This window comes from Glycine max, chromosome 2 (assembly GCF_000004515.6).
Source record: "Glycine max cultivar Williams 82 chromosome 2, Glycine_max_v4.0, whole genome shotgun sequence".
In the NCBI taxonomy this organism is placed as follows: domain Eukaryota; kingdom Viridiplantae; phylum Streptophyta; class Magnoliopsida; order Fabales; family Fabaceae; genus Glycine; species Glycine max.
This window is the reverse complement of record NC_016089.4, coordinates 40,577,015-40,649,103: the sequence shown is the minus strand read 5'-3', so window position 1 is coordinate 40,649,103 and position 72,089 is coordinate 40,577,015. Positions and strand designations below refer to the sequence as shown.

Genomic DNA, 72,089 nt, shown 5'->3' with positions numbered 1-72,089 from the left:
CAAGATGGGATACTTAAAAATAAATGCCTCACTAATTAGTGCTCTGATAGAAAGATGGAGGCCGGAAACACATACGTTTCATATGAGATGCGGAGAGTGTACTATCACTCTACAAGACGTGTCTGTGTTGTTAGGTATAAGTGTGGATGGTTTACCATTAATCGGTCCAACAAATCTTGATTGAGCTGATTTATGTGAGGAATTATTGGGAGTCAGACCACAAGAAGGTGAAATTAAAGGTAGTGTGGTTAAATTAAGTTGGCTGGCTCACCATTTTGATCAAATTAATAATGATGACGACGAAGAACAAGTACGAAGGTTTGCCCGTGCATGGATACTGAGATTTATTGGAGGTGTCTTGTTCGTTGACAAAACCAGTAACAGAGTTTCGCTAAAGTACCTTCAATTTTTACGTGACTTTGAAGAATGTAGCAGATATGCATGGGGAGCTGCCGTACTTGGTTTTCTATACAGAGAGATGTGCAGTGCCATCGATTATAAAACTAAATCAATCGGAGGTATGAGCATCATACTACAATTGTGGGCATGGGAACGATGTCCAACCTTGGCTCCAAAGAGGACTCCTTCCCAAATAGAAAATATACCACTAGGGCACATGTTAGTCATTTTTAACAGCGTCTTTCATTTGAATAGAATAAATGGTTTTAGGGTATATTAAATTTTATTCTTTGTAGGTGGCTGCGACGTGGAAACCAACATATCGACAATGATGATGTGAAAGTTTTTCGTCGCAAGTTGGATATTATGAAACGTCATGAGGTAAGAATCATGCTACTGTATTTGTAAAATAAAAAATTATATGTCTTATTTTACTACAATGTTTACAACTATGTTGTTATATGCAGTTTGTGTGGGAGCCTTACCCATCAACCATTATATCATTGTTGCCTCCCGTTTGTTTAGTTGGAAGTCTCGCGTGGTACGCGGTGGTGCCACTAATTTGTTTCCAAGTTATTGAATGGCACCAACCGGACAGAGTCTTGAGACAATTTGGGATGCAGTAACTAGTTCCAGAGTCTCCTTCACAACCCCTAAACATTCATGGCATAACATTTAAGGGGAAACATGACGAAAATTGGGGGCAATTGTTTGCCCCAATGATTCAGCAGTGGAATAATCGCCATGCATTTAGGGTCGACGCTTATCCCCGACAAGAAGGCCTATTGAGTTTTAACTCAGATTACATGGTCTGGTACATGCGAAAGACAAAGATGTTTGTTGACCCAGAAAATGCAAAGACGGCTACATTGGTATTTTTTTAATTTTTTTCAAATTTTAACTTGAACTTTTATTTAATGATGACCATTAATTTTCTTACCCTTATAATTGCAGGCTAAAGTTGCGGAGACATTACAATACATGGTGTCTCCTCAAGGGAGGAATACATGGACAGTTGATGATCTCGTGCCTTATGTGGAAAAAATTACAATTTTATCCGAAGAGCAAGAGAGAGTCACTGAGCCAGTGTCACATGGTCCCGCATCAGAGCGTCAATTTCCCGCACAACAGTTTCACATGCTTCAGTCAAGTATTGAAACTCAGGGGATAGACAGAAGAAGGGACACTATTGAAGCGGAAGAATATTCCCAACAAATGGCGGAGCGTGGCCATGGAATGTATTACACGCCACAAACATTTGCTGAGTATCCGACACAGATGTATCAGTATCCTTTTCAGGGTCATCACACTGATACTTCTGCAAGCCAGCAATCGTTCGGTGGTGTTGCGGAAACACAAGCTCATTTTTCATGGCCCACAATGACCCCTTCACAGCAATATCATGCCCCGTTAGGAACACAATGGAATGTACCGGGACAAATACCTAATACGGGTGACTTATTCGGTGTTGATTTGCGTCACGCATTTTCTGCCGAGGCTGACGAAGAAGAAGCGGGGAGGCATCGGGGCAGAAGAAATCCTGATCGCCAAGCACGAAGATGGGAACGACCATGTGGCACATCCTCACGGCACCACGGACACCAAAATGAATGATTTGCATGTCTCCGTTTATTAAGGCTTTGTTGTATATTTGTAATTTGACATTCATGGCATAATGTATGATATTCAGTTTATTAAGGCTTACTTATGGATAGAATTTAAGTCGCGTACCAAACTATAATAATCAATGAACCCTAAACCAAATAACAAAGGTAGCCAAAAGGAAAAAACTAATGTTTCTAAGTAACGATGAACTCCAATGTGAACTAAACCCTAACCCTAAACCCTAAAATAAAAAAACTAAGCCTAACCCTAAAAAATAAGAACTAAACCCTTACCCTTAAAAAAAAGTAATTTTATTTCAACTTCTAAATGTAATTTTATTTCATTAGAAGTACACATTCAGAAAAAAAGTAATTTTATTTCAACTTCTAAATGTAATTTTATTTCCCTAAAAAATAAGAACTAAACCCTAACCTTTCAAATAAAAAAGTTAACCCTAACCCCTAAAAAATAAGCACTAAACCCTAAAATAAAAAATAAGAACTAAACCATAAACCCTAAACCCTAAACCCTAAAATATTAGAGCTAAACCCTAACCCCTAACAAATAAGAAGTAACCCCTAACCCCTAAAAAATAAGAAGTAACCCTAACCCTTCAAATAAAAAAAATTAACCCTAACCCTAAAATAAAAAAAAACTTAGCCCTAACACCTAACAAATAAGAAGTGACCCCTAACCCCTAAAAAATAAGAAGTAACCCTAACCCTTCAAATAAAAAAAATTAACCCTAACCCTAAAATAAAAAAAACTTAGCCCTAACCCCTAACAAATAAGAAGTAACCCTTAACCCCTAAAAAAATAAGAAGTAACCATACCCCTTCAAATTAAAAAAATTAACCCTAACCCTAAAATAAAAAAAACTTAGCCCTAACACCTAACAAATAAGAAGTGACCCCTAACCCCTAAAAAATAAGAAGTAACCCTAACTCTTCAAATAAAAAAAATTAACCCTAACCCTAAAATAAAAAAACTTAGCCCTAACACCTAACAAATAAGAAGTGACCCCTAACCCCTAAAAAATAAGAAGTAACACTAACCCTTCAAATAAAAAAAATTAACCATAACCCTAAAATAAAAAAACTTAGCCCTAACACCTAACAAATAAGAAGTAACCCCTAACCCCTAAAAAAATAAGGAAGGTAACCCATACCCCCTCCAAATTAAAAAAAATTACCCCTAACCCTAAAATAAAAAAAACTTAGCCCTAACCCCTAACAAATAAGAACTAACCCCTAACCCCTAAAAAATAAGAACTAACCCTAACCCTTCAAATAAAAAAACTTAGCCCTAATCCCATAGTTCTAAACACTAAAACCTAAGGCTTAGACCCTAAACACTAAACCAAAATACTTAGACACTAAACCATAATGACTAAGTCCATAGTTTGTCATTGTAGATAGTTAAAAAAACTAAGGTAGACAAAATACTTAGACACTAACGTTTCTAACTAACGATCAACACCAATGTCACTCAACCTCGATTGATCCACTCCATTTATTTCAACTTCTAAATGTAATTTTATTTCATTAGAAGCACACATTCAACAAAAAGTAACTGACGATTTCATTAAAGACCAACAAGTAAATACATTGAACAAAACCTAAAGCAATACAAGTCAGTCATGTAACATACATAAATCAATTAAATGAATTACTCCCACGGTCAGATTGCATTGGACATCGGCGCCTATTGTGCCCTTCAGCTCCACATCTACTACATTTTTGTCAGTGGTCAGATGGTTCGACCCAATCCATCTCATTCCTTATCCTTGTTGATTTTAGCCGACCTTTCGCACGAATTGTAGTTGGGTCAGGGATTAGTGTCCATGCCTCATCAGAAGGAGGAATTGCCGCTTCATTCCCAAAAGGCCACCACTGTGCGGAGTATGCTTTTAAGATGTGCTCATTGGTGTAAACAACATCTATATATTGGTAGTAGTTCATGCTCACGTAACCACAAGCTGCAATAATGTGTGAACATGGATAGTGAAGCGCAGAATACCTTCTGCATTGACAATAATGGCCATTCAAGTTAACTGCCCATTTTTGTCCGCCACGTTGCGTTATAGGATTGAAGGTCTCCTCTACTTCAAACCTTGTCGAGTGGATATCGTACACGCGAACGATGTGCGAACAAGCTTGTTCTTGATTTTTCCTAAGTTCTATAACAAGCTTAGAACAATAAACTTGGCCTTCTCTTAATTGTCTTTGGGCTTGGCGACCACGATCAACAAAGTACTTTCGACACCTACTATATGTTGACTTGACCAACGCTGTTATTGGAATGCTGCGACAATCTCTCAACACCTTATTCACACATTCTGATAGGTTGGTTGTCCTGTGACCATATCGTCATCCAGATGTATCGTAAGCCATGCTCCATTTTTCCTTTGAAATGCGATCAATCCATCTTGCTATGGCTGGACTCAGTTGACGAAATATTTCTAAGTTTTGATCAAACACATGCTTGCAAGGAGTGTACGTTGCATCAAATTTGTTATCATCAAAATTTGTACGTAGACATCAAACTCAAATTAAATTAATGTATAAAATAAACCTTACCCAATTTCTTGAACATCTCTTTTTGTTTCGCGTTGTTGAATTTGCGATTGAAATTGCTGGCTATGTGTCGGACGCAGTACACATGATAACCGTGGGGAGGTTGCCAACCAAGATGTTCGTTAGCGACAGCAGACTTTATACTCGCGTGACAATCAGATATTAGACAAATTCCATTCTTATCTGTGACGTGTTCACGCAAGTCGGCCAAAAACCATGATCATGTTGTTAGCGTCTCGCCTTCGACCACGGCGAATGCTAGAGGAAGAACACCACCATTTCCATCTTGCGATGTGGCTATTAACAGGGTCCCACGGTATTTGCCGTATAAATGTGTGCCGTCAACTTGTATGATTGGCTTACAGTACTTAAAAGCCTCTTTGCATTGACCAAATGTCCAAAATACTCGATGAAACTGACGATGTTCGCGACTTGCCCTATTACCAACAATAAAATCGTCATGTAGTATTTGAAAGTAAGAGCCAGGAGAATGATTTTGCATGTGTGTTAGCCATGACGAGAGTTTCGCATACGACTCTTCCTAATCGCCATATTCAATTGCAATCGCCTTTTGTTTGGCCATCCATGCTTTTCTGTATGAAACCTTATAGGAAAATTCACTATTTATCCTTTCTTGAATCAAAGAAATTTTTATTGATGGATCTTCTCTGATCATGCCTGTAATTCAAATAATAAAATAAAATTACAAATTAAAATAAAAAATAACACAAAAGTAGGATAATATGAACATAAAAAACGTACCTACTACGCAAGTCGCAATTAAATTTGAATCAAGCTTCTCATGGTCTTGTGTCATAGTCATATTTAGACATGTGTGCGGTCCACCCCATTGTGTCACTTTCCATGCATCAGTTTTTTTGGATAAAATTGCCCTCATATAAAAAGGGCAAGGAGACTCTTCGATGTTGTTGGGACAACAAACAATATATTTGTGTGATTTCGTTTCAACAACCTTAAAAGTTTGATGCACTTTCATCACATATTGTTTCAGTGCATTTTTGACCGCATCTTTACTGTCAAAATCCATGCCAACATATAATTCTTGTCCAACATTAAAAGTCGTTGGCATGTCCAGACCACAAATGTCCTCCTCGTCCGGATGACTCCAATTGATATTATTATAATGCATAGCATCATTTCAAAATGGATTTTGAATTTGTGGTACACCTAATAATTTTAAAAAAAATCATGTCAACAAACTACTCCTATTTAGTTACCATTAAATACAATTCTCATAAAAAGATAGATGTATTCAACTAATTTTGTATTTCACAAACATTTACCTTCGGTTGGGTGAACAATTGAAACTGGTTCAACGATGTCAGTGACTTCATCGTCTGTATCAGATATTCCATCATCACTATCATCTTCATCGAAAGACTCTTCAACGTATGAGTTAGATGCAAGATAATCATCATCATCATCATCTTCATCATCATGTAAATTGCTTATATTTCTTGGCAGTTCCGACTCATGATGAGATACATTACGTCCACATGACGTAACAGAATTTGCAGCATGAAACATCGAACCACCAGCAACATCTTTTTCTACGTACAATTCTAGAACTGACATTTGCTGTTGTTGTTGAAAACTTTCGATCATAGTTTCAACATCTTCGTCATCACAAATTTGCAACGCAACATATTTTCCTGAAACTAAAAATCTACAACTTATAGTAGAAATAATTTCATTATTTTCTAATTTTACCTTATCTCCAATTTTTTTTTCAAACCATTGAAACTAATTCCGCGTTTAATCTGAATGGCATTTTTACTGCCTTCAAATATTACACCATCATTGTCTTCATATACTCTTCCGTTGAAATACAACATTGTAATAATTGAATTCATGATATACCTACATCATCAAAATTAAAAATAATTAATCATAACAATAGTAGTTTTAAAATAAATTATTACTCATACTAATTTTATAATAAAAATTCTAATTACAAAAATTAATTCACTTAAACTTTACCTTCAAATTTTAGTCTAACAAATAAAATCATTACTTCAAATAAAATTAATTCATATACGCTCCCTCAATTCAAAAAAATTCCAGACAGACACAAAATGGAAGGGTTATAAATGAAAGGATTACACTTAAAAAAATTTCAGACGGAACATGCCCAACACGTCTAAGCGCCCCAATATTTGTATCTTCCAAGCCGTTTTTCAGTACTAATTAACGAGAACAACTTACTTAACTCAAATGAAATGTATTCGGTAATGAAGGATATATCATATATATACATATGAGAAAATTAGTAGGAAAGTATACTGTCTATACATAGGAGTGGAGGAGAGACAAATAAGGCGTAATTGTGAACCATTTCCACTTAATAGTCTCAATGGTTAATTAATTAAACTAGATGCACGTATATGTAAGGCAAAAAATACTCGGTCAACAACTAATTTGAAACTTAGTGAGACAAGGAGATAAAAGAAATATATACAATTCAAGTATAATAACTAATATGATATATGTGATAAAAACAAAGAGATACAAAATTAGTGAGTGTTAAAGAATTAATTCAACTATATTTTTTAATTTTCTGCACTAGTGATTGCTTGGAGAGATAAAATATTCACCTATTATTTTTCAAAAATTAGAGAAGTATTACACCTGATCTAGTATAAAATAATCTACAAATCCAAGTAAACTTCTTTTAACATTATTAAAAATCAATAAATTACTAATAAATATAGTAACGAAAAATTGTTATTCCCATGCTAGTTTTTATGTTAGTAAATTTAAATGACAGGACTTTTAAAATTGGTAATATTTTTCTTATTGTTTTTATAATTAAAATTACAATTTCTTTTTGTTAACTTATACTAAATTTTATTACAAGTAAAATGAAACTTCGTACTCAGAACAAACCACAAAATACTTAACAAATAGCATGTAATTATTTTTTGTCTTAAATTAAATTATATGTCAAATAATACTTCAGACGCAAAAACCATTAACAAAAAGGCTTACAAATAATTACTATTACTAATTTTTAAATTTAAAATGTAATTTACAAAATTAATACACTTAAATATGAGCTTCAAATTTCATTCTAACCATAATATTTGTTACTTCAAAATAAAAAATTTGTACATAATAAATAAACAAAATGAAAGAAAACTTTATTTAAATAAATATAAAACATCCTTACTGTATAATCAAAGTTGAAAGAAACTCTTTCTTCCTCTTTCACAATACTCTCTTCAGTCTCAAATTCTAAATGCTGAGTGTGGTGATTGCAAGTTTGCTCTATTTAAAGAAAGCAAAAAGTTATCTACAACGTAAATTTACACACCATTATTAAACTAAGTCTGTATGGAAGTCACCTCCTAGCTGTGTCATTTCTGAATTCCTATCCCAATATAGTGCCCTACTCTCCTCTAAAACTACAACTGGGTGCATGTGAAGTACTTTAGCCCTAGCATCAAATTTTTTTTTCAGAGATAGCATGTGAACCTAGGTGCAGGCTTCACTCATCACGGTTCGTCCCATGCTTCAGTCCCATCAGGCTGCATCAATTGCATCAAAAAACAGTGCCATAGCCTTTCCCGCCAGCTCCAATGGCGGGACTGGCCACGTAGGCATGTCCCGCCAGGAGGAATGGCGGCATGCACTTCTCCCCTGTCCCGCAAATGGCAATAGCGACACCCTTCTCCCCTGTCCCACAAATGGCAATAGCGGCACCCCCTATCCCGCCATTACCACTGGCGGTTCAAGCTTCCCGCCAGTGTCAATGGCGACACCCACGTCCAAAAGTGACCCCCCCGTGAATTGTTTTAAAACAAACCCTGTTCGATAAATAGTTTTCAAAAGCAACCCTCCTTCATAAATTTGCGGACATACCACTTTTTCACCTGGTCTAACTCATTTGATTAGTTATAATAAATTTTATAATATTTTCTACTTTTATGAATAAAAAAAATACTTCTCCACCTTTAACCACCGTCAATCTGAGTGTTTACAAGGTGCAACGAAACTAACAACCCAAATTACAAGAAACTAAGCTGACAAGTCTCATGGTAATGAATCCATTTCTTCAATTTAAAGTTGAACAAAATTAATTTCCAACTCTATTTATTAGTGCCTTTCTTTCTGAGTAATAAAGAAGAAACCGATGGTTGAGATTTGACTGTCTGAGCGGTGGCTGAGTATTTCCTGATGGGAGAACATTATAATAAAAACGTCACAACACTTTACGTACGATTAATCTGAATTTAAAGCAAAAGCAATTTACCAATAATAGATTGAAAAATTAGTGAGTAGAACATAGGTAAAAGTAGCAGCAAAAACAACTTATCAATAATAGGTTGGAAAATAGTGAAACAGAAATAGGTCAAGATAACATCATAAATACAATTTGAGCATTTAAAAAAAATGAAATTATCATTCTATTGTTTAGAGATATATTACAGTTGTTAACATCAAATGACGATCTATATATGTTTTTTTTTTTAAAAAAATAAATACATTTTTTAACGCAAATAAATAAATATTAATTTTTTTATGAAAAATAATATAACAAATATTTAGATTACTTTTTCAAATTTCTTAAAAAATAATTTTTATAACATAATTTTTTCAAATAAAAACAAATAATTTGTTACTAAAACGTAATGGAATGAAAAATTTTAATTAGTATATAAATGTTTTACATATAATTTATTAAATTCTTTCTTTCTTATTTTTTTCATGCATTAAAACAATTAATTTTTCTTATTTTATTTTTATCATTTATAGTTTTTTCAGGCATTGGTTATGTATTCTTTTCATTCTTTTTTTTTTATATATTTATTTCTCTCTTAATCTAAACAAAACACAAGGACAGGAGAACAAGACCCTCGAGTCTCGACCACGGGGGATCACACAATCAACCTTCGATATCCACCATAAACACAACCAATGCCAGAATACATAGGTGTGGGGAAAAGATCTTCGGAGTATAGTTATATATGCCTGATCTATATTGAATTTAAATTTAAATAGATGTCACAAAAGGACGAAACAAAGACCAGCAAAAACTCTAGTTGGGTCAATGTCGAAGTAACCATGTATAATGTACAGTACTATTTTATTAATTATTATTATTATCATCCTTTATTCAACTTACAAAAGTTTGCAGCAAAAAAAGCTTAAAATTCGATCCACTTAAAGAATAAAATAAAACATTTGCATCTATAATTAAATGCAGAGTCTTGAACCAATTTTAAAACGTGATTGCAATCTCAGCTCATGCATGTAATAACATTATTTATTGCTTAATTACTAATCCGCGATGTATGGATCGGTACTAGTAGTCTTACGAATTGATTAGTGACTCAAACATTTTCTTATGTGCATCTACTCAATTAGAAGTAATTTGAATTTTCAAACCTGTTAGTTACAAGTTACTGAATCGAATAGAATTATAATACTGTAATAATACATATGAGAAAAAACGAAAAAGATAGTTGTAACTTGTATCTGAAAGGAACCTACACAAACGCCATAAAAAAGTCCTTCTCAATAACTTTAAAAAACAAGTTTTGTTTTTTGTTTTTGGACCACTGCTATTAGTGAGTGTTTAGATCTGCTTCAAGTTGTTCAAATCACGTTAAATTGTTACAAAAAAAAAAAAACATGGAAGCTACTTGTAATTGCTTCCATTTTGATGCAATTTTGAGTTCGAGAACACAGTACCAAACATTGCTGTTAAACTACGGATGACATGTTCCGAGACAATAAATATTATTAAGATAAATAACTAATTTTGATTCCTATCAAATAAGAGAATTTGAAATTCAGTCTTTAAACATTTTTGTTTTGATTTTATTCCTTTAAAATTTATTTTAGTAAAAAACAATATTAAATTATGACAAAAGAGCATTATGGACAACCATTAACTTGTCATGTTAAGACATTTATGTGTAATTATTTTTTAATAAACTACTAAGCTGTATTTTTAAATTTTCATATGCTTAGAATAGTTGATTAGAAATTTAAATACACAGTTCACAACAAAATTACATGTAATTATTCTTTTAGATGTATTGATAACGTGACAAGTTAATGGATTATCAATGTTGTTTGTGTGTTATATGTAAGCATTATTATTTAACCATAGAAAATATCCAAAACCAAAAAATTTAAATATTGAAAAATTTGTATTTTTTATCCTTTATTTTGTCTCCAATTTTAGATTTTGTCTTCCGGCAAAATTATTTACGAATTTTGTCCTGATATTTAATCAAACCGCAATGTTGGTCCCCTAATCCACAATTGAACGTTGACTGTTACAAAAGAATATTAACTGACAAGTGTATCATGTTTTTGTTAGATGATAACTGTCACGTGTCATGTTCTCATTGGATGTCAACTCCATGGAAAATGCATTGTTGTTTTCATTGACCAATCAGAACGTGACAAGTGATCGTCAATATTACTTTATAACAGTCAACGTCTAATTATGGGCTGGAGGACCAACATTACGTGATTTGATTAAATAAGAAGATAAGATTTATGAATAATTTTACCGGGAGAAAAAATCCGAAATTAAAGATAAAATGGGAGATCAAATTTACAATTTTGTCTTAAATATTTAAATGGACTAAACAATTATTTAAACCTCTTTCTAATTGTACTTTTACACGTGCAATTATATTATTTTACTTAAAAATAAAGTAAATTATACTACTTTTCTTCCCTAATAAATGTGAATATTATGCTAATCTCCAACACCAAAAAAAAAACACTAATCTTCCCTCCCATATCCAAATATACAGTAGTTAATTTGGCTTCATCCACCTACCACCCCCTGCACACACCCGGAGGGGTAATGTTGCATGCATGATGGTCATCTGGGCATATGTCTCATCCTCTTAACGAATAAATTCTTACTGTATAAATCGGTGCCTACGCTCCATAATTTTTTTTAAAAAAAAAACAGTAAAAAGTAACAAATTTGAGTAGACCAATGAGACCATGAAACTATGTTTGCTTAGAGATTTGTTTACTTCTTTATTAAAAACTGAAAAAGATGTTCATTTTCAACACAAATGAATTTAAACAGCATTCGATCTACAAAAATTGATCTTCCTTGTTGTTTTTACGCCATTTGTGTGCATCAAGTTAATGAAATATTGATATCCTATCATTCTAATAATAGTTATTTGCCTGCCGGTGTCTTATTAAAAAAACAATATAAAAATAATGATCATGCAAAGAAAATAATGCATCTTGTCCTGAAATTTGAATCATAAAGCCACTTGCAAACTTACGCCAAACTTGCATGTTCTTTGTTTTCTATTTCTTAGCTTTAAGTGTATGTTTGGATGAATGTTAAATTAATTTTAAAGTGATTTGATTTATGTTTGATACGAATAAAAAACAAATAGATATGTTAAAGAAGTTGTAAATTTTTAAAAGAAAGTCATATAAATTGAACCAATGATATATAAATATATTGTCGTGTTATCTAAATTAATTAATTATAGTTAATAGGCACATGTATACAATAATTTAGTGCAATTATTTAATTAACACATATTAATTTATTGCAAAATGATAGTTTTTTTTTCCAGTGCCATGCAAAATGATAGTTTGATACTACTGACAAAAGGTCTCTATTATCACTCCTCGTTATTTATTTATTTATTATTATTATTATTATTATTTCCAATTAATTTATCAAAATAATTAAAGTACCAATTATATATCTGTGTGTGTGTCTAGTCTGTACGGGTGGGTGGGTGTTATACATGAAACAATATAAAACTTACTGTTACTTATATTTATAAATTAATTGAGGAATAATAATATTGTTTTCTTTCTATATCTTTTGTTGACAAAATTGTACATGTACAGATACAGTGAAAAAAAAAACGGGACAGGAAATGCGATCATGCATGTCTAGACAAAATTTAAAATGTTAATAAATAAAAAGGAATCTTACTTAAAATATATATATATATATATATATATATATATATATATGTATGTATGTATGTATATGTAAATATATACCAAAAAAATTAATTTATATATCCTGTGGTTATTTTCGGCCAATGTTAAAGTATAAGCACGAAAACATAAAACTAAAATTGAGTTATAACATGTTTAACATTTTTTAGTATACAAAATATATTATATCATTAAATAAAAATAAAATTATTTATATTTGTTTATATTTAAATCCAACATATAAAATAATTTTTTATTTATATGAGTTTAGAGGAAATACTACTCTTAATATAAATAATATTTTTTAAAAATAAATATAAAATAGTATTGTGTGACCTCTTAATACACTCTTTATATCTTTAATTATTATACTTTTTTCTCATTTATTATACAATAAAAATTACTCCCATTAAAGATTCTTCATAAAAAAAATTAATGCTGGGTTGATTTTCTAAAATATCAATTAATTTAGAATATTTTTTCAATCATATAAAAAGTGAAACAGATAAAAGAATACTAGTATGTACTTTAAGACTTAAAAATATGATTGTATTAAAATTTAATAAAGTAGTTTATTATTTAATGATTTTATTTGACTCAAATCTATATTAAGGTCGGTCAGTCATTTTGACTGCTAAAACATAAATATGCTAAATCAGTTTTCTTAATTGTGCATAAAAATATGTCAAATAATAACTGAATATGAATTCTTTTAAGATTTCTATAAAAAGAATAACAATTATTTTTAAGATATAGAGATGGTAGATATGAATATTGTCTCTTTTAACACTTACTTTGATTAATTGTTTTTCTATGGTGTTGGTGTAATGACCAAATGTTAATTTAACTCATTTGTTTTGTACGTAGAAATAATAATTTCCTGAGACGCGGGGACCAAAATCATATATATATATATATATATTGATTGTTATGGATGAAGATGATGATATTCGTAATCGTGAGGTCAATAAAATAAAAAACTGACCATCGAAGTCCTAACTGGTTCATTACAGCCACACAGCCAGAGGCAGGGCCCACCCTACATGCCCCACTCATCCTCCACGCGCCATACCATAATTGGAGGACCCTACCCCACAAGCATTGGTGTCGCATGCATGATGCAATTAAGGAGTATGCTTTAATATCAGGAAAATTAATAATTAAATTGACATTTGAAAAATATACATCAAACAAAAAAATTTTTAAAATCAAATCAAAACAATCTCTCAACTTTGCCTCTATTTATGTCTGTATACACACTATTTGTGTTGCATGTAATTAAGGTATTAATTTAATTTAGATACATTGATTCATAATCATTAAAGAAATAATTTATTTTCATTTCTTGTTTAGAGAATAAAAACAGAAGACAAACTGAACCGATAAGTGTAGATAGGATGGATCCAATCCAACGGGCATGGTTGGATGTGCAGAACCCAGTCGGCGATTAGAAAAAGACGAGTCCGTGATGGAGGCTGAGGATGGTCCATACACGTGTCGATCTGATCCACCGTTGATTAACGAAATCCGCTCTATAAAAGAAGGAAACCTTGGGCCATTAAGCTTGCTGGAAAAGAAAGGCAAGTGGCGAGTGAGGAATGCAGAGAAATGAGAATTCGTCATTGGCTGAGTCCTTCTGAGGCAGGTGGCCCTGCCAAACGCAGAAGCTCCGGCAGAAATTGCCACCGCAAACACGTCGAAGACGGGTAGTAATAGCACTCGGTTTCATTCTCCCACATTCCCAATTCTGAGCGTTAAGATGAGTGAGAAAGAGAAAGGCAATAATAGTGAGGGACAGTCGACGTTGCTGCACGGCAAGTACGAGCTTGGTCGTGTGCTGGGGCACGGAACGTTCGCCAAGGTGTACCACGCGCGGAACCTGAATACAGGGCAGCACGTGGCCATGAAGGTGGTGGGAAAAGAAAAGGTGATAAAGGTCGGAATGATGGAGCAGGTGAAGAGGGAGATCTCGGTGATGAAGATGGTGAAGCACCAAAACATCGTCGAACTCCACGAAGTCATGGCCAGCAAGTCCAAGATCTATATTGCCATGGAACTCGTCCGCGGCGGAGAGCTCTTCAACAAGGTCTCTAAAGGCCGCTTAAAGGAGGACGTGGCAAGACTCTACTTCCAGCAGTTAATCTCCGCCGTCGACTTCTGCCACAGCCGCGGCGTCTACCACCGCGACCTCAAGCCGGAAAACCTCCTCCTGGACGAACACGGCAACCTCAAAGTCTCCGACTTCGGACTCACCGCTTTCTCCGAACACCTCAAGGAGGACGGGCTGTTACACACCACGTGCGGCACGCCTGCGTACGTGTCGCCTGAAGTGATAGCGAAAAAAGGCTATGACGGTGCCAAGGCTGATATATGGTCATGTGGTGTAATCCTCTACGTTCTCCTCGCAGGCTTTTTACCCTTTCAGGATGATAATTTGGTTGCCATGTATAAAAAAATTTACAGAGGGGACTTCAAGTGTCCACCCTGGTTCTCTCTTGATGCCAGGAAGCTTGTCACCAAGCTTCTCGACCCCAATCCCAATACAAGGATTAGTATTTCCAAAGTGATGGAGTCTTCTTGGTTTAAGAAACCGGTGCCGAGGAAGCTTGCTGCCGAAAAGGTGGATTTGGAGGAGGAGAAGATTGAGAGCCAGCTGGAGACCATCAATGCTTTCCACATAATTTCCTTGTCGGAGGGGTTCAATTTGTCGCCCTTGTTCGAGGACAAGAGGAGGGAGGAGATGAGGTTCGCCACCGCGGGGACGCCCAGCACCGTCATTTCGCGGCTGGAGGAGGTGGCCAAGGCCGGGAAGTTCGACGTCAGGAGTAGCGAGACCAAGGTGAGGCTTCAGGGTCAGGAGCGTGGGAGGAAGGGGAAGCTGGCGATTGCCGCGGATATCTACGCCGTGACGCCGTCGTTTATGGTGGTGGAGGTCAAGAAGGACAATGGGGATACCTTGGAGTATAACCAGTTCTGCAGCAAACAGCTTCGCCCTGCGCTTAAGGATATCTTCTGGAATTCCTCCCAGAATTCCGCACCTGCTAGTGCTTGAATGATGTCTGATTCTCGTTTTTGTTCAGGAACTTTGAGTTGTTGATAAGATCTTTCTCTCTGTCGCCCAGAATTGTGATTGAGGATATAAAAAGAGAATCAACAACGGATGATTCGATATGCATGAAGGTTAATTGATTCTCTCATGTTTGTGTTTCAATTTGTTGAAAGTTACTTTCACCTTTTTCTTTTCTTTCATTGCTGCCTTTGCTCTTTATTTTGTTCCTTCTGTAGATTATTATGTCCTTGAGCCTTCACGAGTCACGCCTGTGCCTAATACAAAGAATAGGAATTCGACTTTTTTGTGGCGTTTCGTTCTTGTTGAGAAACTCGTGTATGTGATTGAGGAATTGCTTCTTTGGTTGCATCACTATCCCACCCCTTGAAGAATTGCTCGCGCGAAAAAACCTTCAAAATAAACTTTAAAGGATAAATCATCTTTTAATCCTTCATAATATAAACAGCTATCAAAATAAGAAAATACAAAATAAGTCCTCTTGCTATCTGCTTCAGAAAAAAAAAAAAAGTCCTCATGCTATCAAATAAATCTTTAATCTTAATTATGTATTATCATTTTAGTCCTTAATAATATGTTAATGTTATCATTTAAGTTACAGCTTTTTTTTTTATTTTTAATTTTAGACTAAAGTGAGCGTTAGATTGCACTTTCAAGAATATTTGTTGAATTTTATTAGTTTTAGGGACTAAAATAACAGTGTCTCAATATTTTGAAGATGAAATTGATTATTTATTCAAATTAACTATTTACTAAAACGATAGTGTTTCAAATGGGAAGTTTCTTGTAAATGTTGAAAAAACAAGCGATTGTGTTTAATTTGAAATTTAGAAGGTATCAGTATAATTTATTCTTATTTGTTAATTACATGGAACTTATCTAACTACTATTATGAAAAATTATCCGTGTGAGTCACTTGTGTGAATCTGTAGTAAGACTGTTGTAAGGGTGAAACTTAGAGAGATTTATGAAAGAATGTTCGGATTGAGTGAACATATAAAGGTGAGAATATTGGTCAAATTATTAACCAGGTTAAAAATATTGTGTTCAAAACTAGTAGAAGTAAAAATACTCAATCCAAACCTGCAAAGGTAACAATGTTAGATTTAGGAACTAATTAAGTTTTGTAGTTATTTTTTTATAACTATAATTAAATGAAAAAACCTAATTAAAAAAAATACAAGTTAATTCAAAGACTCAATTGAAAAAAATATTAAGTACTTAGTTAAATTTTATCAAATAATTGAGCAACACATGCAAATTAATTTAACTTTCATATTAAATTCATATTTCTTTAAACCTGCGTTCCAATAATTGGACAAAGTCAATTCATTTTTAAATTATCGTAATTTTTATAATTGTTGAAAATAAAATATTAAATAAAACACAATATTTATTATTTAAATTAAAAAAAACTGCTCAAATTCAAATAGCAATACTCTTCTTAAAATGATTCAAAAAATTTATTTCAATAAAAAATACTTCGTTCTAGTAACCTTTCCATACACAATGAAATGACTGATCCTTCACACCAAAATGAATTGCTTTCAATTGTTTTGTAAACGAAAATAAAGTAGTCTTTTTCACAGCTCTCCCCTCTTTCTTCCTTATTTGAAATGGACATTTCACCAAGAACTACATAGCTCTTTCAATTCAGGCATCATTTCAAAAGATTGAAAACTTCAAACTGTAACTTACTCTGTTTCAACCGAACAGGTTTGATTCCTTGTGTCTTTGAGTGCTTTCTTTTTTCCCTTTACTATTACGCATCTTTTTTTCTCAGGTGACGGTTTCTTAAGGCCACCAATATCAAGAAAGTTTTGCATCTCTAGAATATGGTAAATTGATATTAATATCACATTTCATAATTAAAATATAGTTAATTCAACCAAAAAAATATATAGCTATAGTAATCCTCTAAAGTATGGTTGCACAGTTGTACCCCTTATATAAATCAACATGGAAGATCGTACAAAGCAACACAATAGAGAGGAAAAAATCCATTTAATTAATAATATGCCCAGAAGTGTTTTTCCAGTTTCTACAGGAGCACTGGATTATATCACTACTACTAGGTGTCGAACGCACCCTTGTTATGCCTTGGTGATTGCAATTCAGAATATTCATAAGGGTCAAGGGAATTTGATGTGGATGCATGTCTAACCAAGTTGCAGACCTGCTTGCTAAACATGGCTTGACTATGGATTCCTGAATGAGCGTTAAGAATGAAGGTTCCTCATGTCGCCAACCTTTGTTGGTAATCATCTGTTAGTGTTACTTTCATTTTGTTGGTTATCATTTGTTACTTTCATCTTGCTGTAATATAGGACAAAACTCTTAATAACCATTCATTGTACGGTTATTAAAACTCCAATTTTGGTAGGAAATAAGACATGAATTAGGAAAGCGATAGGTGGCTTAGTACGTGAAGGATAAAGCTATTAACATATTTGTTACATTCAATTCAAGTCTGAAATTTCGTCGACTAATTTGGCTCAATTTTCAATGGTTTTGACAACGGGGAACGATAATCGTAATGAACCCAATTGATGGTATAAATTTGATATCTCCATTATCTGAGCAAATCAGAAATTACTGTAGTGATCAAGAGGGAAGATAAACACAACCATCACAATTTATTCAGTAATTTGACTCCCAGTTTCCACCACTTGTGTCCAAAGCATGCGTGTGTTCTTGTCTGAGTACCTGTGCTAAATTCCCTTTCTATTGAACGTCACATAAAGCTGGTTTAGGTTAAGGTCATAATAAGGGCGGCAACAATATGAAGGTTAAATAAAATATTTGGTCCTTTATTTATTTTTTTCAGTTTGATTTTTTTTTTAAATATCAATTTTATTCTCTATTTTTTTTGTTAATTTAATTTTTTATCTTTTGAAAAAATTTATTTAGTCTTTTTTTTATTTAATCTTTTATCTTTTTTTTTTAATTTGATCTTTCATTTTATTTAAGATTGACTTGGTTAATCATTTAAAAATAATTTTTTTTGTTAAATTTTCTCTTCTTTCCCTCCCACTTCATTTTTAACAAAAAGTTTATTTTTAAATAATTAACGAAATTAACTTCAAAAATTAAATCAAACAAAAAATAAAATAAATGACTAAAATAATTTTTTAAAAGATAAATAACTAAACTGAATTAATAAAAACAAGATAAATAAAAAATTAAACTTTTATAAAAAAAACTAAACAAAAAAATAAGATAAAAAAACAAATACAACATATTTAGTCTGATGTTAATAACTAGATTTGGTTTTGTATATAGGAAGAGCTTTTGAACTATTTCTGAAGAATTAAGACAGATTTTTGAAATCTTTTCAATAAAAAAGATGATAATTAAGTTGTAGCTGTTAGAGCACTTTCTTGTTCACATTCAATAAAAGCTCCATATAATAATGTAAATCAGTTAGGGATAAAGTGTGTTTGGATTAACATTAGAAAGTTTCAAAATAATCATTGTACATTCCGAGACACCAATTGCAGAAGGAATTTTTCTAACCAAACACACACTAACACGCGGGCGTCCCTAATCCGTGACCCGCGTATGTGATGAGTACCATTTTAATTTCTATATATTGGTGAAGAGGTAACAATCTATAGGAGAGGAATTTCTATATATTGGTGGCAATTGGCAAATCACATCCTAGATGCCAATTACTTAAAAATGATAGATTTAGAGTTAAAGCATGTTTAGATAAATTTTTCCATATGTATTTTAGGAGAATGGAGGAAAAGTAAAAATTAGCTTAAAGTAGCATAATTTTTTCATAAATTAAGATTAATTTATGCATACTTAAAAATTATTTATCTAAGAAATTAATATGAAAAAGATTTTATAAATTAATTTATTATAAATTAATTTTGACTTATGAAAAAAATTATTTTATTTTTATTTTTTTTCTTTTATTTTCGTAAAAGAATTCATCGAGAAGTTTATTCAAATAAGTTGGTTGCACTGCATTCTTTTTTGGGGGGTAGGCTATTTTAGCTTATCTTTCTAGTACTAGAAATTTTCAATCGGAGGAAGATATACACAAAGAGGAAGTGAGTGTGATTATTTTTTTTTACCACCTAACCTTTTCTACTATTGAAAATTCTTTGGTGAAACAAAATATCTCTCATCTCATCCTCAAATAATTGTTTTTTTTTGGTTTTCGAATTTCAGTACTATAGAATCCACACTTTGGCGGGACTAGATTATATATAAAATACAATAAAGGTGAGCAAGACCCACCACCCTTCTTGATAGTCCAATCTATTCTAAGGTTATTTTTTTTTAGGTGGATTTGAATTTTTAAATTAGACTATATATATTTTTAGAACGAGTTTGAGTTATTTTTTCAATCTGGTTCGCATCCGTCTAGGCATTTTAAATCGATTATATTAAATTTTATATGCGATCATTTGATTTTATTTCATAAAAATTTCTAAAATAAAATATATGCTGAATAGCCCATGCAAGACAATTTTGGTTCTGTAAAATGATTAGATCTCTTTCCTTACGATGTGGTATGTACTTCTGTTTCACTATTTTTACTTTATTCTCTTGACATTAAACACTTGTTTCTCTGGCGCCAAAAATTGGGGTTTTGGGATTTCTTTAGGTCTAGCCTGCTGCAAAGTTCTGAATCACCTTAGCATTTCGAGGACTTATTTGACTCACAATTTTAGAATAGTCTTGTGGTAGAAGGAAAAAAAACAAACAAACTCCATAACATGTTTCATACACCACATGAAACTCTGCTGCTGCATTATTGCGTTAAAATTAATTAGCATACTAGCTACTGTATCAAGAAAGTTACTTTGGTCCGATTTTAAATGAGTATGCGTACTTGCATACATATTGTGACAAAAATATACATCAATCATCATTAATCATTAAGTCATATAATAGTGAGGGATTGGAGTCGTGGAGTTACCAAGCACTTTGACACGGTTTTACACTAATTACCCCGATCTGAGAGTTAATCTCTAAAATAAGTCGTATTAGCCACCGTAAATCTAAAAAACTATTATATAGGACATTAAAATAATACGAGGATTGTTGTTAACTAAGCATGTGCAACTAGACTAAGCATTTTATAGTTTTGCATCTAGATGCTAAATAATATATGGAGAAGTTTTGGATTGAAGTTGAAGGTTATCTTGAGGAGAGTGATAATGCTTCACACCCAAAACGAATGATTTCAGTCAATCAGTCCCTATATGAAGTGCATGTTGAGTTTTGGCAATATATACATAAAAGGGTTATATATGCCACAATACAAGCAAGTTATAATGATTAATTTTTACTATTACCTAGAATCATATTAGATGCATGCATGATTAATTAAATTTCTGTTCCTTCATTTCTCATTGCTTAACTGGCTTGATTAGGGTATCTTACCTAACTGTCACGAACCATATTAATGATAAAATTTTAAGAAGCAACAATTATCACACAGATCTAAGGCTGTAAATTAAATTAATTAGTGGTTCCGAATGCATGCTTGATATATAGTTGCCACAGCAACTTGGTTCGTGACATAGTTTGAGATGATTTATGTGTGTTTAACCCGGGTGAATATTACCTCTGGTTTGTCAAAATGAAGTATAACGAAATAAGCTGTATAAAAAAATAGGTAACTACAATAAAAAAATAAAAAAAATAAAAACTATTATCACCTTAAGAACAATAAAGGATCTGATTAACCAATCTTAATGACAGAATATTTATATTTTGTTATAAGAAAATACTATTTAAGGGACCATTTTGAAAAATAAAAAATATCTAACAATATCTAGGTCTGGTTCAGATATCATCTGGAGATATGTACATTTCAACTAAGTAAATTACCACCTTCACTCCCAATAAGATAAAAAATGTAGAATGATTTTGACCCCTCTCGTTACTCCCTAGTCTCACAAGGCCAAATATAACACTAGTACATCACTAGCTCGACCAGTCTTTTTTTTTTTTTTTCCACAAACACTTTCAGTACATCCTGTTAGTCTGTTATCAAAACGATGTGTATGTCTCCAACCACTCCAGCTTGTGGCCTGTCTTCTAGCTAGGGACGAGGGATGACAAGTTCATTCATCAATCTTACTTCAACATGGATCTCCCTTATCCAACCATATATTCAAGTTAAGATCATTACTTCTAAAAACTAAGCAATCACTCATCAGACACTTCACAAACTTGAGTTGCTACAAAGTATGAACCATGATTTCATATTCTTTATTTTGAGCACAGCCTCTTACTATATTGACATTGAAATGCAAGCCACCAAACTTGATAGTGTGCTATTATAGGGCTTAATGGCATTGTGTAAGGAATTAAAGAATCCTGGCCAAAACTGCAAACTGTGTTATTGTGACATTTGTGCAACTCAGTCCTCATTTTTTAGATGTATGAGAGCTGGGAACTTCACAACGGATTCACTGTCATAATGTGATCAGTTGAAATAGAAGCGTTTGAGTATGCATCTTCTGTATATTCGCATTTTCCCCACCACCAGGTATTATGCTTAACATGTAATCCATCTTTCATTCAGTTTCTGCAGCCAAACACTTAATGTCAAATTTCTTCATTTTGATGGCGTACGTTTGTGTATGAATTGTTGTCATTTTTTTTTTACAAAAGTAAATGTTAATTAAGATATATGCTAAAATATGGCCACATGTCCAGTATGCAAACATGTTAGAATACCTGGATTCAGCTATGTTTAACACAATTCCCACCCACATAACATTCAAAATAGTTCAACCACAAACTAGAATACCAATAACAGTTTTAAATTGTTATTTGCAACTGTAATTGTGGCTGCAACATTTTTTTATCTGTGTGAAGACCACAACTGTGGTAGCATTTGTCTACAAAAAAATTCTACAATTTTGCTAATTGCAATGTAAACCAAAGCCTCAAATTTTAACTTATTGTGAAATAAAGATATGGGCACAAGTAGAGAAATCCAGAAGAAAGGTGCTATGAAAGATACTTTTATGAAAACCACAAGCCATACAACTGATAAATTGAAACAGCAAACATGTGCGTGCACACACAAAGTCTCACCTACAAATAAAGAATGTTATATATATTCAGAGTGTTTAAAAAATTCTCCAAAGCCAAAATCAATGATGAAGAAATAAAAATCATGTGGATGAAAATGTTTGTCAACAAATTTAAATTCTACTACTTATGCCTATAAGTTTTGACATAATGGCTTAAACTTCTAGATATGCCTAGATCATTCACATTTAATTCCTTCCTTTTCTTTTATTCCTCTTTTTCCCTTGTCAATTTCACTTTTCTTTTCTTTTTTTTCCTTCTCTTTTGTTTATAGAAATGCATGTATACTTATTTTATCTTCTACAAGCTACTTTATTATTTATTTCTTTTGGTTTGAACACACCTAAGAACAGAAAAAGAATGACATTAGTGTTTTTTAATTCTCAATTTTTTTTTGTTTTTCTTTAACCTTCAGAAAAGAAGGGAAATATCTAGTCAAAATTGAATATTCAATATTATTTATTATTTAATTAGACCCACTTATTAATTAGTGTTCTTATTTTCCTTTTTTGTCTGACTTAGTAAAGCACATAGAAATTATGACAGTCTTCTTTTACTTATATATTCTTATACCTGGCATTTCTGACCTTCTATAATGTTTGAACTTATAGTGAATAATTTTCAAAAGAAATCAAGACCAATGTGATGTTATAGTGCACACAGACATATCACAACTGCAAGAGTAAACTTCCAAGACTGATAAGATGCCTTATATGATGAATTAAAGGACCCAAATTCAACTAAGATAAAAAAAAATACAAATTTAATGCAACTGCTACAGGCCAAGCTTAAGATTCAAAAACATTAATAGAAAATAAGATGCAAAGCTATAATCCAAATTGGAATAGAAATGTATATTGAGAGTTGTTGGAAACAAATTGGTAGAATAAAATGTTGGACAAACTAATTATGGCACACAATTCAAGCAGTTTGCACAGTATGGCAAGCTAGTTAGTAAAACTAGTAACCACAGTTCACTACCATTAGTATAAGCTTTTAAGTTACACTGTTTTTTACTACCCAAATCTCCATATCAATCGCTGGCATATATTTATTCTTTCACACTCAATTAAGGCAGTGCATACAGGCATCACAAGTTCACAATCTGCTCAGTGGTGTCATCACCATCATCAGAGGTACCTCAACACTACCATTATTACATTGGCAGGTACTTGCTTCACCTCTCAACACCACCATCCTATGTATGCTAGAGTTGGCATTCCATTTTTTCCCCTTGCAATTAACCTAAAGAAAAGAGATTAATTACAAGAGTTTCAAATTGAACTTTGATTAATAAATAATTTAATCGTTTTTTGTTTGTTTCATCTTTTCCCTAACCTTAAAAGATCATAAAGCATCAACATTGACACTTCCATCATAATTTTGATAGCTGATACAGTGAAAGAACAGAATTCCCTCATACTGTCATTGCCTAGTCCTTAGTGGGCTAATAAACAACACAACAAATATGAAGAATTCTAAAAAAGAAACTTGAGCCTTGAAACATAATTTACCCATCAAATTCAAAGCAAGCATGAATTCTATTCTGCCTAGCTAACTAGCTAGACTGCTTCATTTCTTGGTTACTGATTTTTCAAGTTCATGCATGACAACTAGTTAATAAATCAGCATAATCACTGTTAAACTAAAAGCCTTCTGTTGCAAGACTGTTCAAACTGACTACTTATCTTGTATTTCAGGCAAAAAATGAAACCAAAATATAATTAATTCTATTTCAAGTCAGCAATCAGCATGAATTGAAGATATCATCTTAATTAGTTTCCCTCTCAGGTTTACATTTTTCAATGTTACCACATGATATTGCAACAAAAACAAAACAAATTTCATATTTTTTCAAGTATATGAATGGTGATTTTTTCCACATATGTTATGCACGTGTGCCATAGATATATTTAGCACTAACATGCTACACTTTTCTAGGATAATGATTGTAGCACCCATGAGAGGGCTTCTCAACCATGCTCATGTCACTCAATCACATTTTTTTCTCCTTCCTTTCCTTCTATCCATCTAATTATAAAATAATAATGCCAATCAATTAAACTAAAACTTATACCATACAAAATGGTTAATTACCTGAGTGATTATAGTGCTTCAAGTTCTTCACTGTGCAGTCCTTGGTAACATCTACCAACTTCTGTGCTATGGAATCCAAGTTGCGAAGCACTGAAAAAGAAAATGTTCTCTCAACTAAAAATTATAGGAAATATAGTTAAAGAAAAAACTTTGAATCGAAAAACATGTAATAACCTGTATAAGGAAGATTGTTGCTTGAATTCCCTTCAATCACGGTAGCAAACAAACGCGTATATAACTGCCCAAAGGGAAAGACCAAATCTTGCCATATCTAGCTGCTTAATGAACTCTCCCAAGATTTTCCTTTACCTCAAATGAAGGCTACAAACAAAATGGCATTCAAGGAGACAGATCCAAGATATATGCAACATCTCTCATTCTGACCCTTCAAATTCAACACTTTAAAAATAAATTTAAAACCCATGACTTGTCCTTTTATGCTGGATTATCTGAACCTGATAAGTGCGTGGAGCACAAATTGTGGACCAAAACTGAGGGCGAGAAAAGATCTACACGGTCGACAAGGAGCAGAAGGAGAGAAAGGCAAAGAGAAAAAGAAAAAAGAACAAGGGTTTGGTGAAACTTCATCCAACAGGAGTTTTTCCGTTAAAGTATGAATAGTGAGAATTGAGAAAGACCGTAAGATGTGGTACCTCGAAAACCTCCATTTGGATTTCGAGTTCAAAACACCATCAAGGAAAGTACCATAAAAAGTCACGCTTTCAGTATTAGATATAGAAATAAATGGAAAAGAAATAGAATAAAACACAAGTAGATAAGAATCAGATTATATGGCACTTGAAACAGCAGAAGATAATGATAAGCAAACACTACATGAATTATATATAATAAATAGATAACTTTGTGCACGCTAACCGCTACCAACTAGAAGAACCAGCAACCTATATATATATATATATATATATATATATATTGCTTAATTTAGTCCTCCATTATTTGTCAAACAGTTAAGCACGCTTAACACAAAAGAATGACCATGTAATACGAGTCGTATCAAGGACTATAATTACATAGATCCTATTAAAAGTGAGTGAATTATTAAAAACAAAGAATGGAATGGAATGAAGTTAAAAGAGAGTTACACTGAGGAGCCGCTGAAGTGGTGAAGCATGTCAGAAAAAAGAGTAAGTTTTGAAGAGATGAGAGGAACACACCAAAAGGAAAAAGGAATGGGAAGCTGACAGATAGAGAAGTGAGCACGCACCCGCAATTGTATGCCCTCATACAATCTCCACTAGTATGTGCTCACTCTCTTCTGTCAGCCTCTCTCTGGTGTGATCCCTCTCTTAGTTTTGCTGTGAGCCTTTGTTAATCATCAACTGCAAACAACCATGTTGACATGCTCTCTCTCTTTTTTCTGAATTCTGATATATGTCTGAACTCTGAAACCTCATAACTTCCCATTTTTGGCAATGTGCTGTCCTCCACCTAGTGATCTTCATCTATATATATGCAGCAAAACCACTCTCACTCAACAAGATTAGGGTTGTTTGATTCCTTGCTTCCTTGCTTTCTGTCTCTATCTCTCATTTCCTTTTCTCTAACCACCACCAACAATTTAGGAAAAAAGAAAGACTTTTTAAGGGTTTTTTTTCTTCTGTTTTATTTTTCACTCAATTATTTTTTTAAAAAGGAAAACTTTTTGACTTCCTGTGCAACTCTACAGTGTAATATACATCTGGGTTTGATTTGATGACTTCCAACCAACACTTAATGCTCTCATAAGGGAATAGATGAGGAAAATGGATTGAAGGAGATAAGTGTTTTCCTTTGGTGCAAATTGGGTGCTTTTTTTCCCACGAATTTGTTAGGTTCCTGTTGTGGAAGAGACAGGAGCGGCAAACAGGACAAAGTAGTACACGGACACAACACGATACCTAAATTAAACCAAATACTTCTACAGTGAAAATAAACGAGCCCACAGAGCACTAAGAAAGTGACGAATATCTATCTCATTGTCCAGATAGAAATTTGCCAACGTGGCAGGACATGATTGGCTTATGGTGTTGACATTGCGTAAGTATATACTACTATCATACTCCATATACTTTGCTAGCTAGTAGTACCTCTAAATTCTTATGTACCAGAAGAATCTTATATCCCCAGCTAAAATGTAAATCTCATTTTGGTGGATTGAAGTAGAAATAAAAAAGAAAGTATAAGAAGAAGAAAAAAAATAGATGGGGAAGGTGATAAATTAAATAGTGATGTAATATGAAAAAAAGGGAAAATATAAATAGAAAGAAAAAGAATAGGCTGAAGTTTATAATTGTTCAAATCATAATATTGATTTATATATCTACCACTTCACTATATCAATGAGAATATTACTATTGAAAGAACAATTCTTCTTGAAGAGGGAGATACATTATTGAGGTCAATTTTATCTGTTGCAAGAAAGTTTTTCTATAGATATATAAAATATAATTTAAATATTCAACACGCTTCAAGGTCTTAACATTTGAGATCTGTATCAAACTTTATTGTTAACAAAAATGATATTAGTATTTTTCTTTTTGTTTTCCACATATATTTTTCTTTGGAGGCTATCCCACTTAAGTCATCATTGGACATTAAATATAGACTGTTTTCCTTCAAAAATTCGAACGTTGTTTATTATGCTATGAAGAAGTATTTCCTTTTGTTAAACTCAGTTTAGTTGTATAATGCTGGTATATTGTTAAGAATATAAGCTTGACGATTTTTAGCCTTTGTTTTGTAGAGGGAAAATAAAACGAAGTGGAAAAAATAGGCGAGAGATAAAAGAAAGTAAGCTCGGTAGAATGAAAATGACAGAAAAGAAATAAAAAAGTGTGATATATTATATTTCTCACTCTATTCATTCATTTATTTTCCTTTTTTCAATTTCTTTCTTATTGTTTTAAAATTAAATATTTTTTTATATTTGATGATCAACAAAACAAATATTTTTTACTTTCATTGTATTTCTTGTCTATTTTCATCTATCATATTCCTTACTTAGAGGAGTGCTAGAAAAATACTCTCTAACAAATTTTCTTACTCTATTTGATTCTATTTATAAGATTTATTAAATTAGAAGTTAAATTTTATCTTTTTTTATAAGATCCAATTTAAAATGTATCATGCATTAATTATTATTTTAATAAAAATACCCTTAATAATGAATCATTTTTCTAACTTCAATAAATGATACATAGGGAAATGTATTAATGTTTCACGCTCTTTGGTAGTATAACTTTGTCTTGTATAAAGACTATTTTAAAAACTTATTTTGACAATTTAGGTATAAAGCCAATAAAAATTTAGAAAAAACATAATAATGATGAAATAGCTTAAAAGAATTATAACTAATAAAAATATTTTACTAAAATAGAACAAAAGTATGTTTCATTGTTACAGGTAATTTTGAAGAAATGTATAAATTTAAGATAAATTTATTGTTATTAATTACATTAATTAATTTTCTTAATTATGGTGAATGAGTTAATTAAGTCTTATAAAAAAAACGTAGGACCACACCAAGTATCCATAGTCTCCACCAATTTTTGTATGACATTTGTATTTAAGTTTTTAAATTTAAAAAAAAAAAATACTTGATGCATATCATGTGATGATTAGTAAGGAATCATATGATTTAGGATCACATGATAATTTCTTTTCACTAAAATTTATTAAAAATTAAAAAATTATAAAAAAAAAGCATCCATAAATATGATAGGAACAAACTAGTACAAAGTTTTGTCATTTCTAATTAATCTAATTAAAAAAGGATATGTAGAAAAATTATGTTAGAAAATGCATTCTTAACATTTCTCTTTCCACTTATTCTTTCTTTTCCACCACATGAACGCTTACATAATTGAGAATACTAATGAATTTGCATATAGAAAGTGGATGGCGGTAGAGTGGGTTCTTTCTTTTCCACCACACAAACGCTTACAAAATTGAGAATACTAATGAATTTGCATATAGAAGGTGAATGGTGATAGAGTGGGTTGTGTGAGTGGTTAAGTGATCCTTGCTTTCTTGGTGATGGTTCAAGATCTTCATACGGAAAAAATAGTATTGTTGATTATATATGATGGTCATAAATGGAGAAACGACTGAGTGTGTCATTTGGGTGCTCAGGATGGAACTGCGTCACAATCATAATACACATATGACCCCTTCTCTCTTTGAAATGTCTATTGACTTTCTCTGCTCCTTTGGAATATCTTTTCTTCTTATTTTTTTAAAGGAACTTATTATTTGATAGCCAAGGCTATGGTGGACAAGTCATTTAATGATTCACGGTGAACAAATTTTATTGATCGTTGGATTCATCTAATTTATATAGTTACAACTTACACTACCAACATTAGATTTATTTCTCATCATCTCAACAACCTTTAGACCTCCATTTGTTGTGTTTTTATTATTCTTTCCTTGACACCGTTTTCTCTTCATCTCCCAACAGCGCCATTGTCTCTATTGCAAAAAAATATTGATACCTCAGCTCTAAAATGCTAAATTAAGGCTATTCCAAGATCAAGAAGTGATACATATGGCTGAAAGTACATTCAACATACTAATCATCAACACAACAACAACCAAAGAAAAATGTAAAAAAAAAAAACAAAAAACCAAAAGTTGGAGAATTCATTCATAGCTTATTGATTAAAAAAGAGTACTTTCATTGCTTACTCATCTTTCAACATAAATGAATGTTTCAAATTGAACCCTTAGCAACCAAAATCAAGGCTCAAAACCAAACCCAAAACGAATTTATGAAAAAAAATAAACTTTTACAATGGCATTTCAGCAAGAGTTTAATGAACCAACAAAGCAAACACCATTAATCATTTCATCATTCTCATCCATCGCGGATGGAAACCTTGTCTCAACGACACCGTTTTTGCCGTTGTCGTTTACCCTTCGCACGACCAAAAGCCACCAAAGACTCCTCCGTATTTACTGTTAACATCAAAATATGAGTAATATTATCAATTACAATTAACTATAACAATATTAGCAAGTAATTCGTAACTCATTTATCATAAGATAATTTGTAATAAAAAAATAGTTGATAATTTATAACTAATTTGTAACTAATTATTTTTATATTTTTTTATTAAAGACTAAAAGGTAATTAAAATACAAATTATAGGAACTAAAAAGACAACTTTCAAATTATAGGGATTAGAATAGAATTAAAATATAAATGATAAGGACTAAAAAAACTATTTTTAAATTATAAAAACTAAAAAAGAATTAAAATATAAATTATAAGAACTAAAAAAATTATTTTCAAACTATAAAAACTAAAAAAGTATGAATGGTGAAATTATAGGACCAAATGAATAATTTTACCCAAAAAAATATCTTATTGAAAAACCTTGTTGTCGTAGTTGTAAAATAAAATGTTTAATTAATTCGTTATTTTTGGTGACTTGAAGATTTTAGCCCATCTATACTCTATACATAAGCATAACTAGCTCTGTGTTATCCTTGGATTGTAGCAGGTCAAAAACATTAAAACAAGGCAGCATTTGTGATGATATTTTCCTTCTCATTCATTTTTTTTAGTCTTTCAAATTCTAATTTAAACCTGAATTTCATCATTTTACTAATTCTTACTCTCATTAATATCCTCGCCTCTCAGCCCATTCACTTTTATTTTAAGCTCACCCCATTACTTAAAAATTTTTTTTTTTTTATTATTATGTAAGTCGATCCATCAGTCCTTATAAAATAAAATAAAATGGATTTAAAAAAATAATAAAAGTCAACCTATTCCTCCCTTATTTTGCAGCTAGTGGGAAACGGAAGAGTCAACCCACTATACTACCATTACATCAGAGCATTCAAAATATGGAGTATGAATAGACATTGAACAATCTTTTATGTCAGCAATAAAATGCAACTTACATTACTTTTGGCTTTATTATTTGTTTTCCGTTTAAAATCATCGACTACCATTATCATATCCACTAATTCATCTCTGGAAGTCCCCGTTAAGTCAACTTATAGAATTATCCATGGCGTCAACTTGCTTACATAATTAATAACTCACTGCACTAAAAAAAAAATCCCTTACACCCCCATTGACAAATTGCTTCATTCGTCTATTGTGCACCACTTAATTCACTTTGGCCTTCAATTGGGATCCAAGCATCGAGTCTTTGACATGTTTGATTGCTGTACCAATATGGCAGACATGCCCTCTATGGAAGAAAACAAACCCTTTTTGAGAAATGCATGTTGAATTGGTGGAGGACTAGCTAGAGAGATCTGGGTACAATGTACTACAAAATAAAATATTATAAGCCAATTATTCACAACGTACGGCGACGCCTCATCTCTTACATACACCATAAATAATAATAAAGAAATTATATGAAAAAGCATATATTCAGTGTTTCGAGAATTAGTCATCAGCTTTGGTGAACTATGTCTTAGCGGGACGAAGCCTGAGAAAACTCTGGTGAAAACCCACAATAATACTGACGTGCAAATTAGGTTAAAAAAAAAATTATATTATAAATAGAGAAAAGATAGAAATATGAAATAAAATATTTATTGCCACAGACAAAGATAAAAAAATAATTATAAATAAAATTTATTTAGAATATATTGCCATGAAATTATTTGCCTTTGCAAAGATGTCTTCCACTAAACATAGGGTCTAATGTCTTCCAACACCTCCCAGCTAATTAACTTTGCTCTATTTATAAAAGTTGTGAATCAAACCACACCCTTCCCACTTTTGCTTAAGAGGGGAGAGCCCTTACTGTTTATGTCAACTAAACATGGTATTACTATTCAATTATAGACTATTATGTGTGATGAGATTATTATTTACCATATGTAGTAATGATTTAAAAGTCATATTTAGTGTTATTTTTAATTAATTAACAATATAAAAAATTTAGTGAAAAAGTAAGAAAATTAAACTCATAAATAAGATTGAAAATTAGTCCATGCACTGGCTAACAATTTAAAGATTATTATATTTTCATTCAATCATAAATAAATATATATAATAAAATTTGTTAACTTCTAAATAAATATCTAAAAAGTTAAAGTGTAATTTTTTTATACTAACGTGTGTGTATATATAAATATATGAAATTTTAAACTCATTATTACTCATAAGTAATTATGTTCGTATAGTATAAGGTTTTTTATACTAAGATTTTTTATGCCCATATAGTGATTATGTTCGTACACTGTCCTGATCACTCACACAATCATACTAGATTTGCTAAAATAATGTGATATTGCAGTTTCTTAATTCTTTGCGTGACATAGTGCATTGATATGTTGTTTATTATGGAGTGGTCGGGCCGGATGGGATGGTTCTTTAATGGGTTTATAGCCACATATTAATCACAGTGGATGGAGAGGGCTGAATGCAAATTCCACACAAGAATGAAGAGACAGAAAAGTTCTAAATGTGTGTTACGAAGTCAACTCCCACTTTCCAATTTGAATTTAAAAAAAAGTTCATATTTTAAGAGACAAATATGAGTTGTAATGATTGTAATATACTTCTTTGAATTAATAAATGTTGGACATTTTAGTGTAATTGATCTCTTTATTATGTTAAAATAAGAGTGCATGCTTGTTTTAATGTAATAACGATATGCTCGGTTTAGGCAAATTTTGGAAGTTACATGAAAGTTACTAAAACTTCCATCAACGGTTGGAAGTTACATGGAAGTTACTAAAACTTCCATCAACGGCAATTTTTAAAAAGAAATAACTTCCATCAACCACCAAAAACCACATTTTCTTTGATCATAAATAATCATTCTGGTTCAGAAAGCATAACGGGTGAAAAAACATACAAGACCAAAACAAAACTCTTGAATTATAATCTTCTGATTTTATCCGATTGAACAATTTTGGTTGAACCCTGAAATTTGATTCAATCTGAAAGTGTTATACACGACTTCAGATTTATCCAGTATCATCTCAATTTTCAAATTAACCAACAAAAGATTGAATCAAATCTTTCGAGATGACGAACGATAGTTCGAAGATGACAAGCAAGTTTGCGAAGTTGGACAAGTTTAAAGGGCAGGATTTCAGAAGATGGCAGAAGAAGATGCATTTTCTCTTGACAACATTGAATGTGGTGTATGTGCTGAGTACACCGATGCCGGTGTATATGAAAGACGAAACTCTGGATCAAACAAGGAAGCGTTCGAAATGGGAGAACGACGATTACATTCGTCGTGGACACATTCTGAACGATATGTCTGACTCTCTCTTTGATATTTATCAAAATGTTGAGTCTGCTAAGGAATTATGGAACTCTCTTGAATCCAAGTATATGGCAGAAGATGCCTCAAGTAACAAATTCTTAGTTAGTAATTTCTTTAATTACAAAATGATTGATTTGAGGCCTGTTATGGAACAATATAATGAACTGCTGTGGATTTTGGGTCAGTTTACTCAACATGATTTGAAAATGGATGAATCCATTGCAGTTTCATCTATAATTGATAAACTGCCTTCTTCTTGGAAAGACTTCAAGCATAACTTGAAACATAAGAAGGAAGAGTTGACTCTGGTTCAACTCGGTAGTCATTTCATGATTGAGGAGTCGCTGAGGGCTCAGGAAATTGACAAAGTCAATGATAAAAACGTAGCAGGTTCCTCTTCCGTTAATATGGTAGAGGAAAGTGGAACAATTAAGCAAAATTACAATGCTAAAGGTAACAAACGAAAATTTCAAGGAAATAAGAACAAAGGTCCAAACAAACAAACAAAATTGTCATGTTGGAAGTGTGGGAAACCTGGTCATTTAAAGAGGGATTGTCGGGTGTTCAAAGGAAAGAACAAGGCTGGTCCAAGTGGGTCTAATGATCCTGAAAAGCAACAAGGTCAGATTGTAGTGAATAATTTTAATTCGAATACGAATTCAAATTATGTATCACTAATATCTGATGCATTCTATGTGCAGGATGATGATGTCGCTTGGTGGTTTGATTCGGGAGCAACAAGCCATGTGTGCAAAGATCGTCGTTGGTTCAAGGAATTTAGACCAATCGATGATGACTCTATTGTGAAGATGGGCAATGTTGCAACTGAACCAATCCTAGGATTAGGTTGTGTGAATTTAGTTTTTACTTCCGGAAAAAGTTTGTATTTGGATAATGTCTTATTTGTACCTGGTATTCGTAAGAATTTATTGTCTGGTATGGTTTTAAATAATTGTGGTTTCAAGCAAGTACTTGAAAGTGACAAGTACATCTTGTCAAGACATGGTTCGTTTGTTGGATTTGGTTATCGTTGTAATGAAATGTTTAAATTAAACATTGATGTTCCTTTTGTTCATGAATCTGTTTGTATGGCCTCATGTAGTTCTATAACTAATATGACAAAATCAGAAATTTGACATGCTAGATTAGGACATGTTCATTACAAAAGATTAAAAGATATGTCAAAAACAAGTATGATTCCTCCTTTTGATATGAACATTGAAAAATGCAAAACTTACATGTTGACCAAGATCACTAGGAAACCTTTTAAGGATGTTAAAAGTGAGACTAAAGTCTTAGACCTTATTCATAGTGATTTGTGTGATTTGCATGCTACTCCATCATTAGGTCATAAAAAATATCTTGTTACTTTTATTGATGATGCATCAAGGTATTGTTATGTATATTTATTAAATACAAAAGATGAAGCTCTTGATAAATTTAAAATTTATAAGAAAGAGGTAGAACTTCATCAAAATGGGCTAATCAAAACTCTTCGTACGGATAGGGGAGGTGAGTATTATGATCCGGTTTATTTTCAATCTACTGGAATAATACATCAAACTACAGCTCCCTATACACCACAACAGAATGGTGTAGCCAAAAGGAAGAATAGAACCTTGAAAGAAATAATGAATTCCATGTTATCCTATTCGGGTTTAAGTGAAGGATTTTGGGGTGAGGCTATGTTGACAGCCTGTTACTTGTTTAACCGAATTCCTAACAAAAGGAATAAGGTTACCCCATATGAACTTTGGCACAAAAAGACACCAAATTTGAGTTATCTCAAAATTTGGGGATGTAGGGCTGTAGTCAGGCTTACAGAACCTAAAAGGAAAACCATAGGTGAAAAAGGTATAGATTGCATATTTATTGGATATGCTGAACATTCTAAAGCATATAGATTCTATGTGCTAGAATCTAATGATTCTGTTGCTATGAACTCGGTTATAGAGTCACGGGATGCTATCTTTGATGAACAAAGGTTTACATCTATACCTAGGCCAAAGGACATGAATTCCATGTTGAAAGTCTCAGTTAATATTGAGGATATACCTTTAACTAGTACTGAAACTAGAAAGAGTACGAGAGTAAGAAAGGCTAAGTCATTTGGTGATGACTTTCAACTCTATTTGGTTGAAGGGTCAAGGAATGATATTGAATTTCAATATCAATATTGCCTTAATGTTGAGGAAGACCCAAAGACTTTTAGTGAAGCAATGGCTTCAAGGGATGTTGTATTCTGAAAAGAAGCAATCCAAAGTGAGATGGATTCCATCATGCAAAATAATACCTGGAAATTGGTTGACTTACCTCCTGGATGTAAGCCATTAGGATGTAAGATGATCTTTAGGAGAAAGATGAAAGTGGATGGTATTGTTGACAAGTACAAAGCCAGATTGGTTATCCAAGGCTTTAGACAAAATGAGGGTATTGATTTTTTCGATACATATGCTCCTGTTGCTAGGATATCCACTATTAGACTGTTGTTAGCACTTGCTGTTATCCACAATCTGGTGATTCACCAAATGGATGTGAAAACTGCATTCTTAAATGGTGAATTGGATGAAGAGATATACATGAAACAACCTGAAGGGTTTGTTATGCCAGGAAATGAAAATAAGGTGTGTAAACTGATGAAATCTCTTTATGGCTTGAAACAAGGGCCTAAACAATGACATCAAAAATTTGATGAGGATGTGTTGTCTAGTGGTTTTGTTCTAAACCAAGCAGATAAATGTCTATACAGCAAGTTTGATACTCATGGCAAAGGAGTTATCATTTGTCTGTATGTAGACGACATGTTGATCTTTGGTACCGACCAAGATCAAGTTGATGAAACTAAGACATTTTTGTCTTCTATGTTTGATATGAAAGATATGGGGGAGGCGGATGTGATCTTAGGAATAAAGATCAAACGTGGAAACAATGGCATTTCCATCTCTCAATCACATTATATTGAGAAGATATTGGAGAAATTTAATTTTAAAGATTGTTCTCCGGTAAGTACTCCCATTGATCCTAACCTGAAGCTATTACCTAATAAAGGTGTAGCAGTGTCTCAACTTGAATACTCAAGGGCGATAGGATCACTCATGTATGCAATGATTAGTACTAGGCCTGATATAGCTTATGCTGTTGCTAAACTTAGTAGGTTTACAAGTAATCCCAGTTCTCATCATTGGCAAGCTATGAATAGAGTATTCAAGTACTTAAAGGGAACCATTGACTATGGTTTGACATATACTGGATTTCCTTTGGTTATTGAAGGTTACTCTGATGCAAGTTGGATAACCAATATGGAAGATTATTCATCCACAAGTGGTTGGGTATTCCTCCTTGGAGGAGGTGCTATCTCTTGGGCATCCAAGAAACAGACCTGCATTACAAATTCAACAATGGAATCTGAATTTGTAGCTTCAACAACATATGGTAAAGAAGCTGAGTGGCTAAGAAATCTGATCTATGAGATTCCATTGTGGCCCAAACCTATACCTCCCATGTCTATCAGGTGCGATAGTCAGGCTACTTTGGCTAAGGCATATAGTCAAGTGTATAATGGGAAGTATAGACACTTGGGTGTTAGACACAACATGGTTCGGGAGTTAATCATGCATGGTGTGATATCAGTGGAGTTTGTGAGAACTCAGCATAATTTGGCCGATCATTTAACCAAAGGGTTAAGTAGAGATCTCGTGAAAAGGTCGGCTGTGAGATTAGGATTAAAGTCAATCTGAAATCTCTTATGTTAAGATACCCAATTCCCATCTAATATGACATTAGGTGCTGAATTCAATGTGGAAAGCTTAACATGTAGAGATTGGAACACATCATCGAAAGTATCCCAAAAGGTATGTGTTCGGTTCTGTAAGTTAAGGAGGTTGGAGTATAACTCCTCAATGGTTCTTTTGAAAAATTGCATTTGCAAGTGCAAGAAAGAAAAGAACTACCTATATAAGCATGAAGTTTAGCCGCTTCAAGAAGCTGGGACTTGGCTTTGATATGCTTATGAAGGATAGGGACACAGGCTAGTAAACTAGTGTCGAGCAAGAGTAATGTTATAAACTATTGTGCAGATTATCTTCATGTATTCATTATGAATAAAAAGGGTTCAATCCTTAGTGACACCCTGATATTCAAATATTTGAAACGTGTAATTTGCTAAGATGAAATTCAATCGTCACGATATTTCATCTATGCAGTAGTTTGTGGTATGTTATGACTTTGGTGATTTGATCGGTAATTACACTAAAATGGGGAGGTTTGTTGGACATTTTAGTGTAATTGATCTCTTTATTATGTTAAAATAAGAGTGCACGCTTGTTTTAATGTAATAACGAGATGCTCGGTTTAGACAAATTTTGGAAGTTACATGGAAGTTACTAAAACTTCCATCAACGACAATTTTTAAAAAGAAATAACTTCCATCAACCGCCAAAAACCACCTTTTCTTTGATCATAAATAATCATTCTGGTTCAGAAAGCATAACGGGTGACAAAACATATAAGACCAAAACAAAACTCTTGAATTATAATCTTCTGATTTTATCCGATTGAACAATTTTGGTTGAACCCTGAAATTTGATTTAATCTGAAAGTGTTATACACGACTTCAGATTTATCCAGTATCATCTCAATTTTCAAATTAACCAACAATAAATACTATGCCAATCTCAAATATAACAAAAAAAAATCACATTAATTAAAAAAATTAATTAACTACATTTAATTGTAATAATTTTAAATAAAAAGTAATTCTTTTTTTCAACTTACCCTTTATTAGAATTTAGGAGTAAATAAGAATGGACAGATAATCAATTTTATTAACAATTTAGTCCCTATATTATGAAAATGATCAATTTAATTTATAATTGTGTAAATTTACTGACAATTTAATTCTATCGTCAAGTTTCATTTGTTAACGTTAAGTACCTATGTAACATGTGAAAGACATGTCAAATTCACATGATAGAAGTGACCTCCATGTGCTGGGCCAAGCATGTGTAGATCAAATTGTCAATTCATGTGTGAACGTTTTTATCCTTTAAGTTGCCACAAAATTGATCATTCATTTATCCTCTTTCTTTTTTACCTTTTTGTAGGAGATAGAGGTTGAATTGTGGTTGTTAAGCATGATTTGCTTCTTCGTGCCCTTGCATTGTTAGTGGCCAATGGTGATGACATGGTGGAAGACAGTGACACTTGATTTCTGGGTGTTGTTAGAACATGATTTCTCCTTATGCGGTGAAGACGAAAGAAAACTTCATAAGGTAAAGTTTTTTTTTTGGGTGTTTTCCCTTCCATGTGTGAATGATGATGAACAAGTGTGATAGTGAGGATGTTGTTGATGGTGTGTTTGATATAGTGACAATTTACCCAATAAACAATATTAAAAAATTAGTTCAAGTTACAACCTACTAACAAAAATACATAATAAATAAAAAATAAAAAATTAACAATAAAAAGCTATCCCATGTTATGTACGAATGTGTCGAGAGGTGTTTTCATTGAAGTCTACCTCAGAATCGGCAAATGGTCGAATATTTAAATCAAATGAAAATTGATCTAGCGGGATAATTAAGAATAATGTTGAGATCAATAACGAAATTTTCTTTTGCATTGATATTTAAATCTAGCAATATAGGATGCATTTCATTAGTATTTTGAAGTTGAAGGTTGGGCAAATTGTGCATTCAAATCTATATCAAGTAATGAAATACTATGTTTTGAAGCCATCTTGGTAAAGATGTGACTTTCAATTAAAGAAGCTAAATATACAGTGGAACTATTGGGCAGATTGAAAGCTTCAGGGAAGCACAAATATCTTCAAATAAAATTTTGACAGAAATGTTTTAGAGTCAATTCCAATTTTGTTCTATGAGAGTAAATTTCAATCCCAATTTAGATGCAACAATTAGGTTCCGATTAAAATTTTGGCGGTCATTTTTTTTTCCAATTAATTAGATAAAGTGAAAAGGGTTCATAAGTTTGTATAAAAATTTGTTATTATCAATGAAAATTATATGTAATGAGAATAAATGAATAGAAGTACTATTTAATTAGAGAAGAAAGAGTATATTAAAAAAATACTAATTTTTTTTATAAAATTTAATAAATTAATTATTTTTCTTAATATTTATGTAACAATTTTAAACGACTTATATTTTATAGATGGGATGGAGTATTATCTTGATTTTTGTGTCCAAAGTTTATGAAAATTAAACATTATTAAGAAGATGATCAAAATATTAATATTTTAGTTATTTTAAATATATATATTAGGTTATTTTTTATTTATATGAATGAAGTATAAAATAATTTTTTATTAATATAAAATTTGATAGATAGATTTCCATAGAACGATGACGGCTACTTGCGACAGTGGCAGCATCCTTCCAGGAACAATGGAGGCACGAACACATTTCTGGGAATGGGTGAGTGAGACTGAGAGTGATGGGAAGTGAGGATGGGTGGGGTGGGGAGGGGAAAGGTTTAAGGGCAGTTTAGAGAATTTGAATCTTTTTAGAAAAGGTTTGGGTGAACTTAGTATATAGGGAAGTGAGAATAGGAAGACCCCATAAAGTTTTGGGCTAAAAATGTTTTCTCTGAACGGTAAAGCCCAGACCAGCCCAGTTTTGGTTTGTCCATACATGCTGTGATTGCAACTTGCAACGCAGGTTTTAGTCTATTCTCTAATCTCTCGCTTCACAATTCACATGGCTCTGGAAGCTTACGCAGCAGCAAACCCTGACAAAATCCACACAGATGTCCTCACCAAAGCTAGGGATTCTTGTTACAAGGTCTCTCTCTGTTCTCCTTTTAATGCAAATATTTTTTCTGTGTGATTTATGCCTTTCTCTCTCTCTCTCTCTCTCTCTCTTTTTTCTTCATATGTTGAATTGTTTTATGTTTGTTGAACTAGGCTCGTGATGCGTTCTATGCCTGCCTGGAGAAGGAATCGGACAAGAAGCCCACAGAGATTGCATCTGTGGGTTTGTTATACCCATTAGAATGCAAAGAGTGCAGGAATGAATATGTCAAACAGTGCCGATCTTCTTGGGTAACATAACCCCTTCTTCAATTTCGATTTTGTGTTGGTAAAAATTTATGCTTTTCTTAATTGGGTGTGTTAATATTGTTCCAGGTGAAACATTTCGATAGGCAATACTGCCAGAACAAGAGGGTTCAGAGACTTTTGGATGACAAAGGGTCCCGGAGAGGTCCGTTGACGCTCCCACAGCCTTACACTTTCAAACCCATTGCTTGAATTTTATCAATAATTCCATGTAGAAATAGTAGTAATAATGGGTCACAATGCTGATTCCCCTTATAGCTTAAGCATGACTCTTTGCTGTACATTCTCTATGTGTTGTCTACTTTGAGTTCTTACTAGTTACTATTTCATGTTGTGTTGAATGATTTTCCATTTATTTTTAATATCACACTGCAATTAGAATAAATATCTGTCTCTAGGAAGTTACAAGTTGTGGTGCCATGTGCACTTGAGTGGAGAATACCCTCATTAGGTTGAGTTTATTCATGTTGGCAGGGGTGTAAACTATAAGGATCTTCTTGGCCCCTGTTGAAGATGGGAGATCACATCATGGTATTTCTTTGGGTGGATGTGAATGTGAAGTACTTATCTATAAGTCAGTTGCTAAAAGAAGTTCTATAATGCTTTTTTCTTGTTTTCCAGTATTTTCAGTTCTTGTGGGATGTTCTAGCTCTTGGTTTTGACTATTCGTAATGTAATTGTACACGCTTTGACAATTTTATAGTTCCCTCCAATTGGCATTGTTTGTGTTGTAAAAGATTGTAGCAACTGAGTACTGAACATGTTTGGTATCTACGCATTAGTCAGAACTCAAAGGAATATATGAAATGGCCCACATGGTTTAGTTTTTTTAGCAGCATAGTTCAAAGTCACTTCTTGCTTTAACTAACATACACTTTAAATGGTAAATGGTGGCCCTAAGGCTGTGTTTGTTTTGAAGGATGAAAATAATATACAAGAAAAATTTTGTACTTTACTTAAAAAATTTATCTTCTACTTCCATCTTCTTTATTTCCATCCTCTAAACCAAACACACCCTAAGGAACCTTTTGTACAGGTGGTTCATATGCATTAGCTTTGTGTGTTATTTTGGTTTTGATCAAAATGCTAGTTAGTATTTAATAAAAAGGAGGCAATCTTGAAGTTAAAAATAATAATATATGGATTAATTAGTTTCAGGATTTCCAGTCTTGCATTTTCATCTCTCCTTTCTTCATAATTTCTGTTTATAAAAATATCATGTATGACAAAAATGATCAGCCCACATCGTTAAGATGAATATATGGTCTTACAAGAAAGATGGAATTTGTAACTACTATATATGAGAAAAGATTGATATAACACCTATTGAGAAAAAGATGACAAAAAATGATTAAAGTATAAAGAAGGCTACAAGAGATGTCAATTAGAAGAGTAGGCTGTATGATTTTTAGTCCTTTGAAAAGGATAAGAGGATAACTAAAAATGACATTGAAAGACATTGTTGAGAGATCTCAGGCTAAATAATATTCTTGAAACTTTAACCTTCTCAAATAATGTCATATGATCCATGTGTGTGACCTTATATGGTGTTATAAGATGTATGTGATCTTATATAGTGTGATTAGGCTCTGATGTTCTTAGGTTGAAAAAATATTTGTGATTGAGAATGACATTTTAAAATTAGGTTCACAAGAATTGATACTTTTTTAATGGTGAAAATATATTATTTTGGTGTAAAAAGTAGTACACTAACATAAAATCATATATAATCAAGGTGGGTAAATTTTTAAATTAAAATTAAATGATCATATACTATAAGGAAGAAAATCAAGAATGGAAGACTAAATAATAATGCATAAGTAATCCTTTGCAAATTAACATCAAGCTTATTTGAATAAATACTTTCGTTGGAAAAAATTTATAAAATAAAAAATTGAAACAAAAGGTTAAAACTAGTTCTTTGTCACCCATTTGCACAGTTTTAGATCGGCTATCCACCGTATCATTCTCATTAGTTTGCATTAGTCTGCCTAATAGGTTAAATGGATGACACATCTGGCTGGTTCACTGGTTTTCATTAATTCAACATGATTAGAACTAAGGTCACTTGACCAGTACTACTAAATACTTTTTAACTTTTAAAATGAATATCAATGTTAAATTTAGAGAGCTTGTTGGTTTACAGAATTTTGTAAGAGGACTGAAATTTTCCAAACAATACTCAATTTGCGAACTTGCGATGTAACTAACAGTTGGGAATGAGCAAAGTGTATCATTAAATATGTTCGTAAGGCTAAGCCTGGGCTTGGGCTTGGGCTTGGGCTTGATTTAGTCATTTTGAAATGGCAACGAGAGGTCCGATAAAATTTCATATAAATGCAACTCAAGTTTCACACAAGACACAATGTATACTTGTATTGGCTATTTTGGTGGATATCTCCAACTAGAATTTTTATATTTTTTTTATAATGTTTGTTGTTAATTTATTAGTTTTTTTGTTAATACGAGGTATTTGAACCCATAATTTTTTCTCTTCAATTATCAAGTCAACCTTATAATTTGATGTAGATTCGAATAATATTTTTATTTTTATATAAAAGTTAAACAAATAAATAATAATTGAACACTTATATAAGTATAAAAAAAACAATTATATATGAACTGTTAATATTATAACTTATTTAAAATTATATTACTATTTAAAAAAAAGTTAGGTTTCATCATAAAAAAGTCTCAGCATTCTTCTGTATAAAACTTTGACATAGTAAACATGGAGGGAGAAGGGATGATCTCTGGTTGGTATATCTGTATCTTCTCCTGTTGCTGAATAATAGTATGATACTGTTAAAAAAGAATAATTTTTATTAAAGAAAAATTTAGCTAGTTCTCTAGAGTGTTGGTCAAGAAATTAAAAAGTGGAAAAAGAAAATTATGGAAAAGGGTACTAAACACGTCATCATTACCAATGCAATTCCACCGTCATTGTTGATAAAAAAAATATTTATTAATTCCTTAATAACTAGTACTATCTTTAGGATATTCTTTAATAAGACCATTTATCAAAAATCACCATAATTAACTGTAAAATTTATTAATTGTATTTGATAAAAAAAATCATTAACTTTGACAATATAATGTAACTCAAACATATAATGATATAAAAGGATCTGTGTAACGTGCAACCCACTCTCAAATATCAAATTACCAAATTATTATTTATTATAAGTCCGTGTTTCCCACGCTAATCAAACTTTGGGGATATCATTTCTCCGATTCCATTACTCTTCAGAACCGGATTGGTTAGTTGTTGCCCATTAATTCCAGTTTGTTTTCGTGTTTTACTTATGTATCTACCAACTGCTTATTTGTGTTTTCTTCATCAAACCCTTCGTCACTAAAAAAACTAAACAATTATTCCGGTCATGAACTTTATTGCTAAGAAAATTTTATCAAATCATTTTATAACTTAATTTTAATATATTGTATTGTTGGTGTTTTTATTATTCATTCAATCTCACGTTGACATATTATTTTAAAAAATTGTTAAATTCATTTTAAAAAATGATTACATTATTCGGTGCTTGAATTTTTTTATATTGAAAATGCATTAAAAGTGAACTCATTTATTATTGCATAAGCTAATAAGAAATCTTATTTGAGATGTCAAAGGCCTTCAACACATTGATATATTTTGGTTGTATGGGAAATTTTCCATTAAGTCTTAATAGCATTCTTTAGGGCAAAACTGCACACGATAATAATCAAAGATGGTAACACATAAAAATACAAAATAAAGAAAATAATAAAACACAAAAATAATTTAGTGTTTCGAAACCATTTTCTTACACTCACAAAAACAAGTAATATTCACCATCTTAAATAAAAATTATTAAGTTTAATAACCCATTCCAAGTTACATATCACCCTACAAATTTGAGTATTTCACTCCTAACTTCTAAGTTAGAATGAGTGAAAATCAACCCCAATCAAAGAAAATTATCTCACCACAACTTATCACAAACACACATTATTGTTGTTGTTGAATTTTAAAAGTGACTTTTGTGTTGAATAAATTTTTTTGTCATAAATTTGTTTCATAACTTAATTTTATAATAAAAATATTTAAATATAAATTTTATCACTTTAAAATTAATTTTAACCATAATTAATTTTGGCAACACCCATTAAAACACAATGAGCTGATTTAGATCAGCATTTCTAGCATTACCAACCTACACTTGTCTGATTAATCCTCCAATATAATCAAGTGCAGCTTATGTAGAATTAGGAAGTTATAAGATGAGGCACTAAGTTATAAACACCATTACCTAACTAAGCATGCTCTTAAAATATCAAAATATCCAATTGATAAACAACACAATTTGAGAACGGTATTATTGGCTTGAGTTTTCTATATTTTTTTAATTGAAGATAAGATGAGAGACTTTTTACTTGATACTTCCGTCTGTCATAGCGGTGATACAAACTTTGCTTTATTGAAAAAAATAAAATAAAGGCCATCACTTTTACATTATCTCAAAAGTTATTAAATTAAATGACGATAATAAAGTTTAACTTTATAATGTTATATAAATACAAATTATTCAAATCTTTCGTCTCTAATTTAATTAATTTTTTTTACAGAAAAAAATGTAAGGATCATTGATTTAATTAATAAAAAGTATGATAATCTATTAATAATTGATACATAACCTAATTCGTGACGTGGCCACGTTTTGATTCCCTTTCTTTCGAAAAAACCAAACATAAAAATATATAAAATGTACATAAAACAATCCATCCTCCATGACATAACGATGAAACATAACGAAGCATTGTATCAATTAAAGCTGCCAATTCTTAATTCAAAAAAAAAAAAGAAGCTGCCAATCCTTTTGCAAAAAAGAAGTTCGTTTGATCCGCGATTACTCTCTAATTATTAAATATAAGACGTTGACTCAAATAAAATTATAGTATATTAATGCCTTCAAAAGTAGTTCAAGGTAAACGAAAAAAAAAGGTTAAAATTTTTATTACTAGACAATACTATATTTTTAGACGAGAGAAAATAAAAGAAAAGAAAAATAATAATTTTAAAAAGAAAATATTTTTATTTTTATTTTCTTTTGAATTAAATAAGATAAAACATTAGATTGTTTTGCTTCCTCTTAACCAAAAGAAATGAGATAGAGGGATGGGAAACTCCGAAATTTGTGATTGGATTGGTTGAAGCACTTTAGCAAAATCCACGTGATTTGCTAAGTTTGATGAAGGGGTTCCCTGTGTGACACGTGGCAAGAGAAATAGGCATGAGGCACAGACCCTTTTATTTGAAAAACACAAGGCATACCTAAATTGATAACTTTGAATAATGAATTCATGAGATTAAATGAATTACTTATTACTTGCTAGAAACATGATATCAGATCACGAAATCATTCATCGGTTAAAAACAATTATTGTTTTAAGATTTTACACATATGTAGAGTAACACTCACTGATCAGTGTATAGAATCTAGTTATGTATAGATATTGTTTTAAAATTTTGACCATCTATATTCTGTTCGATGAACAGTGTATGCACAGTAACTCACTGAACATCCAGCTAACTTCAATTTTGTAAAGTTGTATAGATATTATTCATGAAAAACATTAATTATATCATCGTTTTATTTAATTTTCAACTTTTTTGTTTCCTTCAATTGAAATAATATATCAAGAGACAATGAAAAAGTGAAATATACTAATTCATTGAAATAAAAATTAAATAAATGAGGAAATATCAGTATGAAAAACATAATAATAATTTGAAAATTACTTTTCACAAAATACATATTATCACATGAAATTATTATGATACTTGTACTTCTTTTTATTCATATTTCTATCCCTAATCTTTTATTTATTAAAAAAATAGTAGATAAAAAGGGGAATCTGACCTTGACTTGGAGCTGTAGGAACCTCACATAATCAATGATCTCATCCAGCATGGAGGCCTTGTCAGTCTGTCAATCCAGGAGCCAACACAATGAACACATATTTTAATTAACAAGGGAAATTGTATTTGTTTGTGCATTTTTAATTTTATATTTTATATTTTTTTATAGTAAAGTGAGATAGATATTGAATACGATGGTTTATATGATAAAAAAGACTGAGAAAAGATTGTACTATAAAGAGATAGTGCATGACTGATATACTCTTTTTTACTAAGGATTGATCCAATACAATTCTGTAGGGTGCAATGGTGCATAGTAATACTATATTATGTGTTGTGCCTAAACTGTCCCCTCAGTCTTATAAGAACAATTCTACAAATCCCACTTGTTTGAAGGACCAAATTAACCTTAGCGGTTTCCAGTTTTACATTACGGAAAGATATAATGGGAATGATGTACGAGGGTATTGCTGTACTACACTACATACCAAAACTACAGCGTTGGAAAGTGCTTATTTATTTATTAATTCATGACCGATGATCGAGTTATGAATAAGAGTCATAAGTTTAATCTTTAAATTACAATTAAGATTAGTCTAATTAATGAACAGAAGACACAACATGATTGAGGATTGATTGTTAACCTTGTTGGCATTCGTAACGAGTTCTTGCAGGGCCTTCATTCGCTCTGCGATTCTCTCCCTCCGTAACTGCCACACACAACGATATTCCAGAGAAACGTTAGACAATGACCAAATTGCTTCTTGACATCCATCAAATCAAACGTAAAAAGATATGTAGTAGAAAAAACAAAGCGATTATGTCCTATTAATTACGACGTTTCCACATATATATTTTTCTTCTTCTAATTAATTTAACAAAAATGAAAAGAGAATTGTGTCAGCCACGGACGGACGATCACATTTTCTCTGAAAAATGTACGTATAGAAAAGTATGTCGTTACAAGGAATAAGACGTACACTTGAAATTACTGATCCAATTCCAAACACGTTTTTACGAACTGAGAAAGAGAAACGTACCCTTTCGGCGATGCTGTGTGGGTCCGTGGCTTGTCCCCTCCTGGCTCTAACCCTCTGCTTCGGCTGACCCGAACCGCCACCGTTAGCCTGAGCCGAAGCTCCAAAACTCCGTTCCTTGAATTTCAAAAAATCAAAATCACAATTATTATTATTATTGTTGTAATTAGCAGAAAAGAACTACATGAGGCTGAGGCTGTTGTTGAAAATGGTGAGTTTGGTTAGAGGGTTGGAGAGATCCAGAGAAGCCGTGGTAGAGAGCTTGAACGGAAGCTGCGGCTGATTACTACTAGTATTGTTGTTGTTGTTGAATAGAGAGTTGCATTTCTCTGCTACAAGCTGCTTGCATGAGATATGATATGATCGATGATGAGAGCAGAGAAAGAATATTGTATTTGTGTGGAGCGTTTAAACTTTAAAGAACAGCAGTTCAAGAAAAAGAACTTTGCGTTTTAATATCACCTCGCTCTATATGCTTTTCTGTTCTTTCTTAGAATACCTCGAGATTAAGATTAAGGTATACTTCTTCTTCTTCTTCTTTATGTTTTAACCTTTCTTCTATGTTTTAATATCACCTCGCTCTATAAATATCTGTATTTTTTTAATTTTAAAATTTTATAATTCTCTTCAAAGATAAGATTTTAATAAATAATCAATATAATATTATAAGAGAATTGGTTATATTTTAATGGTAACATAAATAATAGTAATTTTTAAACTAAAAAAAGACCAAAATTGGTTCATATGTTACATCTTTATTAATTTGTTTCCGTGTTTAAATAAGTAAATATGTTTTAGTTCATTAAAGAATAATTAGTTTTTAGTTTTTCAAATTTAAAAGTGATATTTTTATTCTTATAATCTGAAGAAAAAAATTAATCTTTTTGTTTCAAACGAAATTTTCAAATGTAATCAGAATTAACATTTTTAAAGAAAAACAAACATGTGATGAGGTATTTAAAAATAAAAATACAAAATCAAAGTGAATTGTTTCGTAAGAAATTTGTAGTATTCCGTTGGTTAGTCACATAATTAAGTGAAATCTTTAACAGCGTTTGAGTAAAGGGATTAAAACAAGTCTTTCAAACTACAAAGATTAAAAAATAATTTTAAATTTGAACACTAAATAAATATTTTATTTTAAATTAAGAAACTAAAAACATATTTAAATCTTTTTATTTTTAAATTTATCATCTTTGTTTGGACATAGCTCTATAACTAGAATATACGTATATTCTAGTTATTTTTTTAGTTGAGATGCTTTAAATTATATCGTGCAATTTATAAAATTGATCATTTACGAGTTCATATTAACACTCTATAAAGTTCAAATACTTAGTATAGCAAATGGATATATAATTTGTATATAAAAAAAAAAAGATATATAAGAATCTAATCTCTTGTTTCAAATCATACATTTTCCCCCCTCACGGAATTATTTTATTCACTCCCACAAGGCATATACTTTATGGCTGTGAACGTAATATCAATTGAAAGTACCTACCGATGGTCATAAGGTGATGTCAATAAAATTCAAATCCCTTCATAGTCTCTCTCTAATATTACTTAAATTTTCAAATTAATCAAATCCTACCATTCTATTATTGTACCATGATCAGTACCGAAACCCACACATTGAGAAAGTTAAATAACTACTCAAGAGTATATCATCTTCCTGATAGATCTCATCATACAGATGAGAAGAATAATAACGCCTCATTGATTATATTCTTAGTTCTTTGGGAATTGAAGAGTGTAAAAGATGCTAGCTATACTTAAACTTATGTCGCTAAACCCTGGGACAATGATTGAACGAAACTAAATGGGTGCACACCTTATTATTCTTAAGTGAGACAATAGAAACTCGAAAACATACAGAATGATGATATGTTGTGTATAGAAGAAATCGTGGGATGAAATTTCGCTCAGACTAGACATTTGAATAAAACTTTATTAAAGCTAGCTTGGTAACGGCAAAAGATGTAGGTATATGTTCTTGTCCTGGAGCAATCAAATCCCCAAATCCCTTCAGGTGATAGGACTCTCTTTACACCTCAATCTCCACTTATTATTTTATGGAAATCTCTTAAACCATTTGGAAAACTTTTGATATTTATTGCGTTATGTTTTTAATTAATAGTCATAGCTAGGGAGTTAGGGACCTTTTTAATATTTTCCTTAAGCTAGCTATACCTGTAGTATGATGTTATTATCCTAATAAACTAGGCCAACCCTTGGAATTTTGCTTCATTTGAAAATTACAATGTTAATAAAGATTAGGACTTTAATAGTTGACCTAATATCAGTATATTAGTAGAAAATTAAGAGTAGAAAATAGAAAACAATCAATTAGTGAGGACACACATATCGTAAATTTTCTTTTCCACACATGTCTTAAATAGTCTGTAAAGTATATACATAATGATCTAAACATGCAAATGAATTCAAGCCATATTCAGATCAACAACAGAAGCTATAAAAAGTACAAGCGTACCTCCAGTCATTGCAAATCAAACACGAAGCGGTGCAAGCACGAACTCGAAGGCAGCTTTATTTGTTTAGACCCTTACTCACTCTGAATAGATGATATATTTTTTTGAATAGAGAAGTAGGTTTGGTGATATAAAACTAAGAGCACCTCATCCTATTTATAGAGTCTGTCCATCACAGATCTCAATCAATTTGTATCAGAGTGTGGGTTTAAGGATAGGGATGTGAGTTTGTTAGTGGTAGAGATAAGGGTTAAACGTGGGAGGAAAATGAACCAAATTTTGAAAACAAATTCCTAAAAAAATTGCAACAGAAAAAAACAGTCCAAAGAGAACGTGGACCCATCCGAAAATTTCATCATTCTCTCACTTGGTCCATTTAACTCAACATCAACCATAACAAGAAACATAATATATGAGTCATAGCGATAGCTCCTCTTTGCACCCTTTTTAGACTTGTTAGTTTGTTTACCCTTAATGCAATTCACACAAGTCTTGAAATTAGCAAAATCCAAAGTACTAAGTACTCCTTCATTTACCAATTTCTTAATTCTCTCGATAGAGATGTGTCCTAATCCACTGTGCCACAACATAGAGGATTCCTCATTCACAAGGGCAGAGTACACAAAATATAGTGTACTAGGAAAGAATCAGACATGGTAACCTCCAAGACTTTTAGTTGAACCACTATATCCCTCATGCGCATGATGTGATCACGTACACCCCTTATCCCTTGGAGCTTTAAGGATGAGAACTGCATTATAAGGGTGCTGGCAAGGGCCTTATCAGATGTAATAAACTGATCATCAATGGCCTTCAAAAGATCCTTGACTTTTTCATGCTGATCAACGGAACTACGAATACTAGCAGATATATTAGTCTTTATGAACATTACGGAAAAACGATTAGATCTCTCCCACTTTTCATAAAGATCAACAGCGTCTAGAGTGCTAGTTTCAATAATGCCTAGCGACTCGTCTTTCCTAATAGCATAGTCAATATCCATCCAACCTAAATGAAGGAGAATTCTCTCCCTCCAAACCTTATAATTGTCCCCTTTCAATTTGGAAATATCACACTTAATATCAGAAATGTTTATAGATTGATTAACTACAAAGTTCAAGAATACATTCTCATTATTCATAATTTGAGACTCAATAAATTGTCATGTTTTACTAATGTAAAATATGTATTAGTTCATGAACCTAGTGACATACAACTTACCGGTGGGCCAAAATCCTACTCAATTAGATTCATACTTATGATAAAATTATCAAATTATGTTCCTTTTTCTCAATTCTTGTGGGTAAATTAAGAAATATAACATGATATTTTATTCTAATTAATCATACAAACATAACAAAATTTTTGTGGATATATTTTATCACATTAAATATGATTAATCACAACCAATGTTTTTAAATGTGATTTTTTTATACTTAATATATAAACCTAATCAATTAAAGATGATGTGGCTATTCTTTAATTAATTAAATCATATTAATCACTTAACATTAATTCTTAATAAGAGCTAAATATTTACATAATATTCTAAATAATGTAAATAAATTGAATAACATTGCATATAAATATTCAAGATAACTTCGCATGTATAAAATCATAAAATCGTATACACAAAACTTCAAAAGTAAATAAATAATATATGCATATGATTATCCAATATTTAAAACATATAAGCTCTTAACCATTAAATTTAATGTGCATAAATTATTTAGCTTAATATTGCATGCTTAAATACCAAAATAAACATACAATTAATCTTAATAAATAATTCAAACACACTAATATGTAAGTTTACACTTTCAAAAGTTTACGCTTTTCATATTTAGAATATTAAACTCGTTTTCAAGAAGGAGAGGATCCATAATCTTCTTTCCTTTTTTATTTTATTTTAATATATAAAAGTTTACGCTTTCAACAATGTCATATTGTACCTTAGTCTAAATGATCATTACACTGTTCATCTTTGTTCTCTACTTTTCTTTCCATATTAAACAGAACAGAACAACGTTACTCCATATAATACCAAAATAGAAGCAAGGTAGAGGCATTTTAACGCTCTGATACCAAATATAAAATTTATACATATTGATCTAAACATGCAAATGAATTCAAGCCATATTTAGATCAATAGCAGAAGCTAAAAAAAAAAAAGCACAAGCTTACCTCCAGCCATTACAAATCAAACACAAAACGACGCAAGAACAAACCCGAAGGCAGTTTTGTTTTTGCAGGCCTTTACTCACTCTGAATAAATGATGTATTTTTTTGAATAGAGAAGTAGGTTTGGTGATACAAAACTGAGAGCACCTCATCCTATTTATAGAGTCTGTCCATCACAGATCTCAACCAATTTATATCAGAACGTGAGTTTGAGGATAAGGACGTAAGTTTGTTACTAAACGTAACAAAGATAAGGGTTGAACGTGAGAGGAAAATGGACCAGATTAACAAATTCCCGAAAAAACTGCAACGGGAAAAAACAGTCCAAAGAGAACGCGGACCCATCTGAAAATTCCATCATAATCAAGTTTATACTATCCGTCTTTTCTTCAACACTACAAAAAAGTGTTATACTTTCAATAAATTTAAAAACTGATATTGAATTAGTGTTTTTAATCACACTTTTTTATTTTTTATTTTATGAATGCCTTGGGAACTCAGTTAAGAGTCAATTGACCAAAGATACAACTAACATCACCCTGAAAAGGGTCCAAAGCAAAAGTTGGAACGTTACAAAAGAATTGACAATCAGTACTTATAGATAAACCATGTTTCGCGAACGTATTAGCAAGTATATTAGCTTCCCTGAGAATATTTTTGCAGCTGCAATGCTCAAATTCATTATATAGGTTCTTGATCTCTTCCACTATTCCAAAGCACGGATGCAAAGTCGGACAACCTTCATGAATTAGATTAATTGCTGCCAAAGAATCAGACTCCACAATAACCTTTTTCATGTGTCTATCAGCCACCAACCTCATACCATATAAAATCGACCAAAGCTCAACCTCAACAATCGAACATCGGCCTATTCTTTGAGAAAAATCATGAATGAAATTGTCATGATCATCTCGAATCAACCCACCGCAAGCAACAAACAGATCACCTTGGATGGACGTTGCGTCATAGTTTAGTTTAATAATTCCAAATCCCATGACTATCAGTTTGCAAGGAGTTATCGAACTTTTGAAGAATAACCCCTTCGTTTTGTGCTTTGACAATCTCATTTGCAAAATCACGAGTACTTCCTACCAAACCCTGCATAGATTGCTAGGTGTGTTTAAAAACGAAACTGTTCCTTCTCCACCAAATTCGATCCAAAGCCACTCCGAATAGCACACTCCAGTTATCTGCTCTTCCAAGGTAGCCTCCTCTTAGATTAAGTTCCAACCACTGACAAAGGTTATCTTGAAAAAAAAAAACAGCAGGCATATTTCCATACCAGAGATTACTCCTGACTTGACATACCCAACTACAATCTCTAAGACAATGTAGAGTTGTTTCCTGTTTATCATGACAAAGTGGGAACAAAATGTCTAGTGCCATGTGTCTGTGACCTATAAGCCCATTCCTTGGAAGGATTCCTTTCGCAATCTTCCAAAGAATAATCCTTATATGTTGTGGCCCATTCCACCTCCACACAAAATCGAACAATCTGATATCTGAGTCTCTAAGCTCCTTAGCAAGCTGAGTACAAGCTTCACAAATCGTGAACACTCCATCAGAATTAGTATTCCAAACAATATAATCTGGAGGATTAGAGCCTAAAGGAGGTGCCAAATTTCGAATTATATCAATAATATGAGGCTATAATTCAGACATGAGACGCTCCACATCCCACTATCCTTTATTGTTAATAAAGAAACATTCACGCTCATCATGACCTTGCTGATTTCCTGAATTACAAATCTCAGACAACTTCCCTACTCCTGACACCCAATTATCAGACCAGAACCGAGTTGATCTACCATTACCAATAACCCATCTCACATTAGGTATCAACTTATCCCAACAAATTAACCATACCACGTCAGAAATTAGAACTCGGTATGTTGGAGCTAATCACTGGAAGTGTATCATACCCACACTTATATTTTGATCTAATCACACGAACCTATAAATCATTTGGTTTTGTGCACAAATTCCATCCAGCTTTCAGCATACAAGCTTGATTCATAGTACTCGCCATTCTTGTACCAAGACTGCCATATTTTTTCGGTTTGCACGTATCCTTCTTATTCAACCAATGAACCTTCCTCGAATTTTGACTATCTCCCCATATGAAGTTTCGATACTTAACAATATCCTTGCACACTGATTCTGGAATAGAATTAGTTTGCATTATGTATGTTGGCATGGCCTGTATAACAACTTTATTAAGAGTTAAACGTCCAGCGAATGACAAACTCTTATCTTTCCAACAGCTCAAACGTTGTTCCAATTTATCAATGATGAAACGGAAACTCTGAGCATTTGCCTTTTGATGATGAAGAGGCACTCCCAAATACTTGCCCAGATCCGGAGTTCCCTGATAACCCAGTTGCTGCACAATCAAATTTCTGTTCAGCCAGTGAACATTACCCAAAAAATAAATCCTGGTTTTTTCATAATTAACTTTTTGGCCTGAGCTAGCACAAAAGGTATCCAACACTTTTTTAATCGTGTTAGCTTGAGAAATAGATGCTTCTGAAAATAACAACAGGTCATCCGTGAATGCCAGATGAGATAGCTTTGGCCCACCTCTAGCCAACTGAATTGGAGTCCAAGCTTTTTGATCCACTACAAAGTTAATCAAATGGAACAAACACTCTATACATAAAACAAAAAGGTAAGGTGATATCGGATCACCTTGTCTAACACCTTTGTATGGCTTGAACCTCTCAAGAGCTTCCCCGTTCCATAAAATTTGTTCCCGTGATGATGAGATACTATAATGAATTAGATGGATAAATTTCTCATGGAAAACGATGTCCTTCAAAGTATCTGTCACAAATCTCCACTTCAATCTGTCATAAACTTTTTCCAAGTCTACTTTTATAGCCATCCATCCACTATTGCCTTTCTTATGCTTCATTGAATGAATCACTTCTTGCGCAATGATTACATTATCCCCCATTCTTCTGTTTGGAATAAAGCTACTCAGGCAGGGGTTAACCAATTCCTCCATTTCCCTTCTAAGTCTCAATGTAATTATCTTTGACAAAATGTTATAAGATACATTACATAGACTTATTGGGCAAAAATGCTTCATGAATGTTACCGGCTCCACCTTGGGGATGAGGGCAATAAACATATTGTTAATAGTTTCAATCTTAATGAGATTCTCGAAAACAGATTTAATAAGGTTGCAGAGATCCTCCCCCACAATATTCCATTGGCTTTAATAAAAAAAAAAACCGCTTGAAATCCATCCTCACCTGGAGCTTTGAAATTTTCCATAGAAAATAAAGCTTTCCTAGTCTAGCTCCCTCCGACATTACTCTATCTTTAAACATATCAAAATTGTTTTCGGATAGATGGGGAAAAGCTCCATGTATGCAGTAAGGAACAAAATGCATGATGTCATAAAACAGATTGGAGAAATACTCAGTTACCAACCTTTCAAGATCACCATCATTTGCCACCCAAATACCATCTACATCTTGAATTGCTTCATATGTGTTATGCCTTCGCCTAATAGTTGTAACACCAGGAAAATACCTCGTGTTTTTTTCTCCCAAAGATATCCATTTTGCACGAGATCTCTAGTACCAAAGGAGTTCTTCTTGCCTCAAAGCATCCCGGTACTGCTCCCAAATATGTAGCTGTGTCTCTTCCAACTCTATCAGCCCACTTCTAGATAGCTTTTGGGAGATGGACTGAAGGTTACAGATGAGTTTTTGCTTTTTCCTGAAAATATCACCAAAAACAGTTTTGTTCCAATTACGTAATTCTTGATGAAGCCCACCAATTCTCTCTACCCAATTTATACCTTTCTTCCAAGCTCTCTTAATAAAAGTTTGGAAATCTGAGAGAGTTATCCATGTAGCAACAAAACAAAATGGCCTCTTTCTCTTACTCACTCTCTTGTGCGGAGTCATTTTAATCAATAGTGCCCTATGGTCTGATTTACAAAAAACGGTGAGTGAAGTACCAAAGCATGTTGAATAATACGCCAAGTTGAACAGGACACGATCAAGCCTCTCCAACAAATTTCCTCTCCCCCAGGTAAAAGCCGGACCCTGGAATCCAACATCTATCAAGTTACAGTCACTGATAAACTGCTGGAAATCATTTGCTCCTCTCCATGAGGGATTGGTCGAGCAACCAACCCAGTCCATATCATTTAGGATTGTATTAAAATCCCCCATAATAGCCCATGCTTCAATGACCGTTTCTGCAATATTACTCAAAACTTCCCAAAGAGCTTTCCTCTTTTGAAAATTTGGACTCTCGTGCAGCACTGTCAAGGACCACTTTGCTTGCAATTTCCATCCAACTTCATATGAACATACTGGACTCCACTACTAATAATCTCCACATTCCAGCAACTAGCTTTCCACAAACACCATAAACCGCCTGAGTGGCCTCTAGCATTCACAACAAAGCTCTTATCAAAACCTAAACGGTCAATCACACGATCTGTAGCAGAAGCATCTGCATGAGTTTCAATCAGGAAAATCAAAGATGATTCATATTCCCTACTAATATCCTTAATGAGAACACTAAAACCTCGCGAATTTGCCCCTCGACAATTCCACGAAATTACATTCATTAATACAACATTTGATTGTTTGCCTCTGAAAGGCCAGACGAACTTGAGGCATTAACCTCCCCCAAAGCTTCATTATTCACATCAATTATTGCGCTGGTTTTCTGATCCTCAACTTGGATTTCAGTTTCCATGTTTGTTATATTCTCCACAAAACGAACCTCTGGTTCTTCCAACTTCGTCGAATCTGGAGAAATAGATGAAGACCCTCCTTTCAAAGGACCTTTCTTTTGATTTTGCACAAATTCGAGAGTTTCTGCATCAGGCATAGCCACGACTTTCTCCCCTGGGTTATAGCCATTCTTGTCACCAAGAAAATCAGCTCCTATTTCCTGAAGCATGTGAATCATATTTAAACCCTCTGTGTTATCATGATTGGACACTCCAACGATGCTCCTCGTCTTATCTGCGTTAGCCCTTTTTGTGTTTACACTTTTTCCATTCTTCTTAGACTTTCTCGATGAAGTCTTCTAGTTATTGTTAGTTTTCGAGACTTTTTTGGTCTCATTAGATCAGGCTCCCTCCTTCAGACTTGGCCCGTTATAGAAATTATTCTTATTATGGGCCTGTTTCTCCTTCACCTCCTTCTGTGACTCCACCCTCCATCAAATGCAGAGAAAGGCATTGCACCCTCTTTAGTCAATAGCTTCTTCATATACAAATCCTTTTTCTGTATTTCTTCTCCCTTTTCTGCCTCCATCACTCCATCATCATCTCCCTCCTCAGCTTTCCTTTTAACTTTTCTATTACTCTGTGAAAGGAGATCATCCTCCTCTTTCGAATAAACTCCAAAAACCCTAGCAGAACTTTCTTCCTCTACCTCCATTCAATAGATTTTTTAGGTTTTCCAACACTATAGAGAAAGAGTTCAATTATTTGTGTGCGCATGTCATGTGTGTGTCTTACATAATTGTTACTATTTTCTAATTAAATTAATCTATTTCAAATAATGATTGATTGTTTCATCAAATAATTTAAACCAAAAACCTAGATTTTCAAATACTAAATACAGTTTGTCTTAATATTTTTCTTAATTAAAAGTAATATGTGCTGAAGTTAATTTGTGCTTGTTTATTATTGTTCTTTATAGATATTGGGCCAATACCGGCCCATAATACCTAGAAAGTCCGTTTTTATTATTCATTTGTTTTTTTTTTAGATATTCCTCCAAACTTATTTGATGCATGATTATCTTGACTTAATGACTTCAGCAGATAATTATCACATTTCTTTATAAAAAAAAAAACAGATAAAGAATATATCTACCAGGATCAGATATTAGTTAAGAGATAAAACTAAATTCATTGGTTATAGGAGTCACTACCTCTCCTTTTGGTGGGAGAAAAATAGAGAAGATAAGGAGAAAATAGAGGGAAAAAAATAGTATGAATATCATGTGTATCTCACATCTCCTATAATCTACTCTAATTTAAAATATCTTGATGCTTACTCCTCAAGCATGCGTCCCTCTCATCCGTATTAAAAAATAAGAAGAAATAATTATTTATCCTTAAAAACCGTAAGAAGTTATTTTTTATTGGTTTAATCAAGTTTTTATCCTTAAAAAAGTTATAAAATATTTTAGGTTTAATTAATCATTTCATCTTACAGTTTCATCATTTGTATCTTTTAATTCATATAATTTTAAAGTAATTTTTTTAATTTCTATAATTTATATTTTAATTCTCTTTTAGTTCTTCTAATTTGAAAGTGTTTTTTTACTCCTTATAATTTATATTTTAATTTTTTTTAGTCTCTATAGTTTGAAACTAATTTTTTTAGTCCTTATATTTTATATTTTAATTTCCTGTTAGTCTTTACCATCAAAATAAAAATAATATTATCAATTACAATTAATTACAAAAATATTAATAAATAATTTATAACTAATTTATCATAAGATAATTTATAATAAAAAAATAGTTAATAATTTATAACTAATTTGTAACTAATTATTTTTATATATTTTTTAGTAAGAAATAAATGATAATTAAAATACAAATTATAAAGACTAAAAAAATCACTTTTAAATTATAGGAATTAAAAAATAATTAAAATACAAATTACGACTAAAAAAATCACTTTTGAACTATAGAGACTAAAAAAGAATTAAAATATAAACTATAAAAACTAAAAAATTCACTTTCAAATCATAAAAACTAAAAAATACTAATCATAGAACTATAGAAATCAATGAAATAATAACCAATATTTTTTTAGACCATTTCCAGATGTGGTTCTTAAATCTTAACATAAGAACCGGTTCTTCCAAAATGTTACTATTGGAGTGCTCTTTGCTGTCCTCTGCATGTAAGAATAATTTATTAAGAAAACGGAGAGAAAACAACTTTGTGCCACATACTAAATATAAGTTAAGAATGAGATATACGTTAGAAGAAAAAAATATGAATTTTTAGATCTTATTTGATAGCATCAGACTCATAAAAAGTGGGTTAAGAATTTAAAATGAGTTCTACTTTTGGAAATACTTAGTCTCTTATTTTTAATTTTTTTAAAAGAGTTTTTTTTCATAAAATATTGGATAAATAATTATTTTCGTCCCTGAGTGTGTAGAACTGACAAATTTATCTCCGAAAAATGAAAATTCAAATTTTAATCCCCGAAAATGAAAAAAGTACGATAAATTTATTCATCCATTAACGTTAATGAAAGAGCTTGTGTGCTACATTTCGAGAAAAATTTGTAAGCGCTCTACACATTTATGAACGAAAATGGTTATTTATCCAAAATATAATTTAATTTTCATTTTCTCTCCTTTTTTAACCGTTGTAAGCATAATATTACAATAAGCATTAAAAAAAATAAGAAAGCAAACATAAAGTTAGAACAAACATAATAATAAGCATAATATTAATTAATAAGCAAAATTTGTCTATTGCTATAAAAATTTTAATGTGACTGCACTATCAAAACATGATACTCAAGCAAAAATTCGCTACATTAAGTTAATCCTTACAAAAAAAAAATAGACCCAACTTAATTTTGTCATTACCTAATGTTGTTACAATAAAAATTTCAAAGTAATAGACATATATTATACTTGTTAATCAATATTATGTTTATTATTATGTTTGTTTTAATTTATGTTTGTTTTTCTATTTTTTTAAGTGTTTATTGTAATGTTATATTTGCATCAGTTAGAAAATGGAGGAAGATGAAGATCAAATTATATTTTGGGTAAATAGTCATTTTTATCCCTAAATATGTAAAACTCACAAATTCGACCATGAATGTTCCATATAGGTTGTTAACGAAGTTAACAACGGATGAATAGATTTATTATACTTTTTCATGTTCAGGGACTAAAATTTGAATTTTCATCTTTCGAAAACGAATTTGTTAACGCTTTACATATTTAAGGACTAAAATGACTATTTATCCTAAAATATTTTTGGTCAAATGATTTGTTTACTCGTCTTTTATTTAACTTTTTATTTTATTTTCTATTTACATTCTAAATGTCATGATTTAATTTTCATTTAGTTAGAGGATCAAAAAGTGATATTTAGAGAGATGCGGTTCCCAGATCCCAATGTCTATAACATAGAAGATGGAACTATTTTCAATCCAACAAGTTACTCCATTTTCGTATTCAGAGGATTTCAGGACAGTTGTGCCTTATATTTTTGTGCTTTAATTAACAGAAAGGGATACAAGGGAATAGGGATTGCAAAAAAATGTTAGGACAAAATGGAAACAGAAGACAATGTTTTCCCCCTCCTTTCATTGATTTGACATTCAATTTAACTGGAACACAATTATATTCCTTACTTAATGATAAGGCACAAGATAAAAATTCAGATTCATATCATGCTAAATATGAGTACGACAAGTGGTCACGTGAAGTAGCTACGTGACAGATCAATCAAACTCGTTATTCATCTCTATGATACCCTGCTGCAAAAGAGAAGGCAATGTTGAACTCATACGTTTTGAACGTTCACTATGATTTATGGAACATGATATAAATTGATTTTCCTCCATGCATGTATGTGTATAACTATTACACTACTAGCCCATAGTATAGGAAGGGCTGGGTAAGTTGATCACAGTCGTTTTGACCTTGGTCATCATGTTTATGCTGTTGGTAATCCCTTGAGATCCAATGCCACTGTCCTTTATACCCTGTCAGAACAGTATTTGTTAATAATAGATTGGTGATATAGAAAAAAAATGTTTTTTTTTAGTTCGAACCTCAGTGCGACCATTGTACAAGAAAAAAAATGCTTTTGGTTCGTTTCCAAGTTTTGGAAATAGCAGAATTTAGTTGGTTGAAGGGTAGGTTCACCTGAAAGGGAAAATGATCTGGCCCACGAGCCGGGGCGGAATTTATCTGAACTGTTCCCGTTTCCATTGCATCACTGATCATTATTGCTTTGTTGACATCCTTTGTGAAGACACATCCCTACACAAGTTCAATGTGTTGATACAAATTACTTGTATTATAAGAAAATATTGTGTACTTTTTAAAGGGTAAGTAAATGTTCAAGTTTGAGGGCTATAATTTTATTTACCTGAAGTCCAAAGTTGCTAGCATTGCAATGATGGATTCCTTCTTCAACTGAATTGATCCTAATTACTGGTAAAACTGGTCCAAATGGCTCTTCCCATGCGATTCTCATGTCTGGCCTAACATTGTCCAGTAGCAAAGGCCAAATAAGATTGCCTTCTCTTTTGTACTCCTGGCAGAATGTTGCTCCTTTCTCCTTAGCATCCAAGACCAGGCCTTCAATGAAATTGGCAGATGATTCTGACACAACCGGGGTGATATCACAGTCATCCTCTGGTGGTCCAACAGTTAGTTTTGCCACCTTAGCCTTCACCTTCTCAACCAAAGCATCGGCAACGGACTCCATTACCAGGACAACCTTAACAGCAGTGCACCTCTGACCACTTTTGTTGCAAAAGAAAAAAGAATTATAATTCAAGTATCCATTATACAAAGAAAAATCCTTGAGAATTTTGTTCTCCGCAAAATTATATCTGGATTACTGTTTTACATAGAGCCATAACATAAAAAAATAAGCACATGAAGCTGAAATGGAAGTATATTTGCTTAGTTTCTAGATCTATATAAATTCTAACCATGCAATATTCATCTTATATGGTAAAATAATCTGATGTTAGCAGCAATATCTCACAAACTGTTTATTTCACAGAAGGATGCAAAACAAGGATGCATGCAAAGTGTGTAGGATGTCTAATTGTCTTCCTTAATATTGGTTGGCAGTTCTGTCAAATCAATGCAGAAAAGGAAACCTTGCCCCAGAAGTACTAATTCAGATGTGCCATTACCTGTATGAAAAGCCTCCCTTTATAATGTTTGCAGCAACCAAATCCAGGTCAGCATCCTCAAGTACAATGCAGGCATCTTTTCCTCCTAACTCCATTTGCAGAGGAATCATGCCTGCCTTCTTTGAAATTGAAATGCCAGTATCACCACCAGTAAAGCTGACCAACAGCATAGTCATAAGTCAGTAGAGGAAAAATTACTTACACATGGGAAATTGGGGATATACAGTACCATGCTATCACAGCATCATTTAAAAAGGAACCTTATACAGTTCACTCCTGGATGCATTGTAAGGAAATCACCAATTTCTGAGCCTTTTCCAGTGACACAGTTGATTAGGCCTTTGGGAAAACCAGCCAAGTGAAAGCAGTGAACCATGTGCAAAGCAGAAACAGCTCCCTGAAATGCATCATTAAACAAACATTTACAAGAAAGAAACTAAGGGAGGAAATTGTAGGACATAAAAATCCTGAAATGAAATTATAAATTATTGTTGTTGTGGTTTCTTTAACTGCAACACACGTGTTCTAGCACTTCTATGATTTGAGCTAGTTGCTACTGTGAGAGTGTGGATCTAACGTGTAGTGTCTTTGATTTTGAAGAGTTTCGCATCAAAGATATAAATACCTGAGTTGGAGGCTTGAGCACAATTGAGTTTCCAGCAATCAGGGCAGGAGCAATTTTGGAAACAGCAAGATTGACGGGATAGTTAAAAGGTGGAATGGCTAAAATCACTCCTAGTGGAATCTGAAAATCAAATGAAACTTTCTTAGATCACATCAAAAACCAAATCTGAAAAACATGTTAACACTTGGCATTTCACCTCATCATATGATCATTTAATATGCTAATTAGAAGTTACTAAGATAATACAATGTGATGGAGAGATTACACTACTTTATGAACTCAGGGTTTTGATATTGTGTTTGTTTGTAATTGTAACTTAATAAAATATAGATTTTCCAGATGTAGCTGACTATCTGTTCTGGAATTACTATAATCTATGCTGTCCACTCTCTAGAAAGCAGGGACTGCTTTATTTGTCATAAGAGCCAATTACATTGACCTCCCTTGATGTTTGGACTAGTTATACTTATAACTTTCTTAATTGAAAAATTACACTTATCTCCCTTGTTTATTTTATAAATTATTCTTATACGTTGACACCAGACACCAGTTAATCAAAATGTGCGTCAAAGGCAAAACCCTTCATTAAGGAAAATCTTGAACTAGAAGCAGAGAACTTCTCTGGTGAACAAGAATATGATTCCCTAGTGCATTTTAATGGATAAAGTGTATTTAACCTTGACTTCCTGATTATTTTTTGGTACTTTCTCTACCAATACATGCTATACAAGAGTATAGGAAAGCATTCCTTCTCTCTTTGATATTACTATTTATTGCTTCCATACCATTTCTTAAAAGCAACTGTTCTTCATGGGTCTTTTTTCTTATAAAGTCCCTACCCCATCACCCCACCCCCCCTAAATGTGAGAATTCTTTTACCCACTTATTGTCCTGAAATTCACACCTAAGAAAACCTTTTACATGTTAAAATGTATATTTTATAACAAAAAGTTGTGACAAGTCAGTTATTAATGAATTTTAACTTGTGAAGTCAAGCAACACTCAGTGATGGAATAAACCTTGGATGTGAGGCAATATTTTGTCCTTTCATTTCCAGGAAAGCTATCCGACACCAAGAACTTTCCCTCTCCCAGAATCCTTACACCTTCTTCAGCAGTGTAAGAAACCAGATCCCCAGATCTTACAACCTTCAAGGAAAAAAAAAAAAAACAGTTAGTTATCTTCATCATTCAAAATAATAATAGTCCTGAACAATAATTTAGCTCGTTTAACAGAACCGGTGACACAATATGCACCTCCATAACAGCATCTTTGGCTGGCTTTGCTATTTCTTTCACCAGGCACTCTGCAATTGGAGTTTTGTGCTCTTTAAGGATAGCAGCTGCCTTGTGAAGAAGCTCAGCACGTTTCCATAGTGGGGTCTTTGCCCATAACTTTTGTGCAGATTTTGCTAAGTCCATGACCTTATTAACCTCCTCTTGTGAACAAGCTGCATGCACATCATTTTTTGAGCTTATCAGACACACTTATCTGCTGTTATTGTAAAAGGAGAATCTTGCTTCATGTTCTAGTTTGGTTACACAAAACAAGAACTTGAGCTTTAAAAATCAACGAATTATTAACCAAATTTAACGACAAAAATTGCTTTTTACTCACTAATTCTGTGGCTACAAAAAATTTTGTAACGAAATTTTTAAAAAAATTACACATAAATTGTTTTGCCAATAATTTTAATTAATATCTACATGCATAGAAAATCCAGCAAATACTAACTAGAATTCTCAAGCTTCCAGTAACATGCACTCTAAAAACTACAGAAAGGAACTGAAATAAAGGGATTCAAACGAAAGGGTTAATGATGTGCCAAGTGCTAACATGTGACATATTAACGGTTAATTTACCTTGAACTTTGTATTGAGTCTTTCTGGTAGTGGGGTTGATGATGGAAACACTTTTCCCAGAAGCAGATTTCTTCCACTCTCCATCAGCATAGTACTTGTACGCATCTCCATCCAAAATCTCTGCAAAGAGTCCAGTCCCAGCAGCCATGTTAGAAAAGATAGATGGATAGATAGATAGGTGGAAATGCAAAAGTGGGAGTTAAAATGAGTGTTTTTATAAGGGTGAGAGGAGAATTATTTAAGGTTAGGAGGAGTGTCTGTGTAGTATGGTTGGTTTAATTTTTATGGGTGATGGTTTGGTGTTGTGTGACAACTTGCGTCGTTTATGTAAGGAGAAGGTAAGCCACGTATCGTTTTGTACGTCCTGTGACATGGGACAATAAAGCCAGAATTCGTTTGGTGGTTCTGAGATTGCCAAGTGTTCTTTGATTTTTCTGAATTACCTTGTCCTTTCTATCTTCAAACTTTGTCATAATGTAATCGTAATTAGGATATATCATCATGCCGTGGCATGTAGTCATGGAAAAAATGTTACGAGTAAATCAAATTTTAGTTTTCCTCCTTTTTTCTTGGAGGAAGAGAGAGATTGATCACTAACAGAGTTGTGTTGGGTGGGTTTGATTATGATTTATCAGGGTAAAAAAGAGTTACTGCGGCAAAAAGAATCGGACAACAATATTCGTAGAAAGGAAGGAATATTCTGCATATATTTGCTTCCTCTAAAAAGTATAAGTGTAAAGTAAGAATGTATTCACAGTTAGTTAAATTTACGAATTAGTACTTTAATTCAAATTAATGGTGGAGACACTTTTCTTTTTCATATGTTCTATGCATTTACCACTTTGAAAAGGCTAAATGCCTTCGTTCTAATTTAATCTATACAGAAAAATGTTTATATGATGTTTCATATATTCATGCCATATAACCTCTTACATCAGAATTTGTATCCTCTTTAGTAATTTTCTCAACATTATTTATCTAACAAAAATCGAACAAAATAATAAAAATTCATTATTAGGATAAATGTTGATGAAAATTGGTCAATTTATTTCACGATTTTTTAAGATTATTAGTAAATGCTACTGGAGTTCGGTAAATTCGCATCAAGATTTGTCAATGATAGCTATTTGTGCAAGAAAAAGCACGTGTGGTTGATATTTGGGTTTATCTTTTGTTTAATTTACGTGGCGCTAATTAAACGGTGAGTTATTGGAGCTGCTAGTTCTAGTTTGTTAAAATGTCACAATATTCGTCTTATATTTTATATTAGAATAAGCAATGGTTAACACTTTGGGATTTATACCCCATTTACACTCTTATAAATAGGTTAAATTGTCAAAATTAGGACGAACATACGACGAGTGAGAGAGAGAAGGAGAGGAATAGATAAAGGTGTAAAGTTAGTACAGAAAAAAAGTGGAAAAAATCAATGCTTTATATATTATGGAAAAAATATCATTATTTTCTCATACACAGATAAAGGAAGTTGAGGATGTCTGGCCCGAAAGATCAGTATAGAATTGGCTACGATAAAAAATAATTCTTAAACACTACTCAAGATACTAATGTACAATATATACTACGAAGATGGGGAAGAAAAGTCAGAAGAACGTGCAACTGAAGCTGGTACCCAATGTACCATTGGAAATGTATTTTGGGCCACAATTATTCAATTAAGGGGCCAAAACATATAACTAATGAGATTGTGGAAACCTATAAAGCTTGAAACCTTAAACACACAGTCTTAGGATCTTGTGTAAACTACTCAGACTTCTATCATTAATTAGGCTGAAACCTGAAGCACTTTTAATGCTCTCACTCTAGCACTCTCATTCAAACCAAATTGTTAGGCTGAAGCACTACTTAATCTAAAAGGCTAGATAGTTCAAGATAACTTGGTGGTAATTTTTTACAAGTTTATAGTATAGTCCAATCTCGCACGTGACCAATACCCTCAACTAAATTCCTACCATTCTCATTTGGTTTAATCAATGACCTACAACCAGACAAAGTTTCGGAGGGTTTTGTCCAAATTGAAAACAACATCCGACACATTGGGATGTCAGGTTCTCGTTAAATGAGGGGAATTAGCAAATAACTTGGATCCAAACTTTGACTAAATCTACAGCCAATGCCATTTTTTTTACATTTGAATCTTTTAAACATAAAATGAGTAGTAAATATTTATATTCGAAAAATCATCGGCATTTCTGAAAGTTTAATGAAGTGTTCTGAACACAGCTTTCATGATGGAAAACAATATGGAATGTAATAAGTTGCATAATTGTGAATAATGAATATAAAGCAAACCCAAAAAGACACCTTTTACTGTAGAACATCGATTGTCCAATGTGCATCGCATGCAATTTATATGTTGTGCTGGAATAAATGATAACTTCCGGGAATATTTATCTCTCTTCTTTGTTGGCACCTTATTCAGACCACCTAAACTATTCCCACTTTTGAAGCTGATGCATGATGTCCATGAAGACATCATGTTAAAAGGAAAATTAAAAAAAGCTCGAATGAAGGTAACTCATTGATTCAGAACTGTTACAGTACAGAGGTTATTATACAATAGAGTCATAAGAGTGAGCTAAAATCTAGGAGATTAACTAGGACATTGACTAATCTAAGGGAAAGGAAATTTTCTTCAGAAATTACTTACACATGGGCTAAATCGGGGAACGAAAATTGGAACTTTCTAACTAACAGGTATTTACACGTGTGAAACATATCAATAGATGTAACACTCCAACTGCCAACTAATGATTAATAAGTGATAGAAATCATCATGTCCCAAAGCCTGTAAAACCTCTACAAAACAACATCAAAACCTTATCCCACTATGTTATTTGACACGGTTAATTGACGATAAATTTTCAATGTGTTTAGTTCATTCAAGAAAATTAAACTATTAGATGCAATGTGAAGTGCGACTTAATTTGTGCTTAGTTTTTTCTACAGTTTTACGATAATTTATTTCCTCTGCTGAAATGTACCCTTTGTCAACAACACGAGCTGTGTATCGCTCAACGAGAAACTGCATGATAGTACGTATTAATTTTGAAGACCTATTTACAAGCTACAACCAATTAGTGGTTTCTTAATCAGATAGCAGTTGTAACAATTCGTGTCTTATCCTGTTCGAGGACGGCAATTTCTAATTCCATAGCATGGTTGGGACAGCTTCAACCAAAAATGCTTTGGTTACTAATGTGTCTGGGCTTGCAATGGGTTCGCATTAGTAGTCAAGTATTCGGAGTTAATTCTCATTTTCTCTAAGAATGTGAATTTGATTGTTCCTAATAATCCCTTTAAAATCCCGCTTGATAGACAACCTTTCTCAGTGAGATTCACTTATGCCCAAGGGCTAATTGAGTAGTTGTGACTAAGTAAAATTGTTTGCCATATAAATGCAGTAATCCTCTTGATGAATCTGCGCATTAGTATTAGAGGCATCTCGATCTTCATTCTACCACATTTAAGTTTTAACAAATATAAAACAAAAAATGGTAGAGGTAAGGTTAGCATTGAGACAAATAATGAGTAAGATAAAGGTAGAGGTAATGTTAGCATTGAATTAATTTCCAAGCATATTTTCTTATACTTTAGAAAGAAAGGCATGCCAAGGTGTGATTTAATTCAACACCACACACAACCTGACAAGAAAAGAATGGGTTGTTGGGGATATCGGGTGGTAGATACTTGATAGAGATGAGCTCTACCTCTTCTCAGATGTAGCAAGAGCCACTAGTTTTATCACTGAATGCGTGGTTCATAGCAAATCTAACTCCATTGCTGGGTAATTTATGGCTGAGGAGAGAGGAATATTTTCATGTAATTGCATTATTGCCATTTTTGGATAAACTTGTAATTCTTCCTAAAAAAAAAAAGTATGGACCACATTGACATTGCTTTATTTCCAAATAAAATTGCATGGCCCACCACCATGAAATTGATCATTGATCAAGGATATGATGTACTAGTGGGAGTACATGTTTTGGTCTTATTCAACCAAGCTGGGCTAGCTCAACAACCTTTTAGGTAGTGAAATTCTGATATAGCATTCAAAACAGATGTTGAAATTTATCATAAAAAATTCAAAGAAATACTAACAAAGCACTCTTATACACCACACAAAGATTGAATAAAATTCATAGACTTATATTTCACTGTCATTAAAAAATGTGTTCAGAGAAGAACATTTGACAAATTTGGAACTGGAGCTCAATGAATCTGTTGGAATAGCACATGCGAGGTGTCTTAAGTCTCAGGTGAAAAAATAATACACTAGAGCAAGAATGATGACTTATAAGCTTAGATTATTCTAAATGATAAGCCTTTAGGTTAGTGATGTGGTCCTTTTCTTTCTTGAATTGGGGGAAGAGATAAGGCACCATGACTTGAATCAGTGTTTAGAAGAAAAGTTGTCTAAATCATTTTTTTTCTTTCAATTTTCTTATTTCTACCCTTCAATTGATTTAGTTATATTCAAATTCGATCTAACAGGAAGTTTTTTAGATTGAATTAGTTTTTATTTATTCTTTTATTTTTTTTAGAATGTAAATAACCAATCGATCTAATAATACACAATCAATATAATAAAAAATAATTCAGATTATCAAGCATCTGATCCTATAAGCTATTTGTTATCGTTACAAGTCTAAAATTGATGTATCTCATTTTATTTTTGAACTAGTGGAAAGAACACAATATCGCAGTTAGCATTTTTTAAGTTTGAAATTAAGTCTAAAAAATTGAAACTAACTCGCTTACTTTATTTTTGTTGTGATTTATTTTATGATTTTATTAAAGATATCTTATATATCCTATGTCATTCCCTTTAGAATTTATTCTTCAATACAAAATTTATATAGTAAAAAAGCAATTAAGTTTTAAGCTGAATTAGATTAATAAACTTATAAAAAAAATAGAATAGCGTGATATAATTTAGATAATAAGATAACAAAGAAAAAAAAACTGTTATAATAATTACGTAAGTATTTAATTATACCAAATATATATTAATCTAAATAGGATTAAATTATTTTTAAATTTACATTTAAAATCAAATCCCTTTCAATAGAAAAATAATTTTTCAATTTTCAGCCTTTTTGATTTGTTTTTCAAATTTACATAATATCGAATTTTGAACATCTCTGCGCCTATCTTGAAGATCAAACTTGTTTCATTTTCTAATGAAACGTGTAATACTACATGAACATCTTACCTTGTTTACCACATGATGATTACAAGTTGATGTTTTTTTAAATATAGAAAGCGTGTGATTCTAACCTAGGTATTTAGTTTTTTTTTCTTTTTTTTTTTAAAAAAAAGTATTTAATTTTTAGTTTAATTACTATTTTAATCATCTACTTTATTTTTTTTGTTTAATTCGATCCTTTTATTTTTTTAAATTTTAATTTGATTCTTTAATTTATTTATTAGATCCAATTTGATCTCTTTATTTTAAAAATTTTCAATTAGGTCCTTTTATTTTCAAAATAGGTTCAATTTAATTTCACTTAAAATCAAATTTGGTTTCATTTTTAAAAATGTTTGGAGCTGACCGAAAAAAATTAGATTAAATTGAACTCATTTTAAAAAAAAATAAAGACTTAATTAAACCTTTTTTTAAAAAATCAAATTAAACTTAATAAATAAATTAACAGATGAAATTGAACTTTAAAAACTGAAAAATAAATTAGAACAAAATAATAATTACTATCAAATACATAATTAAACTATAGTCGTAGGTTGTTCTAGCATAATTAATGATCTTGAATTTAAATATTGATAGTTACGTTCTTAGTTTTTTTTTTTTGGTGGATATATAGTTATATTCTTAGTAATTCTATGATCTGATCTATCCACCTCGAACCAGCAAAAGTGAGTTACACTCAAAACAACTAACAAGTATTCAGTTTTTATGCCAAAAATGCTCGATTGTGGTTCAACATCCATAAAGCCGAAATACCAACTCAAACATTAAAGTTATTTCAAAAGGAAATTTGCATAGAACTGTCATAACTTACACTAGGTTCAACACTTTTTTCCCTAGATTAGATGATTAGAAATCACGAATATCTCTCGATCCACTGAATTACAAACAAATATAAAATTAGTAAATTTTAATTTAGATTTTATATAAAAAAAAATCTTTAGTTTTCATCACCCAAAAAGTAAAATTTTAGTTTTTGTTTCTCCTAACACTCGCTAATGACTTTGTATTTAGCAGAGAAATTCAAATGACCATCCTAGATAACATCCGTTAGTATCTGTGATACAATGTCAACATGTGTTACCATAAAAAAAAAATCTAAACTTCTAAAATAAATATTACTTATCTGTCCTAAAATGATCTTTAGGAACCAAACATAGTAATTTCAAATCTTGGAGGGATTAAAAACCATGAAAAAAATTTGTAGGACCAAAACCAAAATCCACTTATTTTATAGATACTAAAAATCAATAATTTTAAGTTTTAGAGGGATGAAAAAAAAGCTTAAATATGATTTTTTTCTTCTTCTAAATATTGATCTATATTGATTTTAGTCCTTCAAAAATAATTTCATTGTGTTTAATCCTTGATTTTTCAAAATTATCCTTTTAAGTCCTTTATTTAACTTAGTTCATTTTTTCTGTTAAAAATTTATAGCAATAATAGAAAAAAATAAATCAAACTACAGTTATATTATTCTCAAACAAGTATATACAATTAAACTCGTATAATCTCTGTTCGTAGTGGAACCTAATTCTAAGAACAAACATTCATTGACTACAATAGGTGGAGATAACTTGCATTTAATAGAAAATTAATGAATTTAAATAAAAGGACTTAAAAGATAAATTTTTAAAATTCAGGACCAAATACAATAGACTTATTTTTGGATATTTGGAAAATCAAAATTATATTTAACTAAAAAAATTTAGAGGGGTTAAAATTAAAACATGCTATTAACAATTTTACTAAAATCATATTTAAGAATTAAAAAAAACATCATTTTAAGTTATGTAACAAATATATTAAATAAGGGTGTGTCATGTGTGTGTGCATATCCAAGTAGAGGTGATAAAATGGATCGGATTAGTTAGATCAATTTAAACCTATCCAATGAAATGTATTGTTTAAATTTAAAATTTTTAATCCAAATTAAATGTAAGCTTTCTAGTCATTTTTTTATCCGATTCATTATAACTCATAACCCGCATTAGGCATCAGGATGCTATACCTGTATTAGACTTAATAGTTCATTTTGTCACCTATAATCCTAGAAACATTTCTATTGATCAGGATGGAGCTTTGTTAGGTATATGAGACAAATTGTTTGTGCATCCAGCATTAAAATAAAATTTCAAAAATGTTCTTAATTATTTTTTATTTTTATGGATTACATAATTTATATACCTCATACGGATTACGTGATCTTTAAGTGTTTTTCTTAATTTTTTTTAAAAATATTTTTTTTTAATTTATTGATAAATTAATTTTTTTAATAATAATTTTTTTATTTATAAAAAATATACAAATTAAATAATTCGTATGAATTATGTCAAAATTAATTATCACAAAATTTATTATTTAAATTTATATGCACATTAAATATACATTAGAAGTTTTAATATTATATATAACAACATTATTTATTTTAAAATATAATTGGTCTATTAGTTAAGTTAGTTGGAGTGTGTACTAATAATCTAAAAGTTGTAAGTTCAACTCTTGATTGAACCATTAATTTTAATTTAATTCATAAAACATATTTTTGAAAATAAATAAATAAATAAAATACTTACGGTAAGGCTTACCTATTGGGCTCAGCTGATCGGTATGCCCGTCTGGATGTTATTGATGATTTTCCCCACCAATGTTTCGTGCTTGCTTTGGATGAAGTTATGGACCAGCAAGTCTCTCGTGGCTATTCTTTTTAATGTTTTGTTTTTGGGCTATAAGGCCTCCTTTTTTACCG

General features: G+C 31.9%; 3 protein-coding genes, 2 long non-coding RNA genes and 1 other non-coding gene across 12 annotated transcripts; 2 read left to right on the top strand and 4 right to left on the bottom strand.

The window, feature by feature from the left end:
• Positions 1–13,936: 13,936 nt before the first annotated feature.
• LOC100781111 (CBL-interacting serine/threonine-protein kinase 6) lies at positions 13,937–15,803 on the top strand. The gene has a single exon (XM_003519095.5). It carries the CDS (start codon positions 14,314–14,316, stop codon positions 15,604–15,606), a length of 1,293 nt encoding a protein of 430 aa, XP_003519143.1. The 5' UTR covers positions 13,937–14,313; the 3' UTR covers positions 15,607–15,803.
• Positions 15,804–21,325: 5,522 nt separating this feature from the next.
• On the bottom strand, positions 21,326–26,721 carry LOC121173279 (uncharacterized). 5 transcript variants are annotated; one of them, XR_005887754.1, is made up of 4 exons: positions 24,961–26,721; positions 24,787–24,876; positions 23,710–23,934; positions 21,326–22,177 (listed from the first exon to the last, which is right to left on the bottom strand). It is a non-coding gene; the product is annotated as an uncharacterized lncRNA (long non-coding RNA). The 5 variants fall into 5 exon arrangements; XR_005887755.1 differs by having other exon boundaries at positions 23,775–23,934; XR_005887753.1 differs by having other exon boundaries at positions 23,830–23,934.
• MIR156U (microRNA MIR156u) lies at positions 25,978–26,077 on the bottom strand. Its single transcript, NR_126705.1, has one exon. It is a non-coding gene; the product is annotated as a microRNA MIR156u (primary transcript).
• Positions 26,722–39,615: 12,894 nt separating the features above from the next.
• On the top strand, positions 39,616–40,826 carry LOC100780570 (uncharacterized). 2 transcript variants are annotated; one of them, XM_003519094.4, is made up of 4 exons: positions 39,616–39,838; positions 39,961–40,098; positions 40,183–40,258; positions 40,588–40,826. In XM_003519094.4, the coding sequence occupies exons 1-4, from the start codon at positions 39,755–39,757 to the stop codon at positions 40,593–40,595; spliced, it is 306 nt and encodes a 101-aa protein (XP_003519142.1). In that variant the 5' UTR covers positions 39,616–39,754; the 3' UTR covers positions 40,596–40,826. The 2 variants fall into 2 exon arrangements, with proteins under 2 accessions (XP_003519142.1, XP_006575308.1); XM_006575245.3 differs by having other exon boundaries at positions 39,711–39,838; positions 40,183–40,826.
• A 4,206-nt stretch (positions 40,827–45,032) lies between these two features.
• Positions 45,033–47,597, bottom strand: LOC100783439 (uncharacterized). 2 transcript variants are annotated; one of them, XR_005887758.1, is made up of 5 exons: positions 47,512–47,597; positions 47,053–47,388; positions 46,657–46,722; positions 46,014–46,079; positions 45,140–45,354 (listed from the first exon to the last, which is right to left on the bottom strand). It is a non-coding gene; the product is annotated as an uncharacterized lncRNA (long non-coding RNA). The 2 variants fall into 2 exon arrangements; XR_413256.4 differs by having other exon boundaries at positions 45,033–45,354; positions 47,053–47,584.
• A 12,417-nt stretch (positions 47,598–60,014) lies between these two features.
• On the bottom strand, positions 60,015–64,440 carry ALDH11A1 (aldehyde dehydrogenase 11A1). The gene is made up of 9 exons (XM_003519093.5): positions 64,117–64,440; positions 63,511–63,704; positions 63,274–63,402; positions 62,255–62,374; positions 61,890–62,026; positions 61,630–61,785; positions 60,849–61,227; positions 60,623–60,739; positions 60,015–60,459 (listed from the first exon to the last, which is right to left on the bottom strand). Exons 1-9 carry the CDS (start codon positions 64,262–64,264, stop codon positions 60,346–60,348), a joined length of 1,494 nt encoding a protein of 497 aa, XP_003519141.1. The 5' UTR covers positions 64,265–64,440; the 3' UTR covers positions 60,015–60,345.
• Positions 64,441–72,089: the final 7,649 nt, after the last annotated feature.

What these genes read in the sequence shown, in the direction of transcription:
- LOC100781111 (XM_003519095.5), top strand. Translation starts at nt 14,314, where the DNA reads ATGAGTGAGAAAGAGAAAGGCAATAATAGTGAGGGACAGTCGACGTTG.
- LOC100780570 (XM_006575245.3), top strand. Translation starts at nt 39,755, where the DNA reads ATGGCTCTGGAAGCTTACGCAGCAGCAAACCCTGACAAAATCCACACA. An exon ending in CTAGGGATTCTTGTTACAAG is followed by an intron (nt 39,839 to 39,960) that starts GTCTCTCTCTGT and finishes TTGTTGAACTAG; the next exon opens with GCTCGTGATGCGTTCTATGC. An exon ending in AACAGTGCCGATCTTCTTGG is followed by an intron (nt 40,099 to 40,182) that starts GTAACATAACCC and finishes ATATTGTTCCAG; the next exon opens with GTGAAACATTTCGATAGGCA.
- ALDH11A1 (XM_003519093.5), bottom strand. Translation starts at nt 64,264, where the DNA reads ATGGCTGCTGGGACTGGACTCTTTGCAGAGATTTTGGATGGAGATGCG. An exon ending in CCAGGAGTGAACTGTATAAG is followed by an intron (nt 61,786 to 61,889) that starts GTTCCTTTTTAA and finishes GCTGTTGGTCAG; the next exon opens with CTTTACTGGTGGTGATACTG. An exon ending in CAGATCATTTTCCCTTTCAG is followed by an intron (nt 60,460 to 60,622) that starts GTGAACCTACCC and finishes CTGTTCTGACAG; the next exon opens with GGTATAAAGGACAGTGGCAT.